Source organism: Gobius niger (assembly GCF_951799975.1).
Source record: "Gobius niger genome assembly, chromosome: 15".
NCBI lineage: Eukaryota > Metazoa > Chordata > Actinopteri > Gobiiformes > Gobiidae > Gobius > Gobius niger.
The window spans coordinates 5,324,267-5,396,355 of record NC_136866.1 but is presented as its reverse complement, the minus strand read 5'-3'; the positions used below and the strand labels follow the sequence as shown (position 1 = coordinate 5,396,355).

At 40.2% G+C, this 72,089-nt stretch overlaps 2 protein-coding genes and 2 long non-coding RNA genes across 4 annotated transcripts; all 4 read left to right on the top strand.

Annotated features, from left to right (window-relative positions):
* Nucleotides 1–22,281: 22,281 nt before the first annotated feature.
* LOC306974910 lies at nt 22,282–22,618 on the top strand. Its single transcript, XR_013793676.1, has 3 exons — nt 22,282–22,366; nt 22,451–22,491; nt 22,578–22,618. It is a non-coding gene; the product is annotated as an uncharacterized lncRNA (long non-coding RNA).
* A 14,596-nt stretch (nt 22,619–37,214) lies between these two features.
* On the top strand, nt 37,215–46,134 carry LOC306975125 (CD5 antigen-like; the record flags this gene model as incomplete). Its single annotated transcript, XM_079572545.1, has 6 exons — nt 37,215–37,266; nt 40,760–41,053; nt 43,269–43,571; nt 43,795–43,914; nt 45,601–45,788; nt 46,123–46,134. The coding sequence occupies 6 exons, from the start codon at nt 37,215–37,217 to the stop codon at nt 46,132–46,134; spliced, it is 969 nt and encodes a 322-aa protein (XP_079428671.1).
* Nucleotides 46,135–46,285: 151 nt separating this feature from the next.
* LOC306974909 lies at nt 46,286–46,624 on the top strand. The gene is made up of 3 exons (XR_013793675.1): nt 46,286–46,345; nt 46,430–46,470; nt 46,557–46,624. It is a non-coding gene; the product is annotated as an uncharacterized lncRNA (long non-coding RNA).
* A 12,465-nt stretch (nt 46,625–59,089) lies between these two features.
* Nucleotides 59,090–63,462, top strand: LOC306975123 (scavenger receptor cysteine-rich type 1 protein M130-like; the record flags this gene model as incomplete). Its single annotated transcript, XM_079572543.1, has 6 exons — nt 59,090–59,141; nt 60,057–60,350; nt 60,624–60,926; nt 62,243–62,545; nt 62,625–62,629; nt 63,346–63,462. 6 exons carry the CDS (start codon nt 59,090–59,092, stop codon nt 63,460–63,462), a joined length of 1,074 nt encoding a protein of 357 aa, XP_079428669.1.
* Between the last annotated feature and the right edge of the window lie 8,627 nt (nt 63,463–72,089).

Here is a 72,089-nt window from a genome sequence, read left to right as displayed (position 1 = left end):
GAAAGGTCTGCGCTTGACCTAAAATAACTCCTGTCATTGTCAGCTTGTCTTATGTTCTGTAATTCATGCAGCTGCCTCTGTGTCTCAGCTGTCTGCGGCTTTATCGATATGAGACCGGTCCCCTATAGAGAACACAGTCGAATCAGAGCGGAGGAGCAGGTGCGGCGCTCAAATTGCACTGTTAAACACAATCCAGTCAATAAGAGGCGAGACACAATTAGGCGGCCGTCTTTTCTTTATCAGTGCCAAGGTGTTAACGCAATGGGACTTTGCTTAATGGGAGAATATCGTCAATTTACAATCACTACGCATTAGGGGAATTGAGGGAAACTGGGAAAGCCTCTGCAATGGAACAAAGGCCTCAGTGCAGACACAGCGGTTAAAAGATGCATTGTTTGGACATCGCTTCACTATCATTCAGATGGAAAACACTTTACTGGTCTCTTGACTCTTCACTTGATTTCAACAGATTTGATGGATTTGATCGATTCCCTGATGCAAATGGAACATGGATGAAACGCATGTTGGCATATGGATCAACAATAGACACCCAACCACCTTTTAACAAATCCCCACCTGTTTTCTCCCCCTCCTCATGTTAATGCTATTAGTTACCCTTAAGGTATCTGAAGATAAACAACTGGAGGCAGAACAGTAGCAGATGGAGCTTGATGTGAGAGTCATGGACTTTTCTCTCTTACACTGAATCAAGGGACTCCTGTGGACCCTCGAGCGCACGCACAGAAATGTCCATTATTAATATTGTGAATCAACCTCATGCAATAGGCAGGCGGTATTCCATCTTCACAGCCAGAATTGCATTGTTTTGGGGATCCTGGGGAAAGGGAAGTTACTGTATCTGCAAAGAAAATTGAATATACCTTTAAAATGCATCATTATTTAGATTCATTTTACACCATGGTGTGTTAAATGATCTGTTACTTTACTTTACCTATTACTTGCAAACACCATATGTCTGTGTGTTTCTTGACAGCTCATGTGAGCTCTTTCTTCCTCCTGTCTTCCCCCCGGAGTGGTGTCTAGTGACGTGGCTAGGATTAGAAGACACAGCTCTTGATGAATATGAATTGACTGTGGCTGGCACGCTGGAAGGTCAGGGCCGGTGTCTGAGGACTCCGGAGAATCAGAAAAGTGCTTCGTTTGGGGCCGTCACCTCCCCATGCCCTGCTCCTTGGAGGTGAGGGAGACTGGACTACAGCCATGAGCAAACATTGCCTCACACAAGAGAAAGGATGGAATACAATAATAAAAAAGAAAGCACGACACGGTTAAAAGGGAATGTATGCAGAATTGAGAAACACACCGTGCACTATTGTGTTTTCTTTTGTTAGAGGCTTTTTCTAGTTTAGACATGGTAATAGATCTTGGCTTGGATGAGGACAGTGCTTTCAATAGTATCTTTCATGGACGGAAACTCCTTTGTGTTCGTCAGCGTCCTGGCCCTCAGGATTAGTCTCAATTTGTGTTTTGCTCTGCACAGTTAGAGGACTGTACCAGGCTACGATCCCGTACCTGATAAGACTCTCTCCAGAACGGCATTGTAGAAGTGAGTCAACACTTCTGTGTGCTCACACCAAACAGACGCAGTCTCCTGAAGAAGTGGAGTCTTTGGGACAGTTTAGAACACAAATACTCAATGTGCGCGTCCCATTTGAGCAGATCTTCAATGTGTACTCTCAAAGATGCTTTAGATGGCCTTGTTCACTTTGGTGGTATAAGGCACTATTATAGCACATAGGATTGAAGCGAGCCAATCTGACAACCGCCAACCACTCACTCACTCAACCACCACATTTGTACATACAGTAGGTAAGGTGGGTGAAGTGTTTTCCCCCAGGGACGCAGCTTTAACAAGACTACTTCTATCATCTGCCATCTGCCTTGTCCACCTAGTGTATGAACTTTAACTTTTCTGTAAATATGGGTTAAAACAGATATTTTTCCCTGTTATGAATCGCAAACTGCTATTGGTGTTGATTTGGGTAAATGGTTAAACGTAGAAAATATATCTTCCTGGTGCTTAGGTACCATAAAGTGTACGTTCAATGGGTGACATACTGTCTTGTGCCTGGCAGGACCTTTAACTGACAAAAGGACCTTATCTTGTGAGTAGCGCTGCATGGTTGATCTGATATCACCAAGTAATTAAGAGTGGCCAGGACAAATGTTACAGCCAGCCAATCAGCATAACCCTAACATTGGTCCTGGGCAAACAACTTTGACATTGGCCCTGGATTCTTAATTACTTGGTGGCATCAGATCCACCGGCACTGCATTGCGTTATCTGCCTGCGCCACTTGTGTGGGGGCGTCGCTTATAGGTCGACTGAGGCGTGGTTTACGAGCAGCACTGAGCGCAGTGTGCTGATGGCAGCCTCACATGCATTTCCTTGTTTCGTGCTGCCTTGAGTTCTTCCTTAAGCATTATAGGCTCTCACGGGTCAAACTAAAAACATTTACCCCATCCTGAGCAAAACAATGTTCGTGTCTCGAGAGAAAGAGATGCACATGTTCACCCCCCACTCCCCCACAACCCCTCTCCCTCGCCCCTTCCCCGCTGTGGAGTCCGGTTGGGGGAAAAGTGTTTCTCCACCCCACGTACCTCCCACTTAAGTGCACGAAGTCTGGAGCTGCAAGATCACAAAGTGTGCTCCTACTCAGTGCAAAATGTTGCGCTATAGTCTGTCTTTTGAAACACAAGATCAGGCCCTGTATGTGACCCTCGAGGCAGTTACTGTATGTTGCAACAATCCTCCTATAGACGGCTAAACATTGTAAGCCCATAATATGCAGTCCCTCTGAGAAAACGTCTGTGTGTTCAGATCAACAAGGCTGTTCACACTTCACACATGCTTATAAAAAGGCTGAAACACTTAAGCTCCATGTGGATGTGCTCGGATGGAAAACTCAAGTGATGAACAGGTGGATTCAAACATACTGTAACCATAACCTCTGCTTATACTCAAAGGTTGTTATGCATTGTTGTGCATTCAGTACAGCATCTGACTTCTGAATCACTGAGCTAGACCCATCCATCGGAGACTCCTCTGTCTCCTTATTATTTTCCCCCTTTCATTCTTTATTATAAATTATAGTTGACACATGTTATGTATCAGTAAATACATACTTCTGCTAGTGTGTGTGTGTGCGTGCGTGCGTGCGTGTGTGTGTGTGGCAACAAATGTCTAACATCTAACATTTCTTCACAAGAATGAGTTAAGCACGTGCACGTTTTACAGATTTTAGGAAGTAATTCTGACACAGCTGATGTAAACAACAACAAATAGCCTGCTGGTTTATGATCAAGAAAAATGTTTTACAATGCAAGGTCTCTGTCACCAATGTTTGCTTTTGAATTATACTGAAAGATGAAACAAAAGTTATTCCGCTAGAAAAAAGCACATATTTACATAATAATGTGTATGCCCTATATTATATGTGGCTAAAACCACATAATCCCTGCTACCACTCCATTCATGTAACTACACCATGACTGAAAAAGTATGGAGAGACCTATCATGAAGAACCACCATGTACTGCCAAGTCTTTTTTCTTCACATTCAATGAAAGGAGCACCCAGCGGGAAAAGTGGCCTGGAACCGCAGCAGCAGGGACAGAGCTGTGAAAACTGTCGCTGAGAATTAACGTTATAAAAGTCACGACCGGAAGCACATGGGTATGATGGCTTTAGTGACGAGAACAAGAAGACATGGTGAGAGACAGAGATGATTTCAGATCTAAAATACACGTATACCATGCTGGTAATTGCACTTTAGTGCTGGAAATTGCACTGTTGACAAGCTGGAAGAACAACCATCACATAATCAACAAGGTCCAACATGATCGTTGTCATTTTGTTCCATTATTATTGTATCTTAAACACCAAGGTTCACCAAGGACCTACACATGTTTTTTCTACTAGTGGAAGTATAATAGCATATATTAGCATATTGTAAAAGTAGACATTTGTGAAAAATTAAACATGTGCGTTGTGGACATTTTCATTGATTGTGAATAGCGGGCTTGTTTACATTACATGAAAGTATCTTGAAAAATGTCAAAAAATCTTCATAAATGTGAAGAATTTGGATGATTGAAATGTGTGAGGAAATCCAGGAATGACTTTGTAAAACAGATTCAATTTTAAAACAATTTAAAGAGTGTAGTTTTCAGTAGTTCTGATTTAGTGCAGTGGAAAAATAGTAATCCAGGTTGTTTCTTGTATGATATCACTATTATCAGCTTCAATGGGAGCAATGATACAGAGTATAAAGTGCTTTATATGGCTCACACTATCAACATGAACAACACAGAGACTTACTTCCTGCTGACATGCACCAGAGTCACTGCTCATCTCAGTCGTGTGAAAGGTCAGACTTGGCTGGTAAATCTCTTTGTAACATAATTATTTTTCCTCTGAAGTGAGGGTTAGACAAGTTAGTATTAATAAAATGGGCACAAATAATAATAACAACATCTGCTCAAAACAAGATAGACTATCTCTCTCTCTCTAAGTCGGCCCACAGGCAATGATGGGGTAGTAATGAAGCCTAGGCGTCCAATGATCGCTCCTGTGAGGGCCACACCTCCACCTCAGCCAACCATTGCCCTCGGTCCTGCTTTTAAGCCTTAAGCAATCATGGTTCATCCGCTTCCCAGCTGTGCTGCGACCCGCCACCTCCCCGTCTCCGTCTCTTCTGTCCCCCGGCTTCTCCCTGCTACATCCTTCACAGCTCTCCCATACCACCACCAGTGTCCAGGCTCCGGGGAAGACATGTCCATCCATACTGACTTCGATTCATACATCGATGTCTACTTTTACATAAAACGCTTTGAAATTTACAAGGCATAACAGCATGAAAAGGTAATAAGGAAAAGTGCTGTTCTAAATTCTGATCAAATCATTGATAATGAGCAGAAAACAATAAAATGATTTTTAAAAAAAACGAAATACAAGTAAAACATAATACATTGCTTTAGATTAAGGTTCTTTTTTTCATATAGAAATAAAGATGCTAAGAAATAAGGATAATCACTGCCCACAATACCCAGTTTCAATGCAAATTCATGGACAGAACCAGGCACTGACCGATTGTGAAACTGTGCAAAGCGTTGTTCCATACAGTGTCATTTCCCAAATAGATTCAACTTTCTTTGCCAACACTTGAACCTCCTGTACATGCACCTGTTCCCACATATGGCAGTGTTCCTTACCCCACAATCCTGTAGAGCCCCTGTAGAGCGATGTCTTCAATTACATCAGACAGTAGTGAGTGGATTGTACTCAACCCCAGGGGTGTCAACAGACTCGCTGGGCCCCAGGGCATGACGGTTACCCATGGGCTCCCTACTGTTTGACAAAAAACAAATAACTCATAACAGGAAAAAGACTTAATATGACCTGGGACCAAGGGCGTCGTACCCAGTTTACAGGGAAAAGGTGTTGTTTACAGAAATGAGAGGATCTGGTGAAAGGAGCAGCTTCATTCAAGAGGTAAATGCTTCACAAAGGTAATTCCACAAGAGCAAAGCTGATTGGAAATGCTTTAAGATAAACAGAGCATTCAACACATATCATCATCCTCTTGCATTTTGAACGGTCTTCGCTGATGTACAGTACCCGTGAAGGGTTGCCAAGTATTTGCATCCAAGCCCAAGACCTGACATACGGAACTGTGTCTGCTGTCTTTTATCAGACAATCAGGGCAACAGACAGAATGTTAAAATACCCAGCATTCTCATGTCGGATTCTGTCCCCTCTCTTTCCGGACATTTATCACGTTTTCCAGATCTATGTGTGGTGCAGATCAGGTCGATTGTACTGTCACCACTTACCAGGGCTTTTGTGCACAACTCCATTGTACCTTGACCTGATTCTGTCCATCTGTCAAAAGAAAAGATGTCCAAGTGACTGAATAGATTTTGAAGTAAGTGGAGGAGGGAATTCACCCGGGCATAGGGAGAACATGCAAACACCACAGAGAAAGGCCCCACCGGACAAGGAATCAAAAATCTTCTTGCCACGATTGAAGAGTGCTAGCTTGGGTCACCTTCATTGTGAGACTGTGCAGGAACTACTGCTGATCTTTGAGAATGGGCACTGTTGTGTGTGTAAGTTTTCATATACTATGCTCTGTCTACATAAATAAATGTTGTTCCTTTCTTGGGTTTTTGAGTCTCTTCGCTGGTGCCATTTGAACAGAAAGTCAAGAAACTCATAAACAACACACTTAAATGCTTAAGTCATGAACAAAGTTTTGAGGTCAATCCCACAGAGTCCAACTTCTAAAGTGCTGATGAGATCAGGCCCATTATTTGAGACATAAAGTTCCTACCCAGTCAATTAGTTGAATAAATTAAATGAAATACTTCCTAAGAAGAGCGTGCCTGTATTACAGCAAAAATGCTATATTCTTGATGAGAGAAATGACCCATAATAAAGACTAATATAAATGACGGTAAAATTGACTTAATGCTCAGGTAATGTTACATTTTACTGATGCACCAGTGAAAGGTGCTAAATGTGAAGACTGGCCAAAAAGTATTGCAAGTTAGAGCATTTGCTGTCAAGTATGTTTTATAAATCTATCCAATTCATTGGTATGGATCAGTGTGTGTCTTAAACAAAACAAAGTACCAGTTAATTAAGATATTTAAGACTTTTTGGTCACTTAAAGCCTTAATCGGCACAGTGGCACAGTGGTTAGCACTTGTGCTTTACAGCAAGAAGGTTTGGGGTTCAATCCCTGGGTCGGACGAGGCCTTTTTGTGTGGAGTGGGCGGTTTCCTCTACTGCTAAAAACATGTACAATAGACCTTGATGGAGATGTGTGCGTGTATGGTGAGGTTTGACGGGTGTAGGTTTTTGCAGCTGCACTTCAGTCGGTTTGACCCAGAGGACTGCCGTGTCCATATAAGCTTTCCACCAACATTTGGAGTCAATGTAAAATTGCTCCATGCACTTTACGACCATGTCTGTGCCTGGAGCAGGCTATTAACAAAGTGAAGCCAAGCTTTTTAGAACAAGGATGAGCAGATCCTTGTTCTCAGGAGAAGTAAGTCAGTGCTTTATTTGTCATTGTACAATTGTACAATGAAATTGCGTTCAGGTGTTGGGCTAATCTAGAATCTACAGTGCATGTGGGACCACATAAGTTAAATGTCATTTTGTTTTATTGTTCAATGTCAAATGTTTTACATTTTGTAAAAGACATACAAAATGTCTACAGATGACGACCTGAACAACTAGAATGGACCATCGCCTTTGATAAAAATGTCGAGAATGTATGATATTCACGTGTGATGTACAGTATGTGATCCTTCCTTGTAGTAACTCATTTTCAATGGAGGTGACATTAACCGTGAGTTTGTGGGGCTTACAGGACTGTGACAGCAGAGAAACACTTGAAGTCTGAAGACAAAAAGCGTTTGTGGAGGTCAGGTTCTGAAGAGGATTGAGCTGATTGGCCTCTCCTCAAACGCACTTCTCTCAGTTTACACAAGGCAGAAACACAGAGCAGCATGCATCCACAGCACACGGATGTTTAGCCATAACTTTCAAGCACTTGAAAAAAAAAGATCTTTGCAGTTGGAAAATGTTCTGTACAGAGGAAATGCTACACAAAAACAAGTCAAAAAGCAATCATGATAAAAAGTACTAAATAAATATGAACTCTTTTTCAGATCAAGTTTCAAAGAGAATGTTGTGAGTCTACTGCCACAACAGTCTGGCTGTTGAATGCTAAAGAAGTTAAAGAGTTTTTATGCTATACTGTATTGACTAATGTTGTTAGCGATTTCTTGTAGACATTTTACTGTGGAATACTAATGTATACTCAACATTCCCATCTGCATGTATTTGTTTATGCATAATTCATTCTCCTTATATAAATTTTGTACACCACTCTGCCCGCCATGCCATTATGACTCCTCGCTTCTGAGTTTGTGGTTCTTTGTCCTGGTTCGGTCCATTTCTTTGTCCCTTTTGTCCCTGAAGACCAATGTCGTGGCGAGGCAAGATGGCACCGTCTTTGTACAAACCAAAGACAAAAACATTGGAGAACATGGAGGTAGCAGGAGGTCCGACGAGAAGTACAGCAGAGGAACACATAAATGTCTGAATTATTTAAATATGTTGTGCTGTTGTCTCAATGTATGGAGAAATCCCAAGTCAAGATGTGAAGAAAAACATTACATTGACCCACGTGTTTTGACTTCATTGAGTGTACACTTCATGAAAAGCTTTTCTCCATTTCTGTTCCTTTGAAGAAACCAAAGCACTCAAGAAAAAATGAAGTGATCTTCAGACATCAGCGCTCCGTGTCCATTTCCTGTTTTGATTTGCTTCAAAGAGTTTCCAAAGTCGGTAAACATTGATTTTCTCTTCTTCATTGGACATTATTCCAGCTTTTACCTTCAAGTAGCATTTTCGGCTGGTTCCGTCATTTGAAAGCCATTCAGCTGGCTTTCCCCCTCCCCCTTTTTAAATGAAATGTGGGGTTCACCGCACATAGGTTTAAAGGGCAATCATCTCCTGACTGCCACTACAGCCATTATTGTCATTACTGCTGCACTACATTAATGACCTTGCATGAGACATCTGAGCAAAACAAGCATAAATTGAATTCAGCCTATGAAAAGGAAACTGAAAATGAATGAAAGGCGGATAACGTGATGAAAGAAGCACCTCTTAAATGAGAACTGAAAGGATGTTAAGCGACTGTTTTCCCAGTGGCATATAAATAATCCTGTATCGTCTTCACAATGGATGAATAAATGAAAAGCATAACATTCAAAACAGGATGGTCGATAAATGTACTCTGAAGAATATTACGCAGAGGTGCTTCAGTGGCACTTCAAAAAAATGCTTTGCTTTGTTCAGCGTCAGAAACCTACTAAACAAACGGAAATAGCCCGGTTAATTCATGTATAAACACGAATTACAAGCACTTCCACCTCTCCCTATAGATTACAACATAATACTGGACCTGTTCTCTTTCACTGATCTGTTACTTTAAAATACAGGCATATGTACTTACCTCTCCATGGTTTAGCCGACTTTAAACTTGAAATCTCATGAGAAGATGTGAAACATGGTTTATTTCGACTTTGAAAGCAATTTCCCACTATATACACGTAGAGCTCGAGGACATACTTTTCCCCATGTGCCTCGTATGTGAAAGGAAAAACCATGGAGATGTTGAAAGACTGTGGGCCAGAGTTGACAGGTGATTAATGGGGTCCATTATATTTGCGACGTAGGTACAAGGTGTATAGTACTTTATATGAGACGCAGAACATATTGTCTTGATGTAGGTGTGTGGGGAGAATGGAAATGCTTTTAAAAGCCTATTTCCGCCTTATTCCGATTAGTTCAAGGCGAACAACTGAATAAACTATCCACCAACTATAACTAACCTGATTTTTCTACATAAGTCTTGAAATGTAGTCATTATTTCTCCTCAAATACACAAACTGGAGTCTCGAAACCCCATGAAGGAGGTAGGAGATATTTCCAATCAAGTCAAGACGTAAAACCAGCCATGGAATCACATGACCCATAGGCTGGGGATCTTCCTCTTGCTTTTCCAAAGAGCTACCTTTTGGATTTGTCCTGGTTCAGCCTTTTCCGCAGATCCTTAGGGTGTCAGCCATCTTCTTTGTATGTTATTTTAGATTGACATGTGATGGAGGGGCAGTGTGGGGAAGCTTTGAACTCAACCTCTTCATGTCATATGGACCCACAGCTCAATGTCACTGCAGAGAGGTTGTCACCTTTTTGATAGGTCTGATAGTGTGATGGAGAAAGCCTCCTTCACATCCTCCTTGGACTAGTTAGACCAATGTTTCCCCAACCAGGTGATACGGCTTTTGTCACTACTGTATTCTCCAGATTGTTGCTGTTGTATGCAGTTAGTGTAGTAGTTCTCCAATGATTTGTTAACATTTGCTACAACCCAGCTCTGCTAGGGTAGAGGGAAGCAACAAAAACCAAGATGTAAAAAGGTTAAATAAAGTTGTAATTTAATAAAAGGCCAGAGCTCGCACCGCCAGGTTTCCACACAAACAAACCGGAGGCTGTAACACACGTGCTTAAAGTTATTTTTATCATTGAACTGACAGAGACATGAATTAGGAAACTAGCTTTTACATTTATTAAGTTATATTCCAAAGTTTATCTTCAATTGCCTGTGCTTGTTGGCGCATATTTTGGCAGAACAAATCTGTGCTTTCGCTCGACTTTCTTACTGCATTTGTTTGCATCGAGCATCATTTCCATCAAGCGACTGCCTGCGCCACGTGCTCAAAAGGAAAAAGGAATAGGCCACCGTTTTTACATACTGAGATATGTTCTTACCTAACCTTAGACGAGTTAATATATACCCGTCTGGTCGGTGTGCTCTGTCACACAAACGGAGCACATACGCAGCCTCTCCCACATGTCATATAGCTCCAAAAAAGCTCACGATAGAAGCTACCAAGCTCTTCCACGTGTTCCCTATTTAAATAAAGTTACGTGAAGTGTTTTCATGCGAAGTATATTTACACAGAAATGTAACATGTCGTAACATGTCTATCGTGAGCTTTTTTGGAGCTATATGACATGTGGGAGAGGCTGCGTATGTGCTCCGTTTGCGTGACAGAGCGCACGGACAAAGACCAGACGGGTATATATTAACTCGTCTAAGGTTAGGTAAGAACATATCTCAGTATGTAAAAACGGTGGCCTATTCCCTTAAGTTTCATCATGTCCATTATGTTAAAGAGACACCACGTAACATTTTGGACTATACTGTTGCCATCAGTAAAAAACATTACCCCTAATGGACCAGCTCGAGACATTACTGCAGTGGGTAATCAAAGAATGGATTTGGATGAGGACCTAACCTATTTAAATCTCAAATTCTGCTGACTTTACTCACATCTCCATGGAGACGAGATGGAGACGTACCCACGCCCGGTAAAGATAGTCATATCTTAGGACAGCTGAGCCGCTCACAGCAAAAGCATGTTTGTTTCTGTATTTATGAGGTATTTTTCAATTATGAAGAAATCTATCATAAAATAAATGCATGTATTTCAATAGTATTTATTGTGTAAAATTCTACGCGGCGTGGCTTTAAAAAAAGATAATTGCCACAAAATCTGACCTTTATGAAAGCTGTCGGTGCTCTATCAGCCAAAAACAAAAAAAACAAAAAAATGCTATGTCTATATAACAACTAAAACTTTATTCGCCTTCAGTTTGTTCCCTCCTCAGTGTGTTGTCATGCGCGTAAACTCGAGATTAACACTGTCTCATGTGTGAGGAGCCCACCGCCTGCTGTTCTTCATGTCGCTCTCCGTCTTCCTCAGACGCACACAGCATGCCCACAGGAAACACGGCTAAATAAAGCGCTCATCATTACATCCCATAATGTATGCACAGCTAATGCTAAGGCACTCGGCGCGCGTTACGGAACAAGTCATTTGTGTTTTCAAATGTGTTCTCAGCTCAAAATTAATTGTCTGGTAAAATTAATACAGTTTCTAAATCCCCTCTGACCTATATACAGCGTGTGTGGGTGAGGATGATTAAAAATGTGCACTCGCAAAACGAACATTTGCGGAAGAAACTTAAAGTGCAACAAAAAAAAATCAACAAACAAAACAAAAATATAGGTACAAGTAAATGGTAGATCCTGCTGATTGATTAAGCATTCATTCATTTATGGTTTAAGAAGGAACATGATACAAAGTAAAATGTACAAATCAAATATATTCGGAAATTATTAAAAAATGAAAGTAACTCCTTAAATAACCCTAGTTTTTTTTTACCCACAATAATCTGTAAATGACAGTGCATCACATTTTTCAATTACAACAGTCTACAAAACGTACTCAAGCATTTTCAGTTCACTGACGACGCCTTAAAGTAGAGGTAAGTAACTTGTTTACCTTAATGAATCCTTTCCGCAGTCCCTCTGGGTGTAATACAAGTGTTAATGGGATGACTTCATCTCCCCCTGGTGTCTCTGGCCAGAAAAAAGCACAGTTGCAACTGCGCTGAGCCATCAATGCACACTAGTAGAATCACGAAGAAGCTAACAGGCTAACGGGCAAAGCTAACTGTGGGCTAGCGCCACTTAAACAGTATTTACTGCCAAGTTTGAGTGAAAAAAAATATCTCCATTGTGTATTTGGATGTACAATATCCCTCTCTCCCTTTGTCTTTTCTGTCAGTGTAGTATTTACTCTCACGGACAATTGATGAGTAAAAAAAACGCAACATGCTACGACACCTGCAGTGGCGCTTATGGCGTCTGAGTTACTTAGTACTGCTTTAAAATGTACGGTCGACTACCTATAGGGTCCAAATAGTCACACACAGAGGTGGAACTGGACTCAATTACACTGCTTGAGTAACTTTTTAGTACTTTTTATTCTTGTAGTACAGGAATTGTATCATACATTACTTTCTACTTCTACTTAAGTAGCCCGTTACAGTAGTCAAGATCTTACAGCACTTTTTCTTTGCATTTTTGCCTGAGTAATTATTTTTTACTTCTAGTTGAGCACAATCATTTGAAAGTAACATTCATCATACTTGATCAGTGTGAAATTTGACATTCTTGAATTTAGTCTCAGAGCCCTACCTTGTGTTTTTTTTTTTTTTTTTTTTGACGTAGGCTCAGATTCAGACCTGATGCAGTAAATGGACGGGAAGATGTATGTAGAACAGTGGTCCCCAACCTTTACGGGCCTTATCAGACTTCCTTATTTTCGGGTGAAGGGGGAGTAGTTTGTCCGGTGAGAGCTTAAAAAGGGATGGGGCCTAAATGCTGAATGAAGTATGAGGCTGTGGCACGATGTAAAAGCTGACGAGGGAAGAATAGATGAGGAGAGGCTACAAAGGGGAGTCTAAGCAACGCCCTCTACCCACTGGCTCAAATTATTACTTTGACTGAAATGTGACAAAATATTTTAGTGCACAAAATTAGCACTTGATATTTTGTCTACAGTACCCATCCAGGAGAACAAAGAGTCCTAGTTGCAATCACAGCTGTGCACCTCCTGGTCATCAGCAGGTGAGGTCTGTAGTTCCACTGATGAGTCTGAGCCAGGAGACATACGAAGCAGAGGAGAGGGGGGGCCAGACCTGTCCCTCTCTGATTGGTTTGTGCCTGCAGACTCCTGGAACACTCTGTCATTTACACTGATGGACAAGTCAAATACAGGTCTCTGGATCCAACTTGATTGGTCTGACTCTGAGCAGCTTTAGATGTAGTGTATCGTTTCATGGCAGCAGTTGATCTCATGTCTTGACTCTTGATAACAATAATTAAAAATAAGTGTGGGCTTATATTTCTGCTGCTCGCTAAAATAAAGTTCCGTTGATCAGTTATTTCTGTGTTACAGCTGCATAGTACAGTCACTTTTCAGTCACGAGGAAATAAAGCACTGTCTTTGATATAAAACAACATATCTTTATGACTTCTTCAAACGCCCATTGGCTCGACACAGCAACCTAAAGCCACGCTTTGTCCTTTCCTGTTTCGCCCTGTTACCTTTTAGTTTGCAACCAACTTTGTGCATTCCTCACACCTCCCTGGAGTTCTGCCCAAGGATGTCATCGTGCAACTTTTTCCCTTCGAGCAAGTTTTTGAGAGCTGCCATACTTTCCCCAACCGGGATGTATGACTTGAATAAAAAAGTTTCACAAGTCATTCCACTGACAGCAATGAACAATCGACAATCTTGTAATCGACATCATCTGCAACTCTTGGAGCAGGAACCATAGGACCCTATGCAAGAGGTTGTGGTGAACAGCCATTGATTGGCCACATTTTGAATTATTAAAGGAACAGGCCACCGTTTTTCCATACTGTGATATGTTCTTACCTGAGCTTAGACGAGTTTATACGTACCTGTCTGGTCTTTGTGCGTGCCCGTGGAAGAGCTTGGTCGCTTCCAACTTCACCCCCGTTTGGAGCTATGGGAATATACTGGGAGAGACCAAATGCTAACAACATCTTTAGTCTTTTTGCCTGACTGGGGGCACACAGTTCTTCCATACTGTGATATGTTCTTACCTGAGCTTAGACGAGTTTATATGTACCTGTCTGGTCTCTGTCCGTGCCCGTGGAAGAGCTTGGTCGCTTCCAACTTCACCCCTGTTTTGAACTGTAGGAATACACTGGGAGAGGCGAAATGCTAACAACATCTTTGGTTGTTTTGCATGACTGAGGGCACGCACAAAGACCAGAAAGAACTCGTCTAGGCTCAGGTAAGAACATATCACGGTATGGAAAAACAGTGTGCCCTCAGTCACGCAAAAAGATGTTGTTAGCATTTGGCCTCTCCCAATGTATTCCTATAGCTCCAAACAGGGTGAAGTTCGAAACAGTATGTAAAAACAGTGGCCTGTTCCTTTAATAGTGACATAATACAGGTCCATGCCACAGCCACATCCCCAAATCCACTCAATATGCAGCCTTCTGTCCTCATTATGCTTTCAATGCCATAGAGCCCTTTGTGGACCTGAGTTTGCCTTTACGTTCTTATACCACGAAACACTAATGACTTGAAGCCATTAAATGTGACCTAAACCAAAGGAGAATGTCTGAAAATCTGCTTTTCCAATCTGCTGGAATAGACAAGGCACACTCTTATTTGGCACACCTCTCTCTTCATGTATTTGTGTTGAGGAATTGTAAACTTTTCAGCCCATAGTCTGTGAGAGCTTAAAAAGTGCGGGGCCTAAATATTGAATGAAGTATGAGACTATAGCACGATGAAAGAAATACTCTTTATTACACAGGACACATCAGAGTGAAAGGGGCCAGATCGAGAAGAGACATTCAGCACTCGAACCCAACACACTGAGGTCAGAACAGAAGCCTTAACCACTCAACATCCCATGTCAGAGGAGGAATTATGAACCAAAGAAATAAGTAAACGGAACATTCGACCGGACATAAAAATTAGATATGCAGTAGTGACTGTAGGTTGTGCTCATATATTTTTCAGCGTACATACACTTGCATGAAGAACGCATTTTTGCCACTGTTTTATAATTTATGGCACTCCCCAGAAAGTTCAAAGTTTCAGCTTTGAAAATGCTAATGCTCTACACATAAGAGTCTGCTTTGGCTCAGATGCATATAGGCATTATCCATATGAAGCAAGTATCATAATAATACATAGTTCATAAATTTTGGATGATGTTTTAGCATATTACCTTGGAAAATGATTCACTATGTGATGAGTCATCGGCCAAATAGTTGAATAAATGCAGTAACTGTATTTATCATTATATACAGTTTCTTATGTTAATTTGACAGGAAGCATGGTGCTCTTTAAAATTCAATCCTACATCTTGTGGTTAGTTGCTCAACACTCTACGGAAGAAGATATTTTCTGATGGAAATGTTGAAGTCTGATAAAAAACAAGTGCATGGTCCTCTTACAGGCCTAAATATTTCATGGGGCTACAGGTATTTCTGTAGAAAACCCTGTGGAAGTTTTGGATGAAGGTGATGCAATGCATTACAAACACCAAAGACATTATTAAATGGGCTGGCCAAAGTCAGCCTCAGGTAAAAGAGAAAAAAAAACATTTTGGGAACTTCCAGACAGTGATGAAACAGTGATAAAGAGCAATATAAAATTGTGTTATGGTCACAATATTGGCAGTGAATTTCTAAGAAAAGACATTCAGTTTCAGTAATATATCTGTATATATCTGCAGTATATATATTTTAATATTTTTCTTTTAAACATAAATATGGATCATGTGTTCTCACTTATGTCCTTAATAAAGATTGAATGAATGAAAAATGAAAAAAATATGCAAATTAAAGGCAGGGGTTGTGATGCCGTCTCAGCCAGATCGGACGCTTCTCTTTACAAACAAAACAGACTCCGCAAATGGGTGACGGTGGTGACAGGGGGGCAGGTTCTCTCTAGATCCTAAAGGTTGCAGACCTCTGACTCAGACTATTGCCTTACCACCCCAATGAAAAATAAAAGTAAGGAAAAGGCATCAGCAGCTGCAGCGTCGGACAGAAAACTAATCGTGGCAGGAAGTGACTCAAGAGCAGTGGTACAAACTTTCATCATCTGAAAGAACTTCATCTATTAGTTCTGAATTCACTCTGCGACACAAACCAGAGGACGTGTTATCGGAACGGTACAGGAGCTTCGCTAAAATGTACAAGCCATTACGCTCACACATTTGGCACCAACAGTAAGGAGCGAGCCAAGAGTCAGGTATTTTTACCCTTTGAGCTCTAAGGCCTATTGCGGACCACTCCTCGGAAATGAATTTAACATGTGAATGAAGTGTTTTTTTCCCTGTGTATAACATGAATAATGATGGTGTCTAATTGGAGCTAGAGCCTTGTGGTTGCTGTCGGTTGTTTATATATCTGTAAGCACCTGGTGGAGTGTAAATGGCAGTGAAATACATAGAATTAAATTTCTGGCAGACTAATTTAAGAGGAAGCATTCAAGGATGAGACATAAACTACGGTAAGTCAGTTGAGCTCTTCTTCACGTGGCCAGAGTCGACAACAATAGTCCCACAAGATTTCAAAAGTGGGCTGCGTCGCACATCATTGTACAGTGTGTTTAAGACTGCACACATATTTCATTCACAATGGATACTAACGGCTCATTGGACCAGCACTAAAGGATGTAAAAGTCCTAACAGTCACAGGCAGACAACTTAAATTCATCTCCGCGGGGTGATCTTGAAGACAAACTTTCATCTTCAAACCGCTCTTTAAACAATCATTTAAACACTGACCCTTTGAGGACTGAAGCTAAACGAAATCAAAGGCAAGGCCAGGCAAGGCAAGTTTATTTGTAGAGCACAATTCATACACAAGGCAATTCAAAGTGCTTCACAGTTGCATAAATACAAGAAAGCAAATAGAATCAATAAAAACATCAACAACAAAAAATTACAGTAATAAGCAAGAGTGCAGATAAAATACTTTCAGTCATATGCATCGGTAAAAAGAACTGTTTTCAGCCTGGATTTGAACATTGTTAGGGTTGAGGCCTGTCTCACATCCTCATGAAGACTGTTCCAGATTTTAACTGCATGAAACTGAAACGCAGCCTCACCGTGTTTATTATTGACTCTGGGAACCACCAGGAGGCCCCTCCCTGAAGTTCTCAGGGCCCGAGATGGTTCATACGGCTGTAACATGTCAGAGATGTACTTTGGTGCTAAACCATGAAAAGACTTGTAGACAAGCAGAGCTGTTTTAAAGTCTATTCTCAGTGACAGGAAGCCAGTGCAGAGACCGGAGCACTGGACTAATATGGTCATATTTCCTGGTTCTTGTCAGGACTCGAGCAGCAGCGTTCTGGATGTTCTGTAGCTCTGACAGCTCGTTTAGAGAGGCCAGTGAGTAGGCCGTTACAGTAGTCTAGCCTGCTGGAGACAAATGCATGGATAAGTCTCTCTAGGTCTGGTTTTGACACTATTCCTCTGATCTTAGCAATGTTTTTCAGATGGTAAAAACACACAGTCCAATCAATGGCCTTCCATGGATAAAGCGTTAAAATTTATCACTCATTATCGCTCTACAAACTACAAACACATGACTATATTATATTCACCATCTACAACTATTTGGAAAAGTCGTAATTCCGTGGTCCAAAATATTGATAACCATGTTTTGTTTTTTTTTCTGCTTAATGATGCATTTGGTTCACACTACAGGTATTTCTGTAAAAATGTGTGAAGAGCTTCCCTTTTGATGTCGAAGCAAAATGAAAATCAGAACATCCTGACTTTGTGAAAAAGAAATAGGTGATAGCTTTCAGATTGGATAAAAAAAAGTGTCATATGATACATTCACAGAGAACCGAATTGAAAATAAAGCCAACGCATTAGTAAGATTACTCTGACCAGTGTAAAGGTACTTCTTCTCCGCACACAGAGGGGATTACGATTGTACTTGTTGCTTTTATGGTGACGTAAAGGCAACATGACATGCTTTTCCATCGCCTTCGAGTTCCATTCATAAACAACAGCCGAGGTGGGCGTGGTTAAGAGGCTCCGGAGCGATGGGATTTGTCATATAGTGCACATGGCAAAGAACAGAGCCAGGAATCCGATATTTTCAATGAGGAAAGCTTGTGCAGAGTGAACCGGCGTAAGGTGTGTCTCTGCTGCCACCAACTGGAAATTGTAAAAAACAAAAAAGACAGAGAGAGAGTTTAATCCAGAATAAATGACATCTAGATTGAATCGAAACAGGACTGAATCTTTAAAAAATAAAAAAAAAAACAGCTAAAGCAAAATGCGTATTAATACAGTATTTTACATTATGGACAAGAGCAGGGGCAGACTGGCCATATGTCCGTTCTGGAAGAGCACAGAAGGGCCACTGGCTCTAGGGGCCACCGGTCTTACCCCCGCCTTAACAGAGCTTTATCCAAATCTAAAAGCTTAAAAGAAAACCATCAAAAAAGTGACAAAAACGAGGATGAAAAAAAATAACAAAAATTTGCTGGAAAAGCAACAATAACGCAACAAAAAAGTGACAAAAACGTGATGAAAACATGAAAACAAAGCAACGGAAAAAAAATCTATGAAAAACCAACAGAAACATGACAAAAAAAAACGGCAAAAAAGGGAAAAAAAAGCCAAGAAAACAGTGTTGATTTCGTCGTCTAAAATAGGAGTAAATGAAAATGAAAAGGAGAGACTAAAGTCATCCAAACTTCTATTGACTTGCTTTGTTCATGTGGGAGCAGCTCCATGAAGCAGAGGTCCTTGATTAACTATGATTATAATGAATATTGTAAATGAAAAGTCGACTAAAACTAGACTAAAATTGAATTACATTTCCGTCAAAAGACTAAAACTAAATCAAAATATGTTGTCAAAATTAACACTGCATGAAAAAGCTACAAAAAAAAAGCCACAAAAAATTGACAAACGTGGTGACAACATGTCAAAAAGTTACTATCACTTTTGCTCTCCAGTTGAGAAGCTTTAGATTTGAATAAAGCTGAACTTGAGAAATTGCGAGACAATATGTAGGCCTATTTGTGGTATGCGCATTTACGCTAATTTGGGCCAGGCTGGTCAGAGTCCAGGGCCGTTTTTCAGTCCCACTCCGCCCCTGGACAAGAGTGTGACTTTGTAGTGTCTTGTGTGTGTGGTTGTTGTCACATCAGACACTAAAAAGGAAGTATTTTGTTATGATGATAAGAGACGAGGCACAAACCTCCCAAAGCTCAGTGTTAAACCAACAATGGCTCAGCTGGTTCTACCCGCGGTTCTGCTCCTGAGTCTGCAGCTGGCAGGTACGTCTTCACTATGATATCACAGAAAAATAAGGAATACATGGACCTAAATTTGTCTATGCAAACATTCAGTGTTGATTAAAATGAAAGCGATGACTTACTGGCTAAACATAAACATGTTGATAGGCCAGAATAAGAGTGAGAAGTGAGTTTAATAAATAAAAGACGTGAATGCATTTGACCTTATTAAGGTTTAGGTTTTGAAGTTATTAGAATGAGCATGTCACTTGGGTGTTTAGTACAGGAAGCTTTTAGATAAGGCAAATGCGAGTGCTTATTGAATGCATGGGTACTCTCGAACAAAGTGTGTGCAGTGAACATACTTGGTCTTCTTGTTGTACTACCTCTGATGGCTATTTTAGTCAATTATTATCTTTTTTTTTGTTTATGCTCTTCCCGGTTTAGACATGCATTGGGACTGGTTAAGTAAATTATTTTTTTTTTTTTGTGTGTGTGTGCAAACCCCAATATCACAACAGGCTTCGCAAATATTGCTGATTTGATCGAACAGCAAAAACCATTTAGAAATAATAAAAGATGGAACAGCGAGCAAACAGATCTGATCCTGGTGATACTTGAATATTTTATTTCTCATATTTCATGAGATTGGTGTGAACATTTTTGGGAGCCACTGGTCCCATCCCTGACATGTCATTCTGTATTTTCCAGATTCTGACGATGTCAGACTGGTGGGCGGGGCCAGCCACTGTGAAGGAGAACTTCAGGTGAAACACTTAAACAGATGGAGAGAGGTGTATATTGATGGCTTCCTGCTGTTCACTGCAGCCAGCGTTTGTCAGCGTTTGGACTGTGGATCTGCAGTTTCTCATGAACTGAGAAAGGGATCTTCCCACTCTGCAGTGAAGCTCGACGCCCATTGTCTCCGACCTCCATCTTCATTGAGTCAGTGTGTGATAGATGAGGATTTCTCTAGTAACCGCCGCTACAGTATTATCTGCTCTGGTAAATCTGCACCTATGACAGGATTTTGGACTATGACTATGACTATTATTAATAATAATGCATTATTCATTCACTCCATACTCGTGATGGTAAGCTGTTGTAGCCACAGCGGCCCTGGGGTTGACTGACAGAAGTGAGGCAACCAATATGCGCCATCGGCCCCTCCCGCCACCCACTCGCTCGCTCACTCACTCACTCACTCACTCACTCACTCACTCACTCACTCACTCACTCACTGGGCCTTTCCGAAACCATTCCCTCCTCCCTCCTCCCTTCCCCTACACCCTTCCACTCAGGCCTCAGTGAGGGACCTCCAGAGGTTCACTCAAAAGAGAAATTCGAGCTGTGACTTTCAAACGCAGTCTCCCTCGCCCCCCACGAACTGCACAGCCCATAATGTGGCAAAAATAACAAGTTCAACTGATCATACTTTTAAAGAAATAAAAGATTCTCTTTTGAGTAATATGAGTAATAATTCAGATTCAAATATGTCGTATTTACATTAAATAATTTAGCTTCTTCAAACTCACAAGTGAGAACTTTTCCTCTCTCAATAAAATCATATTAAGTCTCACTGTCACTTTCTTTTTCATTAACAAATGTCTATATGACGATAAAGTTGTTGAAATGAACACTTAGGTCCTAAGTAAACGCGGAACTGAAGTTGTTTGGTGTGTTGCTCGTGGGACTGCTCTCCGGTGTAACACACACCTGTTAAGTGTGGTGTCGATGCAGACTCGCTAAGAAGGAGCTTTTCTCCCACTCGCCCTCACTGAGGGGTCCATTTCAGACAGAACTCCACTCCGCGGGCACGCGCAGACTGAGTGTTAGGGGTTAGGGTGAAGGAGCAGTTTCGGAAAGACTCACTCACTCACTCACTCACTCACTCACTCACTCACTCACTCACTCACTCACTCACCCACTCACTCTTCTTGTTCAGTTTTTGATCACTATGTGTTCAGACTCTGTGAGGCTGCTCCATGGATCTGGTCAGTGTTCTGGGTCACTGGAGGTCAAAAGGAACCAGTCCTGGACTCTGGTCTGTGAGGACGACTTTGACCTGAAGGATGCAGAGGTGGTGTGCAGGGAACTGGGCTGTGGAGATCCTTCTCTCCTTCAGGGGGCGCTCTATGGAGAGGGGTTTTCTCCAGTGAGGCAGATGTTCCAGTGTGAGGGCCATGAGTCTGCTCTGATGGACTGTCCGAGATCCAGCGTTATCCAGATCAACTGTCCCTCTTTAAAAGCTGTGGTGCTCTCCTGTTCAGGTACAGTACTCACACATTCAGTCTGCTGTTACTGGTTTACTTTATCAGTTTTCTTCAGTTTATTAATGGCTAGTAAATAACAAGCAGGTTAAAAGTAAGAGTTTCTAGTTATCGACTATAATATACAAACCATTTACCACAAAGCTGCATTTCCTTTGTTTTGTTGGATCTGTTTCTTGTCTCTTACTTAATCAGTCTCTTCTTTCACTTTATGTTGTGTGTGCAGAGCCACTCAGGTTGACCGGAGGACCTCATTCTTGTGCTGGGACACTGGAGCTAAGACACAGAGCACAATGGAGACCTGTGATTGTTAGATCCGAGCCCAAAAAAGTGGCTGCTAAAGCGTGTCATCTTCTGGACTGTGGCGCTCCACTTTCAGCCAAGTTTACCAAATCATTTCTAGATAGACCTATATGGTCCCTGTCACTCACTTGTATGAAAAAGCCATCTCTTTTCAGAGACTGTGTCTATATAGCAGATAACACTGATACACAAGCTCTGGAAGTTAAATGTTCAGGTAATCCTTCACCAAAACACTTTTTTTTAGATTACCAGGGCTCTGTCTTGGGGATGACCATGGAACAGAACAGGCCATCCTTGAAGTCAGATTGGCCATTGCCCTCTGAGTTGATATCATGGTCAAGTCAATTTAATCAACTCATCACATAAAAGCTGATCATATGTTCTTATTTTTTTAAGGGAAACCCAATTACTTATTGTTGTTGTGGCTGGTCCCTGCTGTCACAGTCATCGTTGTTGCAGTAATTGTCCTGATCGTCTGCAAAAGAAAGACATCCTCATCAAATGGTTGAAAAATAACTCAGCACATTCAAATAATATACAACTTACTGTATGATTCAATGGCTGAATTTGTTATTATGTTCTTTTTAGCTCAAGGAACCACAAGACGTTCTGAACCATGCAACCCGGAGGTGACCACACAGTATAACTTTTATTCCAACATGAAGCTTGTAGTAAATAGTTTTACCTTATCATTTTCTTTTGTCAGAATGTGGAGTATGAAAACGCTTCTATGTTTGAAGACCACGTCTATCAGAGCCTCAGTCCAGGCACTGTGGACCCGGAGTACATCGAGCTCCATCCAGAACCGCCTAGCTCAAAACAAGATGCAATCAATTAAAAGCATTTTTCAAATATTTGTTTTCCTAATTTTTTAAAGTTGCAGTAAACGTTCTTTTTCATGTCAGACTTGCAGGACTAATAACACGTCTTTTATCAATGGATTTAAGTTGTTGTACTAATGATGAAGCTTTGATGTCCGGCTGATTTTTCTTAGGTCTTCAAAGTTGACATTAAAGATGATATGCAAAATTGAGTCTTTTGTGTAGCTCAGCATTTGATACTTTCAGTGTTACATAGTGAACCACAAGGCGTCACATCCTCAGTGTCATGGTGAACCCTCTTTGAGTTCACAACTGCTAAGAAAGGCTCGGTGAAGGATTATGGGCTTTAAAAATGTGCAGGACAGTTTCATTTGAAAGCAATCCACAAAGTGCAGATCAGAGTGACTGAGGAGAAATGACCAAAGAGAACGAGAGTGCACAGAACTAAATTCAACTCCAGTTATGTTTTGATGTTTTAAAAAAGTTTTGATGTTATGAAAATGTCATGTTAAAAGGATATGTATATAACATGTCTCCTTTGAACAAAACATGAAAAGTGAAATGATCATGAAAAGGACTTGAACTGCAAAAGTAGGCCTTGGACATACTTTCAGAGATAATTATAACACTTAAGGTGGGAGGATTATACTAATTTATTTATACATGGAATTGATTACTGGAATTTCAGCGCTTTTTTCATTTCAGGTTTTTTCCCAAGGTGAGGCCACGGAGGAGGTCGTCTTCCCTGACAGGACTTTCACAGCTATGGTGGATGCATGGAGTAAGTGGATCGTTTGATTAGAGCGGTCTTGTCGGTCGGAGACATCAACGATATTTACTTATTTGGACTCTTGATAACCGGGTATGTACTTAGCTCTGACCTGGTTTATCGTGAAGTCGGAAAGTTGACAGCTTGTCACCCGCTGCTGTCGCTTGAAATTAACAAGTGATGGGATTACACCAGAATGTAAAGCACAACAATGGACTGTTGTATTCGACCTGGCAGCTCTTGTGGAGACGGGCAAAAAGTGAGCTAAATCTTGGCTATATAGGGATAAACTGTTAAGGAACTACCTGCTCTGGAGAATTGAACTAATGCTGAGATCAAGAACAAGCAAATGTATTATAAATTGATGAACTAATACTGAAATAATGATTTTCCTCCAGAGAGGAGGGAAGAGCTGGACCTCTTATCTCTCCTACGCAGCCAACATTCCTCACTCAAGGTCAAGCCATGGAGCTAAACCAGACACGGACTGAGACTTCCGTGAACTTAGCCCCTCATCATGCTCAAATTTGAACAAAAAATATGTCAATCGTTTGTGCTACGTTTGTGCTGTAAAAATCTTTGTTTGTGCTGTTCTCATTTTTGAGATATTTCTGATTGTTTTATCGGTCAGATCTAAGGTCACCCTGCTCGATATCCAAAACGGGTGAAATGGTGTCAACCACTTCCTCTGCATCTCTGCTGTTTTGTGCTCTAAAGATTTCCGTTTGTGCTTGTTCGTTTTTTAAACTATTACAAACTTTAGAGCCTTGAGGCGTCCTCATGATGCTTGTCCTCATCTGGAGCGCGCACACGTGTCAGGAGTGCACGACAACACACACAGCATGCAAAAAAAACAATCGTCAATATCGTCAATATCTCAAAAACGATAACAGCACAAACGAAGATTTTTACAGCACAAACGTATCACAAATGATTGACATATTTTTCATTTAAATTTGAGCGCACACACATCCCCTCCCTAACCACACCCCAATCCCTCTACATCTGCATTCACAAACTGTTTTTTTTTTTTCAACCCCCAACCCCCGCCCTCCATTCGACAGGCGGGCGCCCCTCCCCTTAGCCCAATATCACAGCACCCAAATATTGCTCATTTGATCAACAGTGGAACAATTTGGAAATTAAATATGGAACAGATACCAAACAATGAAATAGATTTTTTTTCTTTTTTTTTTTAACTGTCTACAGAAAAGCACCACATGGATAATGACCCTCCATAAAAGGAAAGATCTAGTTTTGATCCTGGTCGTACGTGGAGAGCCATATTTAATGAGATTATACTTGTCATTTTGTATTTTCCAGATTCTGATGATGTCAGACTGGTGGGCGGGGCCAGCCACTGTGAAGGAGAACTTCAGGTGAAACACTTAAACAAATGGAGACAGGTGCATATTGATAACTTCCTGCTGCTCACAGCAGCCGGTGTTTGTCGGCGTTTAAACTGTGGATCTGCAGTTTCTCATGAACGGATAGACAAATCTGTTCACTCTACTATGGAGAGATTGTGTCCAATCTTCATCTCCATTGAGTCAGTGTGTGAAAGAAGAAGAAGAAGAAGAAGATCTTTATTTATATAGCGCCTTTCACAGACATATAGTCACAAAGCGCTTTACATGAGACAATTGTACATTCATTCCACACTCAGTGGTGGTAAACTACGATGAAAGACGATGATTTCTCTAGTGAACGCTACTACAGCATTATCTGCTCAGGTACAAACACCTACAGTATACACTGTGTTCCAAATTATTATGCAAATTGTATTTTTGTGTCAAAAAGGTAAACAAATAAAATAAAATAATGAAACTCATGGATGGTATCGTGTCTCGGGGCTCTATGAATCACTGACATTAATCTCAGAGACCTGGGATGATTAGTTTTCAGGTTAAGCCCAGTTAAGGGAAAAACTACTGAAAAAGGATGTTCCACTTTATTATGCAGATCATCATTTTGAAGCAATATGGTAAAGAAAAAAGGACTTTCTGCTGATGAAAAGCGTAAAATAGTTGAATTCCTTGGTCTAGGTATGAAAACCTTCGATATTTCATGAAAGATTAAGCGTAATCATCATACTGATATGAGATTTGTGGATGATTCAGACACACACAGGTTTGTGCAGATAAAGGCACGATATGGACGGTTTCTGCCAGACAAACACATCAGATTAAGAGAACAGCAGCTACAAAGCAGAAGACAGGTATTTGAAGCTTCTGGTGCCTCTGGAGTCTCCCGAACATCAAGGTGTAGGACCCTCCAGAGGCTGCAGCTGTGCATAAACCTCGGTGTGCAGGACAGTTTAATTTGAAAGTAATCCATAAAGTACACATCAGAGTGATTCAGGAGAAATTACCAAAGAGAACGAGAGTACACAGAACTAAATGCAACTCCAGTTATGTTTTGATGTTTTAAAAGAGTTTTGATGTTATAAAAATGTCATAATGTTGTTAAAAGTAATATGTATATAACATGTCTCCTTTAAACAAAACATGAAAAGTGAAATGATCATAAAAATAGGACTTGAACTGCAAAAGTAGGGCTTGGATATACTTTTAGAGATAATTATATTAATTATGGTGGGAGGATTATACTACTTTATCAACACATATCATTTGTCTGTTTCAGCTTCACGATCAAATCATGGATCACTAGTTGGGTGTCAGCATGTGTCCTAGAATCTCTACATAATAAAATAGTAATGTGAAATATGATATATGTAAGGATTATAACGAAATCTAAACAATGGCAAAGTTGTATAACCAGCTGGTGACTTCAGAGAAAGAGAATAAGTGAAGTCCAGAACTCCGTTGACAGTCGCCTTTTATCCTAGTCTTGCACTCCTCTACGCAGAGAGGGTGACTGCCTATCTGTGAGTCAGTTGTTTGTGTCTATGTGTTTGTATATTATCTGTACTTTGCGTTTTGTTCAGAATGATTATGGTGTGGACCATTGTCTATCAGCTCATCTCAGTGACATGGTCTTCTTGTTCTGTAGCCTGTAAGCAAAGCATGAGTCAGAGGTTTGTTCAGATTTCGTTATAATCCTTACATATATATATAAAAAAAAATTGAGCAGAGTTGTTGTCTGTTTGAAAGAGTGGGTGGTTGGGTGGGCGGGAACTGCTTTTAATCTGTAAAGCACTTTGTGTTACAACCTTGTATGAAAAGCGCTTCATAAATAAAGTTTTGATTGATTTGATAGATGTTGTAGATGTGTGTAGGTGTGTGAGTGTGTGTTTGTGTGTTTGTGCGTGCGTGCGTGCGTGGGTGTGTGTTTTCAAATGTCAGATATTAAAAAGGAAGTGATTTAATCGTGACGATAAGAGAGCTGGCACAAATCTCCCACAGCTCACTGTTAAACCAACGATGGTTCAGCTGGTTCTACCCGCGGTTCTGCTCCTGAGTCTGCAGCTGGCAGGTACGTCTTCACGATGATATATCACAGAAAAATAATAAATTCATGCTGATTAAAATTGATAAGGTTATATTTGGAAAAGAAGATATTTAGCTGGTTGGCTTACAATTCAACTTGTTAAACGTGGAGTCATGAACACTAAATTTAAATACTGTCATTTTATCAAAAAGGAAATCATAAGTTTTCAAAACTTAGGGCAGAAATTTGATTTGGAACAAGACTTCTATCTTCAGTTAGAGAACATTTTCAAAGGGAGATGAGGCCAGACCTCTGAGGTGAAACAAATGTTCTAACTGAAATGTTGAGTTGTGCATAGGAACAACGGAGAAAAGGTGACAACTAAACTGTATCAGGGATTGGTATCCAACCGAAAAACTTGAAAAATATTTTGTTGTTTTAGTCAAAGTGATTTTTTTGCTGACTAAAATTGGACTAAAAGTAAATTAAAAGTTTCTCATGAGACTGAAGCTAAAATAAGACTAAATAAATATGAAAGGGAGAGACTAAAATCATCCAAACTTCTATTGACAGTCTGAAAGAGCCTCAGATCATGTAAATTCACTGCCAAAGGATCAGCTCTGAGCTTTGTTCATGTGGAGCAGCTCCATGAAGGAGAGGAACAAGATTAAATATGATAATAATGAATATTACAAATTACTAAATGTGTCTTAAATTTTAGTCGACTAAATTTACTTGCAATTTTAGTCGACTAAAACTAGACTAAAATTGAAGATTTTTTTCATAAATCTTGACTAAAATTGAATTACATTTTCGTGAAACGACGAAGACTAAAACTACATAAAAATATGTTTGTGTCAAAAGAATGAACACTGTGTGGTAAGATTTTGTTTATGACACCAAAGACCAAGAAGGCAACTTTGTCAGTATGTCAGCCCTGGTGGAGGATGTGCGGTGAACAGGATGTGGGTCATGCACATATTTCGTATCTTAACAGGAAAGGAAATACAAAATAAATACAAATGCAGTAATTAACTCAAATCCTTCTGGCAGCATCAAAAAAGGCCATTTCACGGAAATAAAGACGACCCACCCAACCCTAAAAAATAGGAGAGACATTATTTAAAAAGGCTTTTAATGTCGAGTAACTGCCCTCTATTTTAATGTGCTAATTTTATGTGTGATTTTATTCTTGTTTTCTGTAAAGCGTCTTTGAGTGTCTTGAAAAGCGCTAAACAAATAAAATGTATGTATGTATACAAATACAGTAGTTAATTCTAATCCTTCTGGCAACATCAAAAAAGGCCATTTCACGGAAATAAAGAGGACCCACCCAACCCTGAAAAATTAGAGAGACATTATGAAAGAAATTAACAACATGGAGAGACTAATATACTATAAAACTACAGCACGAAACCTGCATAGAGATGGAACAAATAGACTTTATACACACACTTTATGCAATATGACCTCTGACACTGTGCTGTAAATGTTCATTTTGGTGTTGTAAAATGTAAACATTTAAAAAATCTACATTAAACCTTCAGTGAAAAAAAAAGATTATTCACTGACTAAACATAAAAACTGGATGGACAAAGACGAAAAACGTAACAAAGAGAAATATGAACTTCCTTTTGTTTGAAGTTCAATTATTCTATTAAAAAATATGATTTATAGTGAATAGAGCATCATGGTCTACTGTAGGTTGACATAGGCACATGTGAGTGCTTATTGAATGGTGGGTATTCTCTTTATGGGTCTTTTAGATTCTGCATAAAAAGTGTCAGGCGACAGGCAAAGAGCGCTTTATCAGACCGATCAGACAATTTCACTGAGCTATCCATTTCCTGTAAGCTACATATACGCCAGAAGAGACTGTGTTTTGAAATGATATATTAATACTACGCTATTGCTTCTTTTGACGGTTATAGTTAGATTCTGACTATGAGGCCCCCGTATATTTAATGTCAGGAGACTGTGCATTTTTGTGAATGAGGAGAAGATTCTCCAACTGAAGAATGTGTACTAGCAGTGGTCACACTTGGTCTTCTTCTGTTGGATTTTAGCCGATTATTTTCCGTAAATTTGAGCTTTAGAACTGCAACAGCCCCTGGTTGTTTTGGAGAAGATTTAGTTAATTGACAGTTATTTTATTATTTTATTTATTTACTTTCTTAGCCCAATATTACAGCACCCAAATATTGCTCATTTGATCAACAGAAGAACAATTTGGAAATTAAATATGGAACAGATATCAAACAATGAAATAGATTTTTTTTCTTTCTTTTTTTGAACTGTCTACAGAAAAGCACCACATGGATAATGACCCTCCATAAAAGGAAAGATCTAGTTTTGATCCTGGTCGTACGTGGAGAGCCATATTTAATGAGATTATAGCCTACTTGTCATTTTGTATTTTCCAGATTCTGATGATATCAGACTGGTGGGCGGGGCCAGCCACTGTGAAGGAGAACCTCAGGTGAAACACTTAAACAGATGGAGACAGGTGCATATTGATGAGTTCCTGCTGCTCACAGCAGCCGGTGTTTGTCGGCGTTTAAACTGTGGATCTGCAGTTTCTCATGAACGGAGAGACAGATCTGTTCACTCTACTGTGGCGCTCCAAACTTATTGTGTCCAATCTTCATCTCCATTGAGTCAGTGTGTGAAAGACGATGATTTCTCTAGTAAACGTTACTACAGCATTATCTGCTCAGGTACAAACACCTACAGTATACACTGCGTTCCAAATTATTATGCAAATTGTATTTTTGTGTCAAAAAGGTAAACAAATAAAATAAAATAATGAAACTCATGGATGGTATCGTGTCTCGGGGCTCTATGAATCACTGACATTAATCTCAGAGACCTGGGATGATTAGTTTTCAGGTTAAGCCCAGTTAAGGGAAAAACTACTGAAAAAGGATGTTCCACTTTATTATGCAGATCATCATTTTGAAGCAATATGGTAAAGAAAAAAGGACTTTCTGCTGATGAAAAGCGTAAAATAGTTGAATTCCTTGGTCTAGGTATGAAAACCTTCGATATTTCATGAAAGATTAAGCGTAATCATCATACTGATAAGAGATTTGTGGATGATTCAGACACACACAGGTTTGTGCAGATAAAGGCACGATATGGACGGTTTCTGCCAGACAAACACATCAGATTAAAGAGGGGGTATTATGCTTTTTTCAATCACATAGCACCAGTCTATATCACACTACAATGATGACCACACCTTCTGTTGGTCTGTAAATGCAGTAAATTAGAATAACTGCCTTGTATAAAATTGCTCTCTCAAAATGGCTGTAGTGAATGTCTTGAAATAGGCCTCTGTCTCTTTAAGAACCTCTGAGCCTTTCCGACACGCCCCCTCCACACGCTGTCTGTGGCATCAGTGGGGAGGGGGTTCTGCTGAGGAGCAGTGGTTGGTTACTCGGCTGGTGACGAAAGCTCGGAGGCGTCTCCAGGAGGTGGGGGCGTTCCTAGGAGGACTCAGGCAAACCAATCCCTAAAATGGCCGCCATCAGAGTTTTTACAGATACTCAAACATACGTAAATGTGCCAAGGCAACACTTCAGGCATGTTTTTAATGAGGGAATGATATTGAAAAAGTCGATTTTGCATAACACCCCCCCTTTAAGAGAACAGATGCTGCAAAGCAGCATAAAGGTATTTGAAGCTTCTGGTGCCTCTGGAGTCTCCCGAACATCAAGGTGTAGGACCCTCCAGAGGCAGCAGTTGTGCATAAAACTTCTATCTGGGCCTCCCCTAAACTGTTAATTGAAGCTGATGAACAACAACGGCTGCAGCGGCCGTTGTAACCCCTGTAACCCTGGATGGTCAAATCAATGGAGTAGTGGATAGTTTGTGAATTGCAACAATGTCCCAACAAGACTGTGACGTCAGTAAGGAGGGGGCGGAGTTATATTTTGGGCCAGAATCATGGAGAGAGAGCTGGTCGGCCCCTTTAGGCCCTTTTAGGCTGAAGGTGTGAAAATGACCTTTGAAAAATATGTGGAGTTTCTGACTGACCACTGTCTTTTATGCTACAAAAAGAAGAGCCGTGCTTTCCCTAACAAAATCCTCTTCATAATGACAACGCACCATGTCCTGCTGTAAAGAATACCTCTGCATCACTGGCTGCTATGGGCATAAAAGGAGAGAAACTCATGATGTGGACCCCCTCCTTTCCTGACCTCAACCCTGTTGAGAACATTTAGAGCCTCACAAAAAACTTCTATGAGGGTGGGAGGCAGCTTTCATCCAAACGGCAGCTCTGGGAGGCTATTCTAACATCCTGCAAACAAATCCAAGCCGAAACTGTCCAAAAACTCACAAGTTTAATGGATTTAAGAATTGTTAAGCTACTATCACACAAGGGCTCCTATGGTGAAATATAACTTGACCTGTTAATAATTTTTTGATTGAAATAGCTTTTGATTTCAGTAAATATGACCTCCTAATGCTACAAATTCAACAAATGACCATTTTCAGTTAATTACAAACTTTTAAATGTATTAAAACGATGAGTTGCATAATAATTTGGAACAGTGGATTTTGAGGTTTTTGCTACATTCATTTTTGCAAAAAATACTGTTATCACTGGGAGATTTTTTCAACCACATTTGAATGATCCTCTACCGGCTAAAGACTTGAAAGTTATGCTGACTCATTTGAGTTGACAATTTAGAAAATCTTAGAAAAATGTCTTTTGCATAATAATTTGGAACGCAGTGTATGACAGGAGGCACTTTTTATTCATGAAACGTAAATAAAAGAAAATAAATTCTTCTTAAAAACAAACTTACGAGACAAATCTATTAAAATATCCTGTTTTAAAACATATTAATGTTTTGAGAGAGCGTCATACCTTTGTTAAATATTAAAAGTTAATTTTATGAAATTGTTGATCACATTGTGCTCAGACTCTGTGAGGCTGCTCCATGGATACGGTCAGTGTTTTGGGTTACTGGAGGTCAAAAGGAACCAGTCCTGGACTCTGGTCTGTGAGGACGACTTTGACCTGAAGGATGCAGAGGTGGTGTGCAGGGAATTGGGCTGTGGATCGCCTCTTCTCCTCCAGGGGACGCTCTTTGGAGAGGGGTTTGCTCCAGTGAGGCAGATGTTCCAGTGTGAGGGCCATGAGTCTGCTCTGAGGGACTGTCCAAGATCCAGCGTTATCCAGAACAACTGTTCATCTTCTAAAGCTGTGGTGCTCTCCTGTTCAGGTACAGTACTCACACATTCAATCTACTGTTACTGGTTTACTTCATCAGTTTTCACAGTTAATTAATGGATAGTCGATAACAAGCAGGTTAAAAGAGAGTTTCTAGTTATCGACTATAATATACAAACCATTTACCACAAGGCTGCATTTCCTTTGTTTTGTTGGATCTGTTTCTTGTCTCTTCAGTCTCTTCTTTCACTTTATGTTGTGTGTGCAGAGCCACTCAGGTTGACTGGAGGACCTCATGCTTGTGCTGGGACACTGGAGCTAAGACACAGAGCACAATGGAGACCTGTGATTTTTGGATCCGAGCCCAAAACAGTGGCTGCTAAAGCGTGTCATCTTCTGGACTGTGGCGTTCCACTTTCAGCCAAGTTTACCTATTTCCTTCTAGATAAAACTATGTGGTCCCTGTCACCCACTTGTATGAAATACCCATCTCTTTTTAGAGACTGTGTCTACATAGCAGATGAAACTGATGCACAAACTCTGGAAGTGAAATGTTCAGGTAATCCAAAAACATGACTTTTTTTAGATTATCAAGTTTGTCTTGGGGATGACCAGGAGTAGAACAGGCCTTCAGATCAAATCAGATTGGCCACTCTGGTGCCCTCTCAGTCACCGCACAATAGCTGATTGTATGTTCTTATTTTTTATTTATTTAAAGGTATACAGGAGGATTTTCCCGAATTTTAGGAACGAACCGCCCTCTCCACTTTAAAAAAAAAATGCGCATGCGCAACGCTCTACCTGCCTCCGAGGAGCCTTTCTCTTCTTCTCATACACTTCGAAGACACTTTTTCTCTTGCGGCTCTCTGCCATTTTCAAACGACTCGGTACGTTCTAACAGCGCAACTCACATAGGCTTGAAAGTGCGCATGCACAGAAATTAACAAGGGGCGAGCAATCGTCTTGATGATCCACCCGGAAATAGAACATCCTCCGCTATACCTTTAAGATTTGTGTATTGTGTGTATAGATGGACCATTTTCTGTAATCCCTAAAAAGTATTTTTTTATTAGTTCACATTTTATGCTTGTAAACCAACTCGTCATTGTAGTTGAGAAGTTATCCGCATTTGACAAACCAAGTTTTTAAGTAGAAACAACATTTGAAGGCAAGGTATAGACGAAGATTTGCCGGTGAGGTCACAGTGTGACAACAAAAGCCAAGTGAGTTTAAATGTTCAATGCAAATCGAGTAACGCTTACTGTCCTGACCCTCCTTAATGTCAAAAAAGGCACACTCCAAAAAAGAGCCTCAAAATAACCATACATTCATAGTTTTTTCTGCTTCTTTTTACAAAAATATTCAGTGGCTTTTGGGTCATTTTGACCAACTGCAGGCTGCAGTGGCTTTCGGGTCAAAATGATCCAAAGACCACACAAGGGTCAACCTGTTACTTTCTGTTCCACCTGATCAGGGCACTAGGATTAGGGTTAGGTTTAGGGTCAGGGGTTAGGGTTATAACTAGGGTGAGAAGCAGCGAATGTGATGTAAGATGTGTTTCGCTCACACAGATCTCACACATAGGTTTAGAAACTAGAAAGTCCTGGCTTTTAAATGAGGTATCACACTGGCATATAGGCTGTAAACTCTCCTGTCAATACACTTTGAGATTTGGTTATGCATAATTGCCAGCCCTAGCTGAAACTCTAAACCTAAGATGTCAGATAACAGGTTAAAGGAAAGATCTAGTTCTGATCCTGGTGGTATTTGGAAAGTCATATTTCAAGAGATTATACAAATACAAACCATTGTTTCCATCCCTGTTCTCAATCATCATTCTGTATTTTCCAGATTCTGATGATATCAGACTGGTGGGCGGGGCCAGCCACTGTGAAGGAGAACTTCAGGTGAAACACTTATACAGATGGAGAGAGGTGCATTTTGAGGAATTCTCGCTGCTCACAGCAGCCCGTGTTTGTCAGCGTTTAAACTGTGGATCTGCAGTTTCTCATGAACGGAGAGTCAACTCTTCTCACTCTGCTGTGGTGCTCAAAGCTGATTGTGTCCAATCTTCATCTCCATTGAGTCAGTGTGTGAGAGACAATGATTTCTCTAGTCACCACTACTACAGCATCATGTGCTCAGGTACAAACACCTACAGTATATGACAGGAGGCACTTTTTATTCACGGAACATGTACATATGGAAATGGCAAATCCATCAAATATTCAGTTTTAAAACATATCAATGTTTTGAGAGAGCATCATACTTTGTGATCAATAAAAGTTTTTATTTGTATTCAATTGTTGATCACATTGTGTTCAGACTCTGTGAGGCTGCTCCGTGGATCCAGTCAGTGTTCTGGGTCACTGGAGGTCAAAAGGAACCAGTCCTGGACTCTGGTCTGTGAGGAGGACTTTGACCTGAAGGATGCAGAGGTGGTGTGCAGGGAACTGGGCTGTGGATCGCCTCTTCTCCTCCAGGGGATGCTCCATGGAGAGGGGTTTGCTCCAGTGAGGCAGATGTTCCAGTGTGAGGGCCATGAGTCTGCTCTGATGGACTGTCCAAGATCCAGCGTTACCCAGAACAACTGTCCATCTTCTAAAGCAGTGGTGCTCTCCTGTTCAGGTACAGTACTCACACATTCAATCTACTGTTACTGGTTTACTTTCTCAGTTTTCTTCAGTTTATTAATGGCTAGTAAATAACAAGCAGGTTAAATGTAAGAGTTTCTGGTTATCAACTATAATATACAAACCATTTACCACAATGCTGCATTTCCTAGTTTTGTTGGATCTGTTTCTTGTCTTGTACTTAATCAGGCTGTTCTTTCACTTTATGTTGTGTGTGCAGAGCCATCCTTGACGTCAGGTAGGCCATTGCCCTCTGAGTTGACATCAAGTAATTTACTCAACACATCACCACATAAAAGCAGATTTTATTGTCTTTTTTTTTTTTTTAAGAGAAACCCAATTACTTATTGTTGTTGTGGCTGGTCCCTGCTGTCACAGTCATCGTTGTTGCAGTAATTGTCCTGATCGTCTGCAGAAGAAAGACATCCTCATCAAATGGTTGAAGAATAATTCAGCACATTCAAATAATATACAACTTACTGTATGATTCAATGTCTGAATTTGTTATTATGTTCTTTTTAGCTCAAGGAACCACAAGACGTTCTGAACCATGCAACCCGGAGGTGACCACACAGTATAACTATTATTCCAACATGAAGCTTGTAGAAAATAGTTTGACCTTATCATTTTCTTTTGTCAGAATGTGGAGTATGAAAACGCATCTATGTTTGAAGACCACGTCTATCAGAGCCTCAGTCCAGGCACTATGGACCCGGAGTACATCGAGCTCCATCCAAAACCGCTTAGCTAAAACAATGCAGTCAATAAAAAGCATTTGCTCTTGAAAGCATCAGTCATAATGATAAATCTTTTGTATATATTTTTTCTTTACTTATTCTCATTTTTCATATATTTGTTATCTTTGATTTTGTATTTTGTTTTTAAGTTGCAGTAAGCGTTCTTATACATGTCTGACTTACAGCAGCAACACTTCTCGCATCAATAGATTTAACCTGTTGCACAAATGATGAAGCTATTTTTGCATTTTTAGGTCTTAAAGATGGCATTAAAGATGACAGACCGTGCAAAAATGAGACATATTCTTTTGGGCAACTCAACATTTGATATATTATGTTTTAAAAATGTCTATCAAAGGATCATGACTGAGGTACAGTGTTACATGGGGAACAACAAGGAGTCACTAGCACATCCTCGGTGCTCTGGTGAACCCTTTTGCACAGCCTGTAACATTGAGGTTTCTGAGTAGCTTATTGGTACTGATTCAAAGGCTGGTGGATTGATCCTGGCTGGCTCACCATAGCATTGTGTACATTTGGAAGCATAAGTTAACATTTATGTGTTGTATTATATTTGCATTTGTATTTGAATGGTTTATCATAATGTTTATTGACTTGTTCTTTTGATATTAATATTAATGTACTTGTATGTTTAATGTGGGGCTCAGGGGCATCATAGTTTGGTGCTTAAAGAGACCTTCAATATGTGATAACATTTAGTGCTGTTACTCTGACCACAGACTTCCTGTGCCTTATGAAAGAGTATGTAAGAAATAAAGTGTATTTGGGCCATTACTTCAATAAATTAAATGAAGATTATCAGCAAAATGAAGTGGGCTTTATTTTCCTTCTTTTATTTTCCTTTCCTATTGAGTAGCTACACAACAATGAGATAAAATAATGCTTCACAACATTATTGGTCCGTTTGGGGCAGCTGGGACCAGAGCGTTACTCTTTAAGTTCTCCCACGCCACTGTCACCTTCAGCTTTATTGCACAACATCCGATAAAGAGGAAGTGGTGGATTGGAAATTATGATATCGGGCAGTTCTTACAAGCATAAACCTCACGAAGCCCATTTTACAAACCGACAATGGTTCAGGTGGTTTTACTGGCGGTTCTGCTCTTGGGTCTGCAGCGGGCAGGTACGTAACATGACATGATATATGATGTGAATGCAGATTATATAATTGTATGTCTTTAAGTTACTTTTAGATTGCTTTCACACAACATTTAATAGAGGATTTTTTTTTTTTAATTGTGCATAATGCCAGGCTCCTGAGGTATTTGCCATATTTTAAGTTTTTTTTTTTTTCCAACCCCCAACCCCCGCCCTCCATTCGACAGGGGGGCGCCCCTCCCCTACCCAGGAAAAATGTCAGCGCCTGCCATGGTGTAATGTGTATTTCCCATGTCTTGATGTTTCTATGTATGTGCTTTGCCTTAATCTGATTGTAATTTCACATATTTTCTTTTGCAAGATACATTGGGTTACCTTGTGTATGAAATGCGCTGTATAAATAAAGTTGCCTTGCCTATACATACTTATCATCATTTCAACTTCACAATCAAATCATGGATCACTAGTTCGGTGTCAGCATCTGTGCGTGCGTGGGTGTGCGTGGGTGTGTGTGTGCGTGTGTGTGTGTGTGAGTGCGTGCATGTGTGTGTGTGTGTGCATGTGTGTGTGTGTGTGCATGTGTGTGCGTGGGTGTGTGGGTGTGTGTGGATGTCACATATCAGATACTAAAAAGCCAGTGATTTAATCGTGACGATAAGAGAGCTGGCACAAACCTCCCAGAGCTCAGTGTTAAACCAACGATGGTTCAGCTGGTTCTACCCGCAGTTCTGCTCCTGAGTCTGCAGCTGGCAGGTACGTCTTCACTACGAAACATCACAGAGCAATAAGTCATGTGTGGACATACTGTACGTGGAAATTGGTCGACGTAATTATTTCATGTTTTTAGATTTTCAGAAAGCTTTTGATACCATTGATCACAGAATATGGAAAAATATGGATTCAGGGGAAATGTACTTTCGTGGTTAGAAAATTATTTAACGGATTGTTCCTAATACGTTTACTTAAATAGAGTTGCGTCCCGCTTACAGAGAATTAATTGTGGGGTTCCGCAAGGTCCCAAGTTATTTTTGTTATATAAATGATATTTGTAAAGATTCGGATGTTCTTAAATAATATTTTTTTCCGTGGATGATACAACGATATATAACTAAAGAATTGGTTTGACGTGAATAAATTGTCATTGAATTTAGATAAAACAAAATTTATGGTATTTAGTAATAAAGAGATAAACGATGAGATCAGGATCAATATTAATGAAAATGAAATAGAAAGAGTTAATCATTGATTGTAGAATGACATGGAAACCACTGTGACCGGGTCACTGAGTAAATGTATGGGGTAGTCGTTTGTCCAACTGGGGTGCTGCAGTGAACGTGTTTTAAGAGTTGACTGGTACTGGCCTCTCCTGTAAAGGCGCCAGAAGCCCCGGTTCGGCCATAGTCTGGTGTATACAAGTTGGCCTCTGTTGCTCAATTTATGCTCTCAATTTATGCTCTCATATTTGTGCTCTCCAGTTTTTTTTTGTAGAGTAAGTGAAGTTTGTCAGTTACTGGGTGGGTTACTGACGGGTCGCCGAAACAAAGTTGCCTTAGAGATTAACCATAGCCCTGCCCCTTAACATAGCAATGCACTTTTCCACGTAAACATTAGCACTTTGAAACCAAGCACTTTAGGCTGTGAATGTGGATTTAGCTTTTCATTTTGTTGCTTTGCCTTTGGTTTGGGTTTATTTGCAGTTTTGTTTATTATTCTATTCTTATTTCTGTTAAACTAGTCCATGTTTACTTTCTGGAGTGTGGGTGCGTACAAATACATTTTAAAGAAATAACCTATTTTTAATAATTGTAAAATAAAGAGATATAAATTTTGTACTACTTCTGACTTTGCTCATTTTTGTAGCCAGACCTACCTGCCTATTTTCACAGGGAAACCCTCTGCTAACTTAACATACGAGCATAGTGCAGACCAGGGGGCTCGTTGCCCCGCCCTTGTCCACAGCACGTTAGAGAGGTTACACCACATATTTTAAACACGCAATATATTTTAGACAAAAATGCATTACATTTACTTTATGGTTCTCTTGTCACACCATACCTAACGTATGGTGTCGAGATATGGGGGAAATACTTATATTACTATTAAAAAAGACGGTTATCAGATTAATTAATTATGCACCTTACAATTCACCAAGTCATTCACTGTTTATCCAATCAAAAATCTTGAAGTTCTATAACTTAGTCGATTTGTACGGGGCAAAGTTCATTTACCAAGCTAAACATCCCTAAATGCTTGCAAATATTGTGTACCCAGCGAGAAAGTAACTATACTCTCAGAGGAACATATTTAATCAACCACAAATACATTCTATGGAATAGCTGCTGCAATGAGTTAAAACAAGCTACGTCTCTTTTTCAGTTCAAAAATATTTACAAGAGAATAGTAATGGAAAAGTATTTGACAGAATGAAAATTAATTAAATATGCTTCTGGAGCGGACAACGGTCCAGCCGTGTTTATTCAGCGAACAAATGGTTATTACCATTAACGTGCTGCATTTATGATTTAAAAGTGAAGGGCCGGCACAATAAGCTTTAGCTTCTGACTGCGCCTGCTCATTTATTGTGTTCATTGCTTGACTTGCATGTTTTGAATCATTTGTAAATGACCAAACCGAAATAAACCAAAATGTTAATTCAAATGAATGAATGTAAGGTTTTATTTGGAGAAGAATATATTAGCTGGTTGGTTTATGATTCAAATTTTAAACCAGGAGTCATAATGAACAGCAAAATTTAAAAACTGGGCTCATAGAGGTCTGAGCATACAAAGTAACTTAATCAAAAAAGCGGAAATTATAAGGCAGAAATATGATTTGGAACATCTATTTTCAGGTACGAGAACATTATCAAAGAGAGATGAGGCATGATGGAAAAAATGTAATATCTGAAATGTTAAGTTGTGCATGTAGGAACAACGGAGAAATGGTGATAACTAAACTGTATCAGGGATTGGTATCCAACTAAAAAACTTCAAAACTTTATACAACAGATAAATAGAAGAAGAAAATGACTAGTAGAAATATGTGAAGACAAATGACATTACGTGAAACTCACAACATCTCGAAATTGGAAAATATTTTGTTGGAAAAATGTGGTAAGATTTTTTATAACACCAAAGATCAAGAAGGCAAAAAGGAAGGGAAATACAAAGTAAATACAAATACAGTAGTTAATTATAATCCTTCTGGCAACATCAAAAAAGGCCATTTCACGGAAATAAAGAGGACCCACCCAACCCTGAAAAATTAGACAGACATTATGAAAGAAATTAACAACATGGAAAGACTAATATAGTATAAAACTACAGCAAGAAACCTGCATAGAGATGGAACAAATTGACTTGATACACACACTTAATGCAATATGACCTCTGACACTGTGCTGTAAATGTTCATTTTGTTGTTGTAAAATGTAAAAAAAAACCTTCATTTTGTTTGAAGCTCAATTATTCTATTAAAAATATGATTTATAGTAAATAGAACACATGAATGAATCTGAGATCATCATGGTCTACTGTAGGTTGACATAGGCACATGTGAGTGCTTATTGAATGGTGGGTATTCTCTTTATGGGTCTTTTAGATTCTGCATAAAAAGTGTCAGGCGACAGGCAAAGAGCGCTTTATCAGACCGATCAGACAATTTCACTGAGCTATCCACTTCCTTTAAGCTACATATACGCCAGAAGAGACTGTGTTTTGAAATGATATATTAATACTACGCTATTGCTTCTTTTGACGGTTATAGTTAGATTCTGACTATGAGGCCCCCGTATATTTAATGTCAGGAGACTGTGCATTTTTGTGAATGAGGAGAAGATTCTCCAACTGAAGAATGTGTACTAGCAGTGGTCACACTTGGTCTTCTTCTGGTTGTTCTTCATACGGATTTTAGCCGATTATTTTCCGTAAATTTGAGCTTTAGAACTGCAACAGCCCCTGGTTGTTTTGGAGAAGATTTAGTTAATTCACAGTTATTTTATTATTTTATTTATTTACTTTCTTAGCCCAATATTACAGCACCCAAATATTGCTCATTTGATCAACAGAAGAACAATTTGGAAATTAAATATGGAACAGATTTTTTTTCTTTTCTTTTTTTGAACTGTCAACAGAAAAGCACCACATGGATAATGACCCTCCATAAAAGGAAAGATCTAGTTTTGATCCTGGTCGTACGTGGAGAACAATATTTAGTGAGATTATACTTGTCATTTTGTATTTTCCAGATTCTGATGATATCAGACTGGTGGGCGGGGCCAGCCACTGTGAAGGAGAACCTCAGGTGAAACACTTAAACAGATGGAGACAGGTGCATATGGATGACTTCCTGCTGCTCACAGCAGCCGGTGTTTGTCGGCGTTTAAACTGTGGATCTGCAGTTTCTCATGAACGGAGAGACAGATCTTTTCACTCTACTATGGAGCTCGACGCTGATTGTGTCCAATCTTCATCTCCATTGAGTCAGTGTGTGAAAGACGATGATTTCTCTAGTAAACGTTACTACAGCATTATCTGCTCAGGTACAAACACCTACAGTATACACTGCGTTCCAAATTATTATGCATATTGTATTTTTGTGTCAAAAAGGTAAAAAAATGAAATAAAATAATGAAACTCATGGATGGTATCGTGTCTCGGGGCTCTTTGAATCACTGACATTAATCTCAGAGACCTGGGATGATTAGTTTTCAGGTTAAGCCCAGTTAAGGGAAAAACTACTGAAAAAGGGTGTTCCACTTTATTATGCAGATCATCATTTTCAAGCAATATGGGAAAGAAAAAGGATCTCTCTGTTTATGAACAGCGTAAAATAGTTGAATGCCTTGGTCTAGGTATGAAAAGAGATTTGTGGATGATTCAGACACACTCGGGTTTGTGCAGATAAAGGCACAATATGGACGGTTTCTGCCAGACAAACACATCAGATTAAAGAGGGGGTATTATGCTTTTTTCAGTCCCACAGCACCAGTCTATATCACACTACAATGATGACCACACCTTCTGTTGGTCTGTAAATGCAGTAAATTAGAATAACTGCCTTGTAGAAAATTGCTCTCTCAAAATGGCTGTAGTGAATGTCTTGAAATAGGCCTCTGTCTCTTTAAGAACCTCTGACCCTTTCCGACACGCCCCCTCCACACACTGTCTGTGGCATCAGTGGGGAGGGGGTTCTGGTTACTCGGCTGGTGACGAAAGCTCGGAGGCGTCTCCAAGAGGTGGGGGCGTTCCTAGGAGGACTCAGGCAAACCTATCCCTAAAATGGCTGCCATCAGAGTTTTTACAGATACTCAAAAATACGTGAATGTGCCAAGGCAACACTTCAGGCATGTTTTTAATGAGGGAATGACATAATAACATGATGTAAACCTTGAAAAAGTCGATTTTAACCCCCCCTTTAAGAGAACAGATGCTACAAAGCAGCAGACAGGTATTTGAAGCTTCTGGTGCCTCTGGAGTCTCCCGAACATCAAGGTGTAGGACCCTCCAGAGGCAGCAGTTGTGCACAGAACTTCTATCCGTGCCTCCCCTAAACTGTTAATTGAAGATAAGATAAGATAAGATAAGATGATAAGATGATACTTTATTGATCTCACAGATGGAGAAATTGCATTCGCTGATGAACAACAACGGCTGCAGTGGCCGTTGTATCCCCGTGTCACCCTGGATGGTCAAATCAATGGAGTAGTGGATAGTTGGTGAATTGCAACAATGTCCCAACAAGTCGGTGAAGTCAGTAAGGAGGGGGTGGAGTCATGTTTTGGGCCAGAATCATGGTGAGAGAGCTGGTCGGCCCCTTTAGGCCCTTTTAGGCTTAAGGTGTGAAAATTACCTTTGAAAAATATGTCGAGTTTCTGACTGACCACTGTCTTTTATGCTACAAAAAGAAGAGCCGTGCTTTCCTGAACAAAATCCTCTTCTTGCATGACAACGCACCATGTCCTGCTGTAAAGAATACCTCTGCATCACTGGCTGCTATGGGCATAAAAGGAGAGAAACTCATGATGTGGACCCCCTCTTCCCTGACCTCAACCCTGTTGAGAACATTTGGAGCCTCAACAAAAAAAAATACTATGAGGGTGGGAAGCAGCTTTTATCAAAACAGCAGCTCTGGGAAGCTATTCTAACATCCTGCAAAGAAATCCAAGCAGAAACTGTCCAAAAACTCACAAGTTTAATGGATTTAAGAATTTTGAAGCTGCTATCACACAAGGGCTCCTTTGGTAAAATATAACTTGACCTGTTAATATTTTTTTGATTGAAATAGCTTTGATTTCAGTAAATATGACCTACTAAGGCTACAAATTCAACAAATGACCATTTTCAGTTAATTACACACTTTTAAATGTATTGAAACGATGAGCTTCATAATAATTTGGAACAGTGGATTTTGAGGTTTTTGCCACATTCATTTTTGCAAAAAATACACTGGGAGATTTTTTCAACCACATTTGAATGATCCTCTACCGGCTAAAGACTTGAAAGTTATGCTGACTCTCATTTAAGTTGACAATTTAGAAAATCTTAGAAAAATGTCATTTGCATAATAATTTGGAAGGCAGTGTATGACAGGAGGCACTTTTCATTCATGAAACGTAAATAAAATAAAATAAATTCTTATGAGACAAATCTATTAAAATATCCTGTTTTAAAACATATTAATGTTTTGAGAGAGCGTCATACCTTGTTAAATAATAAAAGTTATTTTTATTAAATTGTTGATCACTATGTGCTCAGACTCTGTGAGGCTGCTCCATGGATCCGGTCAGTGTTCTGGGTCACTGGAGGTCAAAAGGAACCAGTCCTGGACTCTGGTCTGTGACGAGGACTTTGACCTGAAGGATGCAGAGGTGGTGTGCAGGGAACTGGGCTGTGGAGATCCTTCTCTCCTCCAGGGGGCGCTCCATGGAGAGGGGTTTGCTCCAGTGAGGCAGATGTTCCAGTGTGAGGGCCATGAGTCTGCTCTGAGGGACTGTCCGAGATCCAGCGTTATCCAGAACAACTGTCCCTCTTTAAAAGCTGTGGTGCTCTCCTGTTCAGGTACAGTACTCACACATTCAGTCTACTGTTACTGGTTTACTTCATCAGTTTTCACAGTTAATTAATGGATAGTCGATAACAAGCAGGTTAAAAGAGAGTTTCTAATTATCGACTATAATATACAAACCATTTACCACAAGGCTGCATGTCCTTAGTTTTGTTGGATCTATTTCTTGTCTCTTACTTAATCAGTCTCTTCTTTCACTTTATGTTGTGTGTGCAGAGCCACTCAGGTTGACAGGAGGATCTGACGCTTGTGCTGGGACACTGGAGCTAAGACACAGAACACAATGGAGACCTGTGATTTCTAGATCCGAGCCCAAAATAGTGGCTGCTAAAGCGTGTCATCTTCTGGACTGTGGCGCTCTACTTTCAGCCAAGTTTACCTATTTCTTTCGAGAGAGACTTGTGTGGGACATGTCACTCAGTTGTATGAAAAAGCCTTCTCTTTTCAGAGACTGTGTCTATGTAGCAGATTACACTCATGCACAAGCTCTGGAAGTGAAATGTTCAGGTAATCCAAAAACATGACCTTTTTTAGATTATCAAGTTTGTCTTGGCGATGACCAGGAGTAGAACAGGCCTTCAGATCAAATCAGATTGGCCACTCTGGTGCCCTCTCAGTCACCGCACAATAGCTGAAAGTATTTTCTTTTTTTAATTTTATTTAAGATTTGTGTATTGTGTGTATAGATGGACCATTTTCTGTAATCCCTAAAAAGTATTTTTTTTATTAGTTCACATTTTAACAGTTTATTTTAAAACCTAATGTCTGTATTTATGATGCTTGTAAACCAACTCGTCATTGTAGTTGAGAAGTTATCCTCATTTGACAAACCAAGTTTTTAAGTCGAAACGACATTTGAAGGCAAGGTATAGACGAAGATTTGCCGGTGAGGTCACAGTGTGACAACAAAAGCCAAGTGAGTTTAAATGTTCAATGCAAATCGAGTAACACTTACTGTCCTGACCCTCCATAATGTCAAAAAATGCACACTCCAAAAAAGAGCCTCAAAATAACCATACATTCATAGTTTTTTCTGCTTCTTTTTACAAAAATATTCAGTGGCTTTTGGGTCATTTTGACCAACTGCAGGCTGCAGTGGCTTTAGGGTCAAAATGATCCAAAGACCACACAAGGGTCAACCTGTTACTTTCTGTTCCACCTGATCAGGGCACTAGGATTAGGGTTAGGTTTAGGGTCAGGGGTTAGGGTTATAACTAGGGTGAAGAGCAGCGAATGTGATGTAAGATGTGTTTCGCTCACACAGATCTCACACATAGGTTTAGAAACTAGTAAGTCTTGGCTTTTGAATGAGGCATCACACCGGCATATAGGCTGTTAACTCTCCTGTCAATACACTTTGAGATTTGGTTATGCATAATTGCCAACCCTAGCTGAAACTCTAAACCTAAGATGTCAGATAACAGGTTAAAGGAAAGATCTAGTTCTGATCCTGGTGGTGTTTGGAAAGTCATATTTCAAGAGATTATACACATACAAATTTCAGGAACCATTGTTTCCATCCCTATTCTCAATCATCATTCTGTATTTTCCAGATTCTGATCATATCAAACTGGTGGGCGGGGCCAGCCACTGTGAAGGAGAACTTCAGGTGAAACACTTAAACAGATGGAGAGAGGTGCATATTGAGGAATTCTTGCTGCTCACAGCAGCCCGTGTTTGTCAGCGTTTAAACTGTGGATCTGCAGTTTCTCATGAACGGAGAGTCAACTCTTCTCACTCTGCTGTGGTGCTCAAAGCTGATTGTGTCCAATCTTCATCTCCATTGAGTCAGTGTGTGAGAGACAATGATTTCTCTAGTGACCACTACTACAGCATCATGTGCTCAGGTACAAACACCTACAGTATATGACAGGAGGCACTTTTTACGGAACATGTACATATGGAAATGGCAAATCCATCAAATATTCAGTTTTAAACCATATTAATGTTTTGAGAGAGCATCATACTTTGTGATTATAAAAGTTTTTATTTTTATTCAATTGTTGATCACATTGTGTTCAGACTCTGTGAGGCTGCTCCGTGGATCCAGTCAGTGTTCTGGGTCACTGGAGGTCAAAAGGAACCAGTCCTGGACTCTGGTCTGTGAGGAGGACTTTGACCTGAAGGATGCAGAGGTGGTGTGCAGGGAACTGGGCTGTGGATCGCCTCTTCTCCTCCAGGGGGCGCTCTATGGAGAGGGGTTTTCTCCAGTGAGACAGATGTTCCAGTGTGAGGGCCATGAGTCTGCTCTGATGGACTGTCCGAGATCCAGCGTTACCCAGAACAACTGTCCCTCTTCTAAAGCTGTGGTGCTCTCCTGTTCAGGTACAGTACTCACACATTCAGTCTGCTGTTACTGGTTTACTTTATCAGTTTTCTTCAGTTTATTAATGGCTAGTAAATAACACGCAGGTTAAGAGTTTCTAGTTATCGACTATAATACACAAACCATTCACCACAAAGCTGCATTTCCTAGTTTTGTTGGATCTGTTTCTTGTCTCTTACTTAATCAGGCTGTTCTTTCACTTTATGTTGTGTGTGCAGAGCCATCCTTGACGTCAGGTAGGCCATTGCCCTCTGAGTTGACATCAAGTAATTTACTCAACACATCACCACATAAAAGCTGATTTTATTGTCTGTCTTTTTTTTTTTTTTAAAGGGAAACCCAATTACTTATTGTTGTTGTGGCTGGTCCCTGCTGTCACAGTCATCGTTGTTGCAGTAATTGTCCTGATCGTCTGCAAAAGAAAGACATCCTCATCAAATGGTTGAAAAATAACTCAGTACATTCAAATAATATACAACTTACTGTATGATTCAATGTCTGAATTTGTTATTATGTTCTTTTTAGCTCAAGGAACCACAAGACGTTCTGAACCATGCAACCCGGAGGTGACCACACAGTATAACTATTATTCCAACATGAAGCTTGTAGAAAATAGTTTGACCTTATCATTTTCTTTTGTCAGAATGTGGAGTATGACAACGCGTCTATGTTTGAAGACCACGTGTATCAGAGCCTCAGTCCAGGCACTATGGACCCGGAGTACATCGAGCTCCATCCAGAACCGCTTAGCTAAAAACAATGCAGTCAAAGCATTTGCTCTTGAAAGCATCAGTCATAATGATAAATCTTTCGTATATATTTTTTCTTTACTTATTCTCATTTTTCATATATTTGTTTTCTTTGATTTTGTATTTTGTTTTTAAGTTGCAGTATGCGTTCTTATACATGTCTGACTTACAGCAGCAACACGTCTCGCATCAATAGATTTAACCTGTTGCACAAATGATGAAGCTAATTTTGCACTTTTAGGTCTTGAAGTTGGCATTAAAGATGACAGACCGTGCAAAAATGAGACATATTCTTTTGGGCAACTCAACATTTGATATATTATGTTTTAAAAATGTCTATCAAAGGATCATGACTGAGGTACAGTGTTACATGGTGAACAACAAGGAGTCACTAGCACATCCTCGGTGCTCTGGTGAACCCTTTTGCACAGCCTGTAACATTGAGGTTTCTGAGTAGCTTATTGGTACTGATTCAAAGGCTGGTGGATTGATCCTGGCTGGCTCACCATAGCATTGTGTACATTTGAAAGCATAAGTTAACATTTATGTGTTGTATTGTATTTGCATTTGTATTTGAATGGTTTATCATAATGTTTATTGACTTGTTCTTTTGATATTGATATTAATATTAATGTACTTGTATGTTTAATGTGGGGCTCAGGGGCATCATAGTTTGGTGCTTAAAGAGACCTTCAATATGTGATAACATTTAGTGCTGTTACTCTGACCACAGACTTCCTGTGCCTTATGAAAGAGTATGTAAGAAATAAAGTGTATTTGGGCCATTACTTCAATAAATTAAATGAAGATTATCAGCAAAATGAAGTGGGCTTTATTTTCCTTCTTTTATTTTCCTTTCCTATGGAGTAGCTACACAACAATGAGATAAAATAATGCTTCACAACATTATCAGTCCGTTTTGGGCAGCTGGGACCAGAGCGTGACTCTTTAAGTTCTGCCACGCCACTGTCACCTTCAGCTTTATTGCACAACATCCGATAAAGAGGAAGTGGTGGATTGGAAATTATGATATCGGGCAGTTCTTACAAGCATAAACCTCACGAAGCCCATTTTACAAACCGACAATGGTTCAGGTGGTTTTACTGGCGGTTCTGCTCCTGGGTCTGCAGCGGGCAGGTACGTGACATGACATGATATATGATGTGAATGCAGATTATATAATTGTATGTCTTTAAGTTACTTTTAGATTGCTTTCACACAACATTTAATAGAGGATTTATTTTTTTTAATTGTGCATAATGCCAGGCTCCTGATGTATTTGCCATATTTTAAGTTTTTTTTTTTTTCCAACCCCCAACCCCCGCCCTCCATTCGACAGGCGGGCGCCCCTCCCCTACCCAGGAGAAATGTCAGCGCCTGCCATGGTGTAATGTGTATTTCCCATGTCTTGATGTTTCTATGTATGTGCTTTGCCTTAATCTGATTGTAATTTCACATATTTTCTTTTGCAAGATACATTGGGTTACCTTGTGTATGAAATGCGCTGTATAAATAAAGTTGCCTTGCCTATACATACTTATCATCATTTCAACTTCACAATCAAATCATGGATCACTAGTTCGGTGTCAGCATCTGTGCGTGCGTGGGTGTGCGTGGGTGTGTGTGTGTGTGTGTGTGTGTGTGTGTGAGTGCGTGCGTGCGTGTGTGTGCGTGGGTGTGTGTGTGTGTGTGGATGTCACATATCAGATACTAAAAAGCCAGTGATTTAATCGTGACGATAAGAGAGCTGGCACAAACCTCCCAGAGCTCAGTGTTAAACCAACGATGGTTCAGCTGGTTCTACCCGCGGTTCTGCTCCTGAGTCTGCAGCTGGCAGGTACGTCTTCACTACGAAACATCACAGAGCAATAAGTCATGTGTGGACATACTGTACGTGGAAATTGGTCGACGTAATAATTTCATGTTTTTAGATTTTCAGAAAGCTTTTGATACCATTGATCACAGAATATGGAAAAATATGGATTCAGGGGAAATGTACTTTCGTGGTTAGAAAATTATTTAACGGATTGTTCCTAATACGTTTACTTAAATGGAGTTGCGTCCCGCTTACAGAGAATTAATTGTGGGGTTCCGCAAGGTCCCAAGTTATTTTTGTTATATAAATGATATTTGTAAAGTATCGGATGTTCTTAAATAATCATTTTTTCCGTGGATGATACAACGATATATAACTAAAGAATTGGTTTGACGTGAATAAATTGTCATTGAATTTAGATAAAACAAAATTTATGGTATTTAGTAATAAAGAGATAAACGATGAGATCAGGATCAATATTAATGAAAATGAAATAGAAAGAGTTAATCATTGATTGTAGAATGACATGGAAACCACTGTGACCGGGTCACTGAGTAAATGTATGGGGTCGTCGTTTGTCCAACTGGGGTGCTGCAGTGAACGCACCATCCAAGGTGCGTGTTCACTTCCGCTTGCCCTGATTAGTAATGCACTAAAGCTGTGGACGCGGTGCAGCATTCAGTCTCGGGGGCCGTGAGTTCGAGTGGCGCATGGTGTTTTAAGAGTTGACTGGTACTGGCCTCTCCTGTAAAGGCGCCAGAAGCCCCGGTTCGGCCATAGTCTGGTGTATACAAGTTGGCCTCTGTTGCTCAATTTATGCTCTCAATTTATGCTCTCAGATTTGTGCTCTCCAGTTTTTTTTTGTAGAGTAAGTGAAGTTTGTCAGTTACTGGGTGGGTTACTGACGGGTCGCCGAAACAAAGTTGCCTTAGAGATTAACCATAGCCCTGCCCCTTAACATAGCAATGCACTTTTCCATGTAAACATTAGCACTTTGAAACCAAGCACTTTAGGCTGTGAATGTGGATTTAGCTTTTCATTTTGTTGCTTTGCCTTTGGTTTGGGTTTATTTGCAGTTTTCTTTATTATTCTATTCTTATTTCTGTTAAACTAGTCCATGTTTACTTTCTGGAGTGTGGGTGCGTAAAAATACATTTTAAAGAAATAACCTATTTTTAAAAATTGTAAAATAAAGAGATATACATTTTGTACTACTTCTGACTTTGCTCATTTTTGTAGCCAGACCTACCTGCCTATTTTCACAGGGAAACCCTCTGCTAACTTAACATACGAGCATAGTGCAGACCAGGGGGCTCGTTGCCCCGCCCTTGTCCACAGCACGTTAGAGAGGTTACACCACATATTTTAAACACGCAAAAGAAAGTATCAAAAACAATTGCAATTTTGTTTAAGTTGCAATATATTTTAGACAAAAATGCATTACATTTACTTTATGGTTCTCTTGTCACACCATACCTAACGTATGGTGTCGAGATATGGGGGAAATACTTATATTACTATTAAAAAAGACGGTTATCAGATTAATTAATTATGCACCTTACAATTCACCAAGTCATTCACTGTTTATCCAATCAAAAATCTTGAAGTTCTATAACTTAGTCGATTTGTACGGGGCAAAGTTCATTTACCAAGCTAAACATCCCTAAATGCTTGCAAATATTGTGTACCCAGCGAGAAAGTAACTATACTCTCAGAGGAACATATGTATTTAATCAACCACAAGTACATTCTATGGAATAGCTGCTGCAATGAGTTAAAACAAGCTACGTCTCTTTTTCAGTTCAAAAATATTTACAAGAGAATAGTAATGGAAAAGTATTTGACAGAATGAAAATTAATTAAATATGTTTCTGGAGCAGACAATGGTCCACCCGTGTTTATTCAGCGAACAAATGGTTGTTGCCATTAACGTGCTGCATTTATGATTTAAAAGTGAAGCACAATAAGCTTTAGCTTCTGACTGCGCCTGGTCATGTATTGTGTTCATTGCTTGACTTGCATGTTTTGAATGTTTTGAATCATTTGTAAATGACCAAACCGAAATAAACCAAAATGTTAATTCAAATGAATGAATGTAAGGTTTTATTTGGAGAAGAATATATTAGCTGGTTGGCTTATGATTCAAATTTTAAACCAGGAGTCATAATGAACAGCAAAATTTTAAAACTGGGCTAATAGAGGTCTAAACATACAAAGTAACTTAATCAAAAAAGCGGAAATTATAAGGCAGAAATTTGATTTGGAACATCAAGGCTTCTATTTTCAGGTACGAGAACATTATCAAAGAGAGATGAGGCATGATGGAAAAAATGTAATATCTGAAATTTTAAGTTGTGCATGTAGGAACAATGGAGAATGGTGATAACTAAACTGTATCAGGGATTGGTATCCAACTAAAAAACTTCAAAACTTTATACAACAGATAAATAGAAGAAGAAAATGACTAGTAGAAATATGTGAAGACAAATGACATTACGTGAAACTCACCACATCTAGAAATTGGAAAATATTTTGTTGGAAAAATGTTGTAAGATTTTTTATGACACCAAAGATCAAGAAGGCAAAAAGGAAGGGAAATACAAAGTAAATACAAATACAGTAGTTAATTCAAATCCTTCTGGCAGCATCAAAAAAGGCCATTTCACGGAAATAAAGAGGACCCACCCAACCCTGAAAAATTAGACAGACATTATGAAAGAAATTAACAACATGGAGAGACTAATATACTATAAAACTACAGCAAGAAACCTGCATAGAGATGGAACAAATTGACTTGATACACACACTTTATGCAATATGACCTCTGACACTGTGCTGTAAATGTTCATTTTGTTGTTGTAAAATGTAAAAAGAAAAAAAAAAAAAATCAACATTAAACCTTCAGTAAAAAAACTGAAAGATTACTCATTGACTAAACATGAAAACTGGATGGACAAAGACCAAAAAAATAACAAAGAGAAACATGAACTTCATTTTGTTTGAAGCTCAATTATTCTATTAAAAATATGATTTATAGTGAATAGAGCATCATGGTCTACTGTAGGTTGACATAGGCACATGTGAGTGCTTATTGAATGGTGGGTATTCTCTTTATGGGTCTTTTAGATTCTGCATAAAAAGTGTCAGGCGACAGGCAAAGAGCGCTTTATCAGACCGATCAGACAATTTCACTGAGCTATCCACTTCCTGTAAGCTACATATACGCCAGAAGAGACTGTGTTTTGAAATGATATATTAATACTACGCTATTGCTTCTTTTGACGGTTATTGTTAGATTCTGACTATGAGGCCCCCGTATATTTAATGTCAGGAGACTGTGCATTTTTGTGAATGAGGAGAAGATTCTCCAACTGAAGAATGTGTACTAGCAGTGGTCACACTTGGTCTTCTTCTGGTTGTTCTTCATACGGATTTTAGCCGATTATTTTCCGTAAATTTGAGCTTTAGAACTGCAACAGCCCCTGGTTGTTTTGGAGAAGATTTAGTAAATTCACAGATGTTTTATTTATTTACTTTCTTAGCCCAATATCACAGCACCCAAATATTGCTCATTTGATCAACAGTGGAACAATTTGGAAATTAAATATGGAACAGTTACCAAACAATGACATAGATTTTTTTTCTTTTCTTTTTTTGAACTGTCAACAGAAAAGCACCACATGGATAATGACCCTCCTTAAAAGGAAAGATCTAGTTTTGATCCTGGTCGTACGTGGAGAGCCATATTTAATGAGATTATACTTGTCATTTTGTATTTTCCAGATTCTGATGATATCAGACTGGTGGGCGGGGCCAGCCACTGTGAAGGAGAACCTCAGGTGAAACACTTAAACAGATGGAGACAGGTGCATATTGATGACTTCCTGCTGCTCACAGCAGCCGGTGTTTGTCGGCGTTTAAACTGTGGATCTGCAGTTTCTCATGAACGGAGAGACAAATCTGTTCACTCTACTGTGGTGCTCCAAACTGATTGTGTCCAATCTTCATCTCCATTGAGTCAGTGTGTGAAAGACGATGATTTCTCTAGTGAACGCTACTACAGCATCATGTGCTCAGGTACAAACACCTACAGTATACACTGCGTTCCAAATTATTATGCAAATTGTATTTTTGTGTCAAAAAGGTAAAAAAATAAATTAATAAATGAAACTCATGGATGGTATCGTGTCTCGGGGCTCTTTAAATTACTGACATTAATCTCAGAGACCTGGGATGATTAGTTTTCAGGTTAAGCCCAGTTACGGGAAAAACTACTGAAAAATTATGTTCCACTTTATTAAGCAGATCATCATTTTCAAGCAATACGGGAAAGAAAAAGGATCTCTCTTTTTATGAACAGCGTAAAATAGTTGAATGCCTTGGTCTAGGTATGAAAAGAGATTTGTGGATGATTCAGACACACTCGGGTTTGTGCAGATAAAGGCGCAATATGGACGGTTTCTGCCAGACAAACACATCAGATTAAGTGAACAGATGCTACAAAGCAGCATACAGGTATTTGAAGCTGCTGGTGCCTCTGGAGTCTCCCGAACATCAAGTTGTAGGACCCTCCAGAGGCTGCAGTTGTGCATAAAACTTCTATCCGGGCCTCCCCTAAACTGTTCATTGAAGCTGGTGAACAGAAACGGCTGCAACGGGCTCAGAAATACATGAGGACTCATTTTCAAACAGTCTTGTTCACTGATGAGGCCGTGTGACCCTGGATGGTCAAATCAATGGAGTAGTGGATGGAGGTGAATGGCCACAATGTCCCAACAAGGCTGTGACGTCAGTAAAGAGGGGGCGGAGTCATGTTTTGGGCCAGAATCATGGTGAGAGAGCTGGTCGGCCCCTTCACGCCGTTTTAGGCTCCCTGAAGTTGTGAAAATGACCTTTGAAAAATATGTGGAGTTTCTGACTGACCACTGTCTTCTATGCTACAAAAAGAAGAGCCGTGCTTTCCCGAACAAAATCCTCTTCATGCATGACAAAATCCTCTTCATGCATGACAATGCACCATGTCCTGCTGTAAAGAATACCTCTGCATCACTGGCTGCTATGGGCATCAAAGGAGAGAAACTCATGATGTGGACCCCATCCTCCCCGGTCCTCAACCCTGTTGGGAACCTTTGGAGCCTCAACAAAAAAAACTTCTCTGAGGGTGGGAGGCAGTTTTCATCCAAACAGCAGCTCTGGGAGGCTATTCTAACATCCTGCAAAGAAATCCAAGCAGAAACGCTCCTTTGGTAAAATATAACCTGTTAATATTTTTTTGATTGAAATAGCTTTTGATTTCAGTAAATTTGACCTCCTAATGCAACAAATTCAACAACTGACCATTTTCAGTTAATTACACACTTTTAAATGTATTAAAACGATGAGTTGCATAATAATTTGGAACAGTAGATTTTGAGGTTTTTGCTACATTCATTTTTTGCAAAAAATACACTGGGAGATTTTTTCAACCACATTTAAATGATCCTCGACCAGTTAAAGACTTGAAAATTCTCTCATTTGAGTTGACAATTTAGAAAATCTTAGAAAAATGTCATTTGCAGAATAATTTGGAACGCAGTGTATGACAGGAGTATGGAAGTCTGTTTCCGCCATGTTAAAAAATAAAAGCCCAACGGGAAGTCGAAATTACGAGATTTAAAGTAAAAAATTACGACTTTTAAACTCGTACTACGAGTTTCAATCTTGAAATTGCGAGTTTAAATCTCAAAATTACGACTTTTAAAACTTGGCGGCGGGGACAGCGGAACCACTGGTGCAGATGTAAACAGTCATGGAGGATTAGCTTCATCGTGTTGTGAACCGGAGCTACCGCAACTGTGGAACTTTTACAAAGACACACAGAAGTGTTTATTTTACCTCAACACCCAGGATTAAAAGCAGCAACAACAATTAAAAATGGCTGTATCCACGATAGGAATGTGTTTATGAACTTCGGATGATCATGATCATGTGAAAATGTGAAATATGCACGAATAAAGGTCAATAAAACCACCGTCTACATAAAGCATCCCTTTAACAACGATCACACACTGCGTCGGGCAGGTTGATTTTGCAGTTTATTACTCACACTTCACGTACAATCGGCCGTAGCGATTGCTTAGCACCTGCAGCTACCTAGCTTCTTAGCAGCTCTAGCATCCAGCTCCAATAATGGATCTTGTGGAATTAAGTATTATACACTAAAACGTCAATAAAGCAATAACCACATAATGCAGCCTTGAAGATTATCACACACTGGGTCGGGATTGACGCATTGGTGGTTAATTGCAGACTTCTTTTTATCAACAATGAGGTGGATTGCACATGCTAACCGGGCAAACTAGCCATTGTCCACCGGCATCGCCCTTTTATCAAGCGGAGAGACCATGGGGGGTCCATAGGCACAAATTTGCCCCAAACTAGCAGTTGTTTTTCAGCTGCCAGATTAAGCTTCACAGTTCAGACCCAGACCGCATCAGACAGGAAAGAGAACGGCAACAACATCCGGATTTTCAAAGTAAAATAGGGCTGACGTCTATGATTACGGATCTTTAAAACTCTAAATTCCGAGTTTAAATCTCAAAATTCAGAGTTTTAAAAGTCGTAATTTCGAGATTTAAACTCGAAATTTTGTGTTTTAAACACAAAATTATTACTTTAAATCTCGTAATTTCGACTTCCTGTTGGGCTTTTATTTTTTAACATGGCGGAAACGGGCACTTTTTATTCATGAAAAATAAATAAAAGAAAATAAATTGTTCTTCTTAAAAACGAACTTATGAGACAAATCTATTAAAATATCCTGTTTTAAAACATATTAATGTTTTGAGAGAGCATCATACCTTGTTAAAAAATAAAAAAAATGTTTTATTAAATTGTTGATCACATTGTGCTCAGACTCTGTAAGGCTGCTCCATGGATCCGGTCAGTGTTCTGGGTCACTGGAGGTCAAAAGAAGCCAGTCCTGGACTCTGGTCTGTGAGGACGACTTTGACCTGAAGGATGCAGAGGTGGTGTGCAGGGAACTGGGCTGTGGATCGCCTCTTCTCCTCCAGGGCACGCTCCATGGAGAGGGGTTTGCTCCAGTGAGTCAGATGTTCCAGTGTGAGGGCCATGAGTCTGCTCTGAGGGACTGTCCAAGATCCAGCGTTATCCAGAACAACTGTCCATCTGGAAAATTCGTGGTTCTCTCCTGTTCAGGTACAGTACTCACACATTCAATCTACTGTTACTGGTTTACTTTATCAGTTTTCACAGTTAATTAATGGATAGTCGATAACAAGCAGGTTAAAAGAGAGTTTCTAGTTATCAACTATGATATACAAACCATTTACCACAAGGCTGCATTTCCTTTGTTTTGTTGGATCTATTTCTTGTCTCTTCAGTCTCTTCTTTCCCTTTATGTTGTGTGTGCAGAGCCACTCAGGTTGACCGGAGGACCTCATGCTTGTGCTGGGACACTGGAGCTAAGACACAGAGCAAAATGGAGACCTGTGATTGTTCCGAGATCCGAGCCCATAAAAGTGGCTGCTAAAGCGTGTCATCTTCTGGACTGTGGCGCTCCACTTTCAGCCAAGTTAACCTATTTCTTTCGAGAGAGACTTGCGTGGGACATGTCACTCATTTGTATGAAAAACCCATCTCTTTTTAGAGACTGTGTCTACATAGCAGATGAAACTGATGCACAAACTCTGGAAGTGAAATGTTCAGGTAATCCAAAAACATGACTTTTTTTAGATTATCAAGTTTGTCTTGGGGATGACCAGGAGTAGAACAGGCCTTCAGATCAAATCAGATTGGCCACTCTGGTGCCCTCTCAGTCACCGCACAATAGCTGATTGTATTTTTTTATTTTTATTTAAAGGTATACAGGAGGATTTTCCCGAATTTTAGGAACGAACCGCCCTCTCCACTTTTTAAAAAAAATGTGCATGCGCAACGCTCTACCTGCCTCCGAGGAGGAAGAATATCCAAAAACACTCTGGTCTTGTTTCGCTCTTCTGAAGCCTTTCTCTTCTTCTCATACACTTCAAAGACACTTTTTCTCTTGCCCCTCTGCCATTTTCAAACGACTCGGTGCGTTCTAACAGCGCAACTCACATAGGCTTGAAAGTGCGCAACTGCGCATGCGCAGAAATTAACAAGGGGTGAGCGCGCACGACGGCCTTACGTTGGCATATCACCAGAATGATTGACAATTAGGAGGACCAATCGTCTTGATGATCCACCCGGAAGTAGAACATCCTCCACTATACCTTTAAGATTTGTGTATTGTGTGTATAGATGGACCATTTTCTGTAATCCCTAAAAAGTATTTTTTTATTAGTTCACATTTTATGCTTGTAAACCAACTCGTCATTGTAGTTGAGAAGTTATCCGTATTTGACAAACCAAGTTTTTAAGTAGAAACGACATTTGAAGGCAAGGTATAGACGAAGATTTGCCGGTGAGGTCACAGTGTGACAACAAAAGCCAAGTGAGTTTAAATGTTCAATGCAAATCGAGTAACACTTACAGTCCTGACCCTCCTTAATGTAAAAAAATGCACACTCCAAAAAAGAGCCTCAAAATAACCATACATTCATAGTTTTTTCTGCTTCTTTTTACAAAAATATTCAGTGGCTTTTGGGTCATTTTGACCAACTGCAGGCTGCAGTGGCTTTAGGGTCAAAATGATCCAAAGACCACACAAGGGTCAACCTGTTACTTTCTGTTCCACCTGATCAGGGCACTAGGATTAGGATTAGGTTTAAAGCTGTGGTGCTCTCCTGTTCAGGTACAGTACTCACACATTCAATCTGCTGTTACTGGTTTACTTTCTCAGTTTTCTTCAGTTTATTAATGGCTAGTAAATAACAAGCAGGTTAAAAGTAAGAGTTTCTAGTTATCGACTATAATACACAAACCATTTACCACAAAGCTGCATTTCCTAGTTTTGTTGGATCTGTTTCTTGTCTTGTACTTAATCAGGCTGTTCTTTCACTTTATGTTGTGTGTGCAGAGCCACTCAGGTTGCCATCCTTGACGTCAGGTAGGCCATTGCCCTCTGAGTTGACATCAAGTAATTTACTCAACACATCACCACATAAAAGCTGATTTTATTGTCTTTTTTTTTTTTTTAAAGGGAAACCCAATTACTTATTGTTGTTGTGGCTGGTCCCTGCTGTCACAGTCATCGTTGTTGCAGTAATTGTCCTGATCGTCTGCAAAAGAAAGACATCCTCATCAAATGGTTGAAAAATAACTCAGTACATTCAAATAATATACAACTTACTGTATGATTCAATGTCTGAATTTGTTATTATGTTCTTTTTAGCTCAAGGAACCACAAGACGTTCTGAACCATGCAACCCGGAGGTGACCACACAGTATAACTATTATTCCAACATGAAGCTTGTAGAAAATAGTTTGACCTTATCATTTTCTTTTGTCAGAATGTGGAGTATGAAAACGCATCTATGTTTGAAGACCACGTCTATCAGAGCCTCAGTCCAGGCACTATGGACCCGGAGTACATCGAGCTCCATCCAAAACCGCTTAGCTAAAACAATGCAGTCAAAGCATTTGCTCTTGAAAGCATCAGTCATAATGATAAATCTTTTGTATATATTTTTTCTTTACTTATTCTCATTTTTCATATATTTGTTTTCTTTGATTTTGTATTTTGTTTTAAGTTGCAGTAAGCGTTCTTTTACATGTCTGACTTACAGCAGCAACACGTCTCGCATCAATCGATTTAACCTGTTGCACAAATGATGAAGCTATTTTTGCACTTTTAGGTCTTGAAGTTGGCATTAAAGATGACAGACCGTGCAAAAATGAGACATATTCTTTTGGGCAACTCAACATTTGATATATTATGTTTTAAAAATGTCTATCAAAGGATCATGACTGAGGTACAGTGTTACATGGTGAACAACAAGGAGTCACTAGCACATCCTCGGTGCTCTGGTGAACCCTTTTGCACAGCCTGTAACATTAAGGTTTCTGAGTAGCTGATTGGTACTGATTCAAAGGCTGGTGGATTGATCCTGGCTGGCTCACCATAGCATTGTGTACATTTGGAAGCATAAGTTAACATTTATGTGTTGTATTGTATTTGCATTTGTATTTGAATGGTTTATCATAATGTTTATTGACTTGTTCTTTTGATATTGATATTAATATTAATGTACTTGTATGTTTAATGTGGGGCTCAGGGGCATCATAGTTTGGTGCTTAAAGAGACCTTCAATATGTGATAACATTTAGTGCTGTTACTCTGACCACAGACTTCCTGTGCCTTATGAAAGAGTATGTAAGAAATAAAGTGTATTTGGGCCATTACTTCAATAAATTAAATGAAGCTCATCAGCAAAATGAAGTGGGCTTTATTTTCCTTCCTTTATTTTCCTTTCCTATTGAGTAGCTACACAACAATGAGATAAAATAATGCTTCACAACATTATTGGTCCGTTTTGGGCAGCTGGGACCAGAGCGTTACTCTTTAAGTTCTCCCACGCCACTGTCACCTTCAGCTTTATTGCACAACATCCGATAAAGAGGAAGTGGTGGATTGGAAATTATGATATCGGGCAGTTCTTACAAGCATAAACCTCACGAAGCCCATTTTACAAACCGACAATGGTTCAGGTGGTTTTACTGGCGGTTCTGCTCTTGGGTCTGCAGCGGGCAGGTACGTAAACATGACATGATATATGATGTGAATGCAGATTATATAATCGTACATCTTTAAGTTACTTTTAGATTGCTTTCACACAACATTTAATAGAGGATTTCTTTTTTTAATTGTGCATAATGCCAGGCTCCTGAGGTATTTGCCATATTTTAAGTTTTTCAGAGGCACTTCCAAATGTTTGACTTAAACAATATATTTTTAAGTTGTCACAAGCTTTCCAATTGGACATAGTCAGTGATAGACGGAGCAGTTTTGCAAAGTAGAATGGAACAAAAATATAAATTGTGCACACAAAATAACTCTTTATACTGAATATGGTTTGGTGGGATAATGCAATGTTAAGTAGTCATAGTTTAAGGCAAAGTTCTTCTTATCAGATCATTTCACTGACCAATTTCCTGACACGACTTCACATGCGAGGCACAAATTGAAGAAACATAAAACTACTGCACTATGAGTCCTACTTCCATGAATTTGAGATACACTTAATTATAGTAAATTACAGTTTATTATTATTATGAAATTATTGTATATATTTTTCACTCCCCTTACTGATGGTAGTAAGTGTCGTGGTGAAAGTAATGCAGGTCTTTGGTTCTTCTGACCACAACCACTCACTCATGACACATTCATTCGTTGGTAAGGTGGGTGAAGAGTTTTGCCCAAGGAAACAGTCTGCACTGGGATAGAACCAAAAAAGGAAAAGTGCATACACAAACTTAGAGAATACATATAATACAATTCAGGAGGCCCTCAAATGCTGACTGTACTAAATTCATCTGGTCATTTTTTGCTTAATTAAAATAATAAAAATGTTTGTATGACATGATGAAGCTAAAGTAATAGTGATATGTAGAGTTAGCTGTTTGTCTCCTGTCCTCCGTCACTCATCGGGTCTTTTTGTCTTTACAGACTCCGGTGACATCAGACTGGTGGGCGGGGCCAGTGCCTGTGACGGAGAACTTCAGATCAATCACTTGGGCAAATGGAGGGACGTGGTACTTCGAGAGTTCTTACTGGACACAGCCTCTGTATTTTGTCAACACTTGGACTGTGGCAGTGTAGTTTCTGCCTACAGCAGTGTGGAAGAGTCTCGCACTGCAGTGGAAATGACGAGCAAGTGTGTCCAGTCCACAACTCAGATCAGAGAGTGTGTGTTGCCAAACAATGTGTCTAGCAACCATCACATTAACATTACCTGCTCAGGTAAGATTGCACCATAAGACAGTGAAAGAGAAAACTATCATTTCAAAGAATAAATTCAAAAATGTATTGTGCAAACGCTGTACGAATCAAAAACACCATAGTTCTCATAGTTAATTAGTCGATTACATTTGTACATTAAACTTCTTCAGATTGCATAAACTGGTTATGTTTTGGATTGTAATGTCAGGATCAAAACTACATTTGATTCCTTTGTCTAGCTTTTTACCTTGTTGGTTGTACACATACAGTATATGGTATATGATGTGTTCACAGACTCTGTGAGGCTACGTTATGGATCCAGTCTATGCTCTGGGTCACTGGAGGTCAAAAGGAACCAGTCCTGGACTCGGGTCTGTGAGGAGGACTTTGACCTGAAGGATGCAGAGGTGGTGTGCAGGGAACTGGGCTGTGGATCGCCTCTTCTCCTCCAGGGCACGCTCCATGGAGAGGGGTTTGCTCCAGTGAGGCAGATGTTCCAGTGTGAGGGCCATGAGTCTGCTCTGAGGGACTGTCCAAGATCCAGCGTTATCCAGAACAACTGTCCATCTGGAAAATTCGTGGTTCTCTCCTGTCTAGGTAAGTACCAAAAAACAGTGATCTTCAACAGTAAGTGCAAACACGGCTTCTCCCTCTTTGTCTGTTCCTGTTTGTTTCTTTCTTAACTTTGCAGATCCGGTCAGGGTGGTGGGCGAGTCCAGTGGTTGCTCTGGGACAGTGGAAATAAGGCACAATGGACAGTGGAGACCCATGTATGTTGATGACCAGCATGAGAAAGTCGCAGCTGAAGTGTGTCATCACCTGGGCTGTGGCGCTCCAGTTTCAGCTGATTTTGTCGATTTCTCTCTACTAAAACCTGTGTGGGCCCTGTCACCTCACTGTGTAAAAAACACAACGCTTCTGAGAGCGTGTATCGATTCATTTGACTATTCTTCTACAGGTGCTCTAAAAGTGGAATGTTCAGGTAAGTCTCAAAAACAACCAACTTCTAGATTGGCCAAATTACGTTAATAGTCGTAAAATAGCTCCTGGTGCTTCCACTGCGTTAGATTTTTTTTGTAAATTGCAGTAAACTTTCTTTTGTATGTCTGACTTACAGTAGTAACATTTCTTGTATCAATAGATTTAACCTGTTGCACAAATGATGAAGTTCATTTTCAAACTTTTTGGTCATAAAACAGTCTGCACTGGGATAGAACCGTCAATTTGGTCTGCCCTTATTCCCAACAAGACTATTCGTTGGCTTTTCTTTTGGGTTAACCTTGATATGTAGAGTTAGCTGTTTGTCTCCTGTCCTCCGTCACTCATCGGGTCTTTTTGTCTTTACAGACTCCCGTGACATCAGACTGGTGGGCGGGGCCAGTGCCTGTGATGGAGAACTTCAGATCAATCACTTGGGCAAATGGAGGGACGTGGTACTTCCAGAGTTCTTACTCTACACAGCCTCTGCATTTTGTCAATACTTGGACTGTGGCAGTGTAGTTTCTGCCGACGGCAGGGTGGGAGAGTCTCGCTCTGCAGTGGAAATGACGACTGCCTGTGTCCGGTCCACAACTCGGATGAGAGAGTGTGTGTTGCCAAATAATGTGTCTAGTGTCCGTCACATTAACATTACCTGCTCAGGTAAGATTGCACCATAAGACAGTGAAAGAGAAAGCTATAATTTCAAAATACAAATTCAAAAATGTATTGTTAAAACACTGTACGAATTCAAAACACCATAGTTCTCACATTGGTTAATGAGTCGATTACATTTGTACATTAAACTTCTTCAGATTGCATGAAGTGGTTATGTTTTGGATTGTAATATCAGGATGAAAACTACATTTGATTCCTTTAACTTTTTACCTTGTTGGTTGTACACATACAGTATATGGTATATGATGTGTTCACAGACTCTGTGAGGCTGCGTTATGGATCCAGTCTATGCTCTGGGTCACTGGAGGTCAAAAGGAACCAGTCCTGGACTCTGGTCTGTGAGGAGGACTTTGACCTGAAGGATGCAGAGGTGGTGTGCAGGGAACTGGGCTGTGGATCGCCTCTTCTCCTCCAGGGGACGCTCCATGGAGAGGGGTTTGCTCCAGTGAGGCAGATGTTCCAGTGTGAGGGCCATGAGTCTGCTCTGAGGGACTGTCCCAGATCCAGCGTTATCCAGAGCAACTGTCCATCTGGAAAATTCGTGGTTCTCTCCTGTTCAGGTCAGTCCCTAAAAACAGTGATCTTCAACAGTAAGTGCAAACACGGCTTCTTCCTCTCTGTCTCCTCTTTTGTTTGCAGATCCGGTCAGGGTGGTGGGTGAGTCCAGTGGTTGCTCTGGGACAGTGGAAATAAGACACAAAGGACAGTGGAGACCCATGTATGTTAATGCAGGCCAGAATGAGAAGGTCGCAGCTGAAGTGTGTCATCACCTGGGCTGTGGCGCTCCAGTTTCAGCTGATTTTTTCTATTTCTATCAAAAAAAACCTGTGTGGATCCTGTCATTTGACTGTGTAAAAAACACAAAGTTTCTGAGAGTGTGTATTTATTCATTTGACTATTCTTCTACAGCTGCTCTGAAAGTGGAATGTTCAGGTAAGTCTCATAAACAACCAACTTGTAGATTGGCCAAGATTACAGAAGAAAATGTGTAAGTTCATTGATTATTTTCTGAACTTTGAAGGTAAAGTCAATCACCTCCTGTTTTTGTGGCTGATCCCCGCTGTCACGATGATAGCAGTAATCGTCCTGATTGTCTGTAAGAGAAAGAAATCCTCATTGAAAGGTTTGTAAAAAAAAAAAAAAGAAAAAAGGACAAAGAGAGATCTGTAAAGTTGACGAATATGACTTTTATGCATCAAAACAAACAATTATCAGTGTGTTCTTTTTAGCTCAAGAAACTACAGGACCTTCCCAACCATCCAATACAGAGGTGAGACCACAGTCATATATATGTTTCTTTTTTAATTATGTTTCTAAACTGTGTAATCACTAACGTGACCACATCACAATCTGTGGTCAGAATGTGGAGTGTAACAGCTCCTCTGTGCGTGAGGACCACATTTATCAGAGCCTGGGACGGGACACTGAGGACCAGGAATACATCGAGCTCCATCCACAACAGCGCTCTTCAAACTAAGACGCCACAAAACACATTCGCTCTTTAGAATTTCAACCTGTGTTTAAAGAGCAGGATGAATGAGGGGAGAGAGATTGCATTCATAGGAAGGGCTTGTGACATTATGGGTTGAGACTCTAAGGACTGGCTGATAGAACAACAATGAAACAGGATCTGAAAATCTCACTGATATAAAGTTGATGAAATGTCTTGTACCAGTTGATCAGTTGACCTGCTGTATATGTTTTTTGTGTCATTTGTGTAGCTGGGTTTTGTACTTTTATGTTTTACTCAAATGAAATGAGGAGAATGGATAATGTTTGTGTGTGATGCATCATCAGGCACATAGGGGCTCATTTACCAAGCGTTTGCTTATGTGCAAAGGAGAAAGAATTGGCAACAGTAGATCAGCGGACAAGTCAATTGTGAATTTTTTACCCACACAGAATTCTCTCATTTACACCTTAATACTACAACACAAATAGCCTACTTTATTTTTCAGCTTACACCTGATGTTTTGCACCTGTCTTTATAAATGAACCCCTCAGTGCTTTGGGTGGATTGTGCAAGACGAGAAGTATTGAATATTGAATATGGGTTTACAGGAAATATACATTTGGAAGCACAAGTTAACGTCTTTGTGTTGTATTAAATTTGGATATGGATTGGAAAGGTTTATCATAATGTTTATTGATTTGTTCTTTTTATATTGATATAAATGTACTTGTATGTTTAATGTGGGGCTCAGGGACATCATAGTTTGGTGCTTAAAGAGACGTTCAAAATGTGATAACATTTAGTGCTGTTATTCTGACCACAGACTCCCTGTGCCTTATGAAAGAGTATATAAGAAATAAAGTGTGTTTGGGCCATTACTTCAATAAATTAAATGAAGCTCATCAGCAAAATGAAGTGGGCTTTATTTTCCTTCCTTTATTTTCCTTTCCTATTGAGTAGCTACACAACAATGAGATAAAATAATGCTTCACAACATTATTGGTCCGTTTGGGGCAGCTGGGACCAGAGCGTGACTCTTTAAGTTCTGCCACGCCACTATCACTTTCAGCTTTACTGCACAACATCAGATAAAGAGGAAGTGGTGGATTGGAAATTATGATATCGGGCAGTTCTTACAAGCATAAACCTCACGAAGCCCATTTTACAAACCGACAATGGTTCAGGTGGTTTTACTGGCGGTTCTGCTCTTGGGTCTGCAGCGGGCAGGTACGTAACATGACATGATGTATGATGTGAATGCAGATTATATAATTGTATGTCTTTAAGCAACTTTTAGATTGCTTTTTTTTTTGGATTATGCATATTGTTGTCATATTTTAAGGTTTCAGAGACATTTCAAATGATCATATGACGGGGCATTATAGAACTTTTTGTATGAGAAAACAAACTTGATATTTGTGTGTAATTGACTTTTTTGAGACCCTATGGCTGTATGTGTGGTTAGCATGGCGCCTTTACTTTTCATCACAGTGGCCTCTACAGCGCTCCAGGATTAATCGTTTTGTAGGTTTCCTGTTGAGAGGGTCCATCAGCAGTGAAAACCTTCAGAACTCTACAATACAATTGGTCCCGGAGCATCATAGAGGCCACTGGGTTCTATTTTGGGCCCCATGTTGTTTTCTCTTTATATGTTTCCACTGGGGTCCATTATCGCCCAACATAACTTGGCATTTCACTGCTATGCAGATGATCTGCAAATCTATCTGCCTGTTTCATCAAACAGGAGTGACGCTGTCAAATGTCTCATGGACTGCATTACTGACATAAAACTGTGGTTACACCAGAATTTCCTCCATTTAAACGAGAATAAAACAGATTTTATTTTGTTTGGTGACTCGAATTTTTCAGACTTTGGTTTGCTGTCTTCTTATTTCAAACCAATGGTCAGAAACCTTGGGGTTGTCTTTGACAACTCTCTTCGTTTTGACAAACAGATTGACAGTGTGGTCAGGTCAAGTTTTTATCAGCTGCGTGTTTTAACTAAAGTAAAGCCTTTTTTAAACCGCTCAGACCTGGAGCGAACCATCCACGCTTTTATCAGTTCAAGAATTGACTATTGTAATGCCCTTTATTTTGGAGTTTCCCAGTCCTGTCTTAATCGTCTTCAATTGGTGCAAAATGCTGCAGCTCGTTTTTTAACAAACACACTCAGACGTCAGCACATCACCCCAGTCCTTTTTTCGTTGCATTGGCTTCCAGTTTCTTTTAGAGTTGATTTTAAAATCCTTCTTTTTGTTTTTAAAGCCCACAATGGTCTTGCCCCTTCATACTTGTCTGAACTTTTAACTATTCGTGACTCGGGCAGATCCTTGAGGTCGTCAAACCATCTCTTGCTGGAAGTGCCCAGGACCAAGTCCAAGCACTGGGGTGATCGGTCCTTTTCAGTAGCTGGACCCAGACTCTGGAATAAGCTGCCCCCGATATGCACCATCACTGATTTTGGCCTTTTCCAGGCTCGAGACGCATTTATTCAAACTTTTAACACTATGTAGCACGGCGACACTTTTAGTACATTTTATCTGTTTTACTGTTTGGTTGTGTGAATGTTTTTAATGGATTTTATGTGGTTTTATTGTAAAGCACTTTGGTCGCCTTGAGCGTTGTAAAGGGCTCTATAAATACAATTTGATTGATTGATTGACTGTGATGTTGTGGCATAATCAGTTTTATGCATTTTAATCCAATAAAACTTAATGTATTTTAAAATAACTAATGAACAGCAGATGGCGCCAGCGCGTAAAAAAGTATAAAAGCCCACCCTGGTTCACACGCACTTCCTCTGTCTTCCTCCCTGGCGTCCTCCGGCCTGGTTGGGCTGGCCCAGAGGCTGTGCGCAATGTTCTACGGGTGCAGGTAACTATGGTTCGTTCGTCCTCTTTTCAGTATTGGTTTAGCCACTAACGCAAGTTGTATTTTAGTGTCGCGGGTGGCTGTTGGTTTAAGGCGCACCACTCCATGGCGTCCGCATGGCTCTCCCGACGTGTTTGGTCCGGGGTCTGCTGGGGCCCTCGCGTAACCGGGAGGCTATCGAAGCACCGCACCGGCCGGGTGGAGTTCGATGTGGGCGTGCGACGGTAGGCTTGCCTTGCCTCGTGGTTAGCCTTTTGTAGGAGGACTGTTCCGCAGCTAACTTTCTTTGTATTTACGTTTAGGTGGACCCAATGCTGCTGTCTTGCTTTGCCTTGTTCTTGTTGTCATGTTTTCGTTTTGTTTGTATGTACTACTGAAAGCTACTGTGACCAAACGAAAATACTGTGAACCGACAGACTTAAAGTGAAACTGTTCAACTGAATGTAACATTGTGAAATGTCTAGTGTGAACGAAAAGTATGAAGCGAACAGAATGATAAAGTACAACATAGAAAAATAAACTAAACCGTGAAAAAGGAACATGCTGCCTCTGTCCTTATGGGTCGAACCTGTGTGCCTTAAAGCACATTTTTTCCAGTTTTACTGGATGGCGTTGTCTGGCATTTAATTTAAACATACCTATACCACTCGTCATGTCACATTTGGCGTTGTTGGCAGGATATTTGGTTCAGAGGCTAATGTTCCTTCAGTAAAGACCAGTGTTAACAAGATAACAGCTAAAGGACAGCTCTTTGTAGATATCTTTGTGTTGGCTACTAAAAACGTGTTGCGTTCCAGCCCTGTTGATGCATGTTTTTGGGTGTACTTTTGCATGTTTTATTTACTATTTGTGTGCCTTTTGAGTTGCTGTACATTTAATTGTATTGACAACAACTGGAATCATAATATTGTTCTGTGTGGTTGCACTGAAGATTTCTCTAAAGATACTCTAAAGCTGCTGTTTTTGTTTTGGACATTGTGGTTCATTTTGTGAGAACCCTGTTAATTTGAGAAAGTACTTCTGTGGCAGTAACGTGTACTTTTATTTGTGCAGAAGCAAGACCGCAGCTATAGCAACATGGGACGCTAGTGGGGACAGACACAGCATTTTGGCCTCGTGTTACGCTGTACCTGGCATCTCTGGGGCTCATACCCCTTGTAGCGGTGGGTAGGCGTGAGATGAGTGTGCCTCTACTACCGATAGCCCCAAGGGCAGCCGTTACTGATACGTGGGAAGCCGTGTACAGCCCGTGTAGAGGCCAAGTTTTTAAAAGTTCCTTTCCCTCAGCTCGTGGCCGTCAAGGCCCCTCACAACGTCGACCGGTGGGTCAGGTGGGGTAGAGTGGGTGGTGTTTTATTGTTGCGACGTCCGGTGACCTGTTGCCGTGGCCCGCGTTATGTTGGGACACTGGTCCCATGGTGTCCTTGGTTTTAAATTCGGGAAGCGTAAGCCTCATAGCCCTTTCCGTTGCCTGAATGTTTGTGTAGTGCTACAGTAAGAATGTTCATCGTCGGGACGCCGATGCAGTTTGGGGGGGTAGATGTGGCATAATCAGTTTTATGCATTTTAATCCAATAAAACTTAATGTATTTTAAAATAACTAATGAACAGCAGATGGCGCCAGCGCGTAAAAAAGTATAAAAGCCCACCCTGGTTCACACGCACTTCCTCTGTCTTCCTCCCTGGCGTCCTCCGGCCTGGTTGGGCTGGCCCAGAGGCTGTGCGCAATGTTCTACGGGTGCAGGTAACTATGGTTCGTTCGTCCTCTTTTCAGTATTGGTTTAGCCACTAACGCAAGTTGTATTTTAGTGTCGCGGGTGGCTGTTGGTTTAAGGCGCACCACTCCATGGCGTCCGCATGGCTCTCCCGACGTGTTTGGTCCGGGGTCTGCTGGGGCCCTCGCGTAACCGGGAGGCTATCGAAGCACCGCACCGGCCGGGTGGAGTTCGATGTGGGCGTGCGACGGTAGGCTTGCCTTGCCTCGTGGTTAGCCTTTTGTAGGAGGACTGTTCCGCAGCTAACTTTCTTTGTATTTACGTTTAGGTGGACCCAATGCTGCTGTCTTGCTTTGCCTTGTTCTTGTTGTCATGTTTTCGTTTTGTTTGTATGTACTACTGAAAGCTACTGTGACCAAACGAAAATACTGTGAACCGACAGACTTAAAGTGAAACTGTTCAACTGAATGTAACATTGTGACATGTCTAGTGTGAACGAAAAGTATGAAGCGAACAGAATGATAAAGTACAACATAGAAAAATAAACTAAACCGTGAAAAAGGAACATGCTGCCTCTGTCCTTATGGGTCGAACCTGTGTGCCTTAAAGCACATTTTTTCCAGTTTTACTGGATGGCGTTGTCTGGCATTTAATTTAAACATACCTATACCACTCGTCATGTCACAATGTCATAAAAAGTTCCATAATTCACCTTTAAACAAATTTTTAAGTTGTCACAAGCTTTCCAATTGGACATAGTCAGTGATAGACAGAGTAGAATGGAACAAAAATATAAATAGTGCACACAAAAGTACTAAATTATACTAAATATGGTTTAGTGGGATAATGCAATGTTTAGTAGTCATAGTTTAAGGCAAAGTTCTTTTTATCAGATCATTTCACTGACCAATTTCCTGACACGACTTCACATGCGAGGCACAAATTGAAGAAACATAAAACTACTGCACTATGAGTCCTTCTTTAATGCATTATAGATACACTTGATTATAATCATTTACAGTTAAAGCATTATTCTCACATTATATTATTTTATATATTATTCACTCCCCTTACTGATGGTAGTAAGAATCGTGGTGAAAGTAATGCAGCTCTTTGGTCCTTTTGACCAGCAACCACTCACTCATGACACATTCATTCGTTGGTAAGGTGGGTGAAGAGTTTTGCCCAAGGAAACAGTCTGCACTGGGCTACAACCGTCAACCTCTGGATCCGTGGCAAGAATGATCAATGTAGAAGTGCATGTGAGAAGCATAATACAATTCAGGAGGCCCTCAAATGCTTACTGTACTAAATTCATCTGGTAATTTTCTGCTTAATTAAACTAATAATAATGTTTGTATGAAATGATGAAGCTAAAGCCATAGTGATATGTAGAGTTAGCTGTTTGTCTCCTGTCCTCCGTCACTCATCGGGTCTTTTTGTCTTTACAGACTCCGGTGACATCAGACTGGTGGGCGGGGCCAGTGCCTGTGATGGAGAACTTCAATTCCATCACTTGGGCAAATGGAGGGACGTGGTACTTCCAGAGTTCTTACTGGACACAGCCTCTGTATTTTGTCAACACTTGGACTGTGGCACTGTAGTTTCTGCCGACGGCAGTGTGGGAGACTCGCTCTGCAGTGGAAATGACGACTGCCTGTGTCCGGTCCACAACTCAGATCAGAGAGTGTGTGTTGCCAAACAATGTGTCTAGCAACCGTCACATTAACATTACCTGCTCAGGTAAGATTGCACCATAAGACAGTGAAAGAGAAAGCTATAATTTCAAAATATAAATTCAAAAATGTATTGTTGAAACACTGTACGAATTCAAAATACCATAGTTTTCACATTGGTTAATGAGTCGATTACATTTGTACATTAAACTTCTTCAGATTGCATGAACTGGTTATGTTTTGAATTGTAATATCAGGATGAAAACTACATAATTCCTTTATCTAACTTTTTACCTTGGTGTGCAGACTCTGTGAGGCTGCGTTATGGATCCAGTCTATGCTCTGGGTCACTGGAGGTCAAAAGGAACCAGTCCTGGACTCGGGTCTGTGAGGAGGACTTTGACCTGAAGGATGCAGAGGTGGTGTGCAGGGAACTGGGCTGTGGATCGACTCTTCTCCTCCAGGGGACGCTCCATGGAGAGGGGTTTGCTCCAGTGAGGCAGATGTTCCAGTGTGAGGGCCATGAGTCTGCTCTGAGGGACTGTCCCAGATCCAGCGTTATCCAGAACAACTGTAAATCTGGAAAATTCGTAGTTCTCTCCTGTTCAGGTCAGTCCCTAAAAACAGTGATCTTCAACAGTAAGTGCGAACACGGCTTCTTCCTCTCTGTCTCCTCTTTTGTTTGCAGATCCGGTCAGGGTGGTGGGCGAGTCCAGTGGTTGCTCTGGGACAGTGGAAATAAGGCACAATGGACAGTGGAGACCCATGTTTGTTTCTGATGACCATAATGAAAAGGTCGCAGCTGAAGCGTGTCATCACCTGGGCTGTGGCGCTCCAGTTTCAGTTGATTTAGTCCATTTCTATCAAAAAAAACCTGTGTGGGTCCTGTCACCTGACTGTGAAAAAAACACAAAGCTTCTGCGAAAGTGTATCGATTCATTTGACTATTCTTCTATAGCTGGTCTGAAAGTGGAATGTTCAGGTAAGTCTCATAAACAACCAACTTGTAGTTTGGCCAAGATTACAGAAGAAAATATGTAGGTTCATTGATTATTTTCTGAACTTTGAAGGTAAAGTCAATCACCTCCTGTTTTTGTGGCTGATCCCCGCTGTCACGATGGTAGCAGTAATTGTCCTGATTGTCTGTAAGAGAAAGAAATCCTCATTGAACGGTTTGTAAAAACAGAGAGATCTGTAAAGTTGACGAATATGACTTTTTATGCATCAAAACATACAATTATCAGTGTGTTCTTTTTAGCTCAAGAAACTACAGGACCTTCCCAACCATCCGATACAGAGGTGAGACCACATTTATATGTTTCTTTTTTTATTATGTTTCCAAACTGTGTAAACACTAACGTGACCACATCACAATCTGTGGTCAGAATGTGGAGTGTGACAGCGCCTCTGTGCGTGAGGACCACATTTATCAGAGCCTGGGACGGGACACCGAGGACCAGGAATACATGGAGCTCCATCCACAGCAGCGCTCTTCAAACTAAGACGCAACAAAACACATTTGCTCTTTAGAATTTCAACCTGTGGCAGCGATGTTTAAAGAGCAGGATGAATGAGGGGGGAGAGATTGCATTTATAGGAAGGTCTTGTGACATTATGGGTTGCGACTCTAAGGACTGGCTGATAGAACAACAATGAAACAGGATCTGAAAATCTCACTGATATAAAGTTGATGAAATGTCTTGTACCAGTTGATCAGTTGACCTGCTGTATATGTTTTTTGTGTCATTTGTGTAGCTGGGTTTTGTACTTTTATGTTTTACTCAAATGAAATGAGGAGAATGGATAATTTCTGTGTGTGATGCATCGTGGGATCAGGCACATAGGGGCTCATTTACCAAGCGTTTGCTCATGTGCAAATGAGAAAGAATTGGACACAGTAGATCAGTCATTTGTGATTCTTTTACCCACACAGAATCCTCTCAGTTACACATCAGATTTGGGGCCTTAATACTACAACACAGGCCATTTCCAAAGTATAAATTAGCTGCAACATGCCCACAAAATAGCCTACTTTATTTTTCAGCTCACACCTGATTTTTTGCACCTGTCTTTATAAATGAACCCCTCAGTGCTTTGGGTGGATTGTGCAAGGCGAGAAGTATTGAATATTGAATATGGGTTTGCAGGAAATACATTTGGAAGCACAAGTTAACGTCTTTGTGTTGTGTTAAATTTGGATATGGATTGGAAAGGTTTATCATAATGTTTATTGATTTGTTCTTTTTATATTGATATAAATGTACTTGTATGTTTAATGTGGGGCTCAGGGACATCATAGTTTGTTGCTTAAAGAGATGTTCAATATGTGATAACATTTAGTGCTGTTATTTTGACCACAGACTTCCTGTGCCTTATGAAAGAGTATATA